The sequence below is a fragment of the Myzus persicae genome, unplaced genomic scaffold, assembly GCF_001856785.1.
Source record: "Myzus persicae strain clone G006 unplaced genomic scaffold, MPER_G0061.0, whole genome shotgun sequence".
In the NCBI taxonomy this organism is placed as follows: Eukaryota; Metazoa; Arthropoda; class Insecta; order Hemiptera; family Aphididae; genus Myzus; species Myzus persicae.
This window is the reverse complement of record NW_019103882.1, coordinates 40,299-112,387: the sequence shown is the minus strand read 5'-3', so window position 1 is coordinate 112,387 and position 72,089 is coordinate 40,299. Positions and strand designations below refer to the sequence as shown.

At 29.2% G+C, this 72,089-nt stretch overlaps 3 protein-coding genes and 1 long non-coding RNA gene across 6 annotated transcripts; 2 read left to right on the top strand and 2 right to left on the bottom strand.

Moving 5' to 3' along the window:
* Nucleotides 1–8,157: 8,157 nt before the first annotated feature.
* LOC111035845 lies at nt 8,158–9,482 on the top strand. Its single transcript, XM_022317637.1, has 3 exons — nt 8,158–8,517; nt 8,608–8,763; nt 8,834–9,482. Exons 1-3 carry the CDS (start codon nt 8,454–8,456, stop codon nt 9,037–9,039), a joined length of 426 nt encoding a protein of 141 aa, XP_022173329.1. The 5' UTR covers nt 8,158–8,453; the 3' UTR covers nt 9,040–9,482.
* A 1,161-nt stretch (nt 9,483–10,643) lies between these two features.
* Nucleotides 10,644–11,062, top strand: LOC111035840. Its single transcript, XM_022317631.1, has 2 exons — nt 10,644–10,921; nt 11,005–11,062. Exons 1-2 carry the CDS (start codon nt 10,644–10,646, stop codon nt 11,060–11,062), a joined length of 336 nt encoding a protein of 111 aa, XP_022173323.1.
* Nucleotides 11,063–13,591: 2,529 nt separating this feature from the next.
* On the bottom strand, nt 13,592–46,424 carry LOC111035843 (myelin regulatory factor-like protein). Of its 3 annotated transcripts, none has more exons than XM_022317635.1 (21): nt 45,900–46,424; nt 33,294–33,610; nt 30,137–30,233; nt 28,418–28,624; nt 28,278–28,351; nt 28,005–28,184; nt 27,688–27,849; nt 27,380–27,569; nt 27,077–27,170; nt 26,827–27,005; nt 25,912–26,125; nt 25,316–25,516; nt 22,705–22,926; nt 20,794–20,947; nt 19,787–19,931; nt 19,624–19,701; nt 19,197–19,362; nt 18,577–18,685; nt 17,530–17,722; nt 15,469–15,688; nt 13,592–14,577 (listed from the first exon to the last, which is right to left on the bottom strand). In XM_022317635.1, the coding sequence occupies exons 2-21, from the start codon at nt 33,532–33,534 to the stop codon at nt 14,488–14,490; spliced, it is 3,216 nt and encodes a 1,071-aa protein (XP_022173327.1). In that variant the 5' UTR covers nt 33,535–33,610; nt 45,900–46,424; the 3' UTR covers nt 13,592–14,487. The 3 variants fall into 3 exon arrangements, with proteins under 3 accessions (XP_022173327.1, XP_022173326.1, XP_022173328.1); XM_022317634.1 differs by lacking the exon at nt 45,900–46,424 and adding an exon at nt 41,930–42,249; XM_022317636.1 differs by lacking the exon at nt 45,900–46,424 and adding an exon at nt 41,930–42,248 and having other exon boundaries at nt 25,921–26,125.
* Nucleotides 46,425–68,617: 22,193 nt separating this feature from the next.
* LOC111035846 lies at nt 68,618–70,125 on the bottom strand. Its single transcript, XR_002604688.1, has 4 exons — nt 69,876–70,125; nt 69,658–69,765; nt 69,428–69,535; nt 68,618–69,362 (listed from the first exon to the last, which is right to left on the bottom strand). It is a non-coding gene; the product is annotated as an uncharacterized LOC111035846 (long non-coding RNA).
* Between the last annotated feature and the right edge of the window lie 1,964 nt (nt 70,126–72,089).

Below are 72,089 nucleotides of genomic sequence, written 5' to 3'. Positions count from 1 at the left end.
ACTCACTGCCACCGACGACGTGGAAACTGACAAACTAAGGTATAACGAGGAGCAACTAATCTGTGCATACGACCCTGGTCCTACGAGACCTAAACTCACTACGGTGTGTGATGCACTGCCGCTGATCTCCATCGGTACATGCCTGACCACTTTCTATTCTGTGTAGACGTCGTGTTAATATAGAGACGCCTTATTTATGTGGCAATTTTGCTGCGTCACTTGTGCTAAAGCCATATAGCGTACAATCGTCGCAAATTTTGCTCAACGATAATGTCAACAAAACGCATTGAAAATGCCTAAAGGTCTCCACTTGGTTTTGTAATTTTTGGATAAAAAACGTACGCACATAGTATACAAATTAAAAATAACAGATGATAATATTGAGACTCGACTCTTCAATTTATCCGTGGCCATTGCCAACGAAGTCTTTACAGTTTACAACGACACGACGGCTATAACCATTGATATTTGGTGCTTAGTAATAAATAATAATATTTAAAAATAAAAAATATTAATAAAATCTAATGTATCCTTTATTTATTACACAATATCAAGACTACTCGGGTTTTTCTTTTATCGACACGATAGGTACTTTTCACTGTGGAGACATTTGGATATTGAATACCCAATAATAATTTCCGACAAATTTACGTTTCGTATCGGGATATGAGTATATGATGACTGTGCTGTACGTGTTCGCAGTCGGTTAGTTCAGTCTTCGGTTAAGATGACGTCTTACCCGCATATACGTGTTGTATCCGTCATACGAACATATCAAAAAAACATAGCAAAAACTGTTTTGGGCGGGACAGGACCATTCTGTAGTCTATGCTAAGCAACCAAATTTGCATACTATTAGGAGTTGAACATTTACTGTTCAACATAGTTTTTCGGTATCACGAATACAAGAAAAGTAGTTATTGTTTAAAAATTCATTATTTAAAACTCGAATAACTTTTAGATTCTGAGTGGAACGATGAATTGATTTTACAATGATGTGTGGTTTTTTTTTAATTTATTTTTTTTAAATTTTTTTTTGTGTCTGTCATCACCTTTTAGGACAGTAAAACTGCTTCGATTTTCTTCAACAGCAACTTTTCTGATTGGAAAGTGAATCTAGTTGGTATTTTAGGGGGTCAAAAGTAAAAATTTCTCAGTAGTTTTCAAAAGCGACGTGAAAAACAAAAGAAAAATTAAGGAAAAACGGGAATTTTGGTTTTTGGTGTAACTCTAAAATAAATGGCCGTAGATATATGAAATTTTCACAGGTTGTTTATATTTGCATTTTCTATACACGGTAAAATTTTGAAAATAATTTGACTCTTTTTGAACTGTTTACGGACATTGTCAGTTTTCAATTTTTTTAATTTTTTTTTTTTATAAATATCAATACAATTTTATTTGTTGGTTAAAAAAACTTGAAAATTTAATACTAGGCTCCTAGTATATTGTTTCAAAGGCAGATGAAAAAAATTAAAAATACATAGGCACAATTTTTTTTTATAAGCATTTAAAATTCGAATTTTGACTCAGATATATTGGTATTAATATGTCTTAAACCAAGACTGACATACCGTCTCCACTCAGAATCGTTTTTCTTATGCAATGATATTGTATCGTTGAATTCAAATTTAATTCCATCCATTATACAGTGACCCACTTGTAACCTACTGTACAGCAGAGTGACATCCACTTACCCGCTTTTTTTTTTGTATTTGATATATAAAAAATAAATATAAATAATGATATCACAGTAAATATTCTGCTCTAAACAGTATGAACATTTGGGTGCTTGGTTTGGACTACAGCCTGTTTGGTTCTATCCCGCGCAAAACAGTTTTTGCCGTGTCTTACATTTGTAAGGGACAACAAATACGAGTAGCGTGGAATGGAAAACTGCATAAAATAAAAACGATCTAACATCATCAGTCATCAGAATATTTGTAACAGGGACTTATACTGTGATCGTTATGTCCAGTGAGATGTCGCCGTCGACACCGCCGCCGCCGCCGCCGCCGACGACGACGACGACGTGGAAACTAACATAAGGTACATCGAGAAGCAACTAGTCCATGCATACGACCCTGGTCCGATGGGAGACCAAAACTCACTGCTGATTATTATATTATATCACTTAGGCATGCTATATCGGTACATGGCCTAACCACTGAATATTATATATAGCCGTTGTGTTAATATAGACACTTTCTTTGTGAGGCAATAAAGTTATGCCATTCATACTAAAGCCATAAGCATCGGCGTAACTATGGGGGGGAGGGGCTTAGCCCGTCCATGAGTGTATTTAGCCCCCTATAATATATATTGTACCTATTTTATTATTTACATTTTACACTTAGTTTTTAATGATGAGTTTATACGTTTATTTTTGATTTTAGAGGACAGTTACGCTTATTGTGGGGCCACCAAAATTATTTTGAACATTAGTTAGGACTCAAGCCCATGTAACTATTAAAGCCTAGTTACGCCTATGCCTATATGGCTATACATATGATATGTAACATATCTTATCCGATCTTAAATAATATAGGTGGGTAATATTAGGTATACCAATACGATATACTCATTTATAGTAATATTTTTGTATTACATTTGTTTACATTGTGCCCTCGATAATGTTAAGTTATAATTACTAACTTATTGGATCGTATTTTGAGAATTTTGTTCGTGTATCAAAATAATATGATTTTGATGTTTGATGTGAAATTTTTAATAAAAAAATAAATAATAACTCATAAACGCATGCGTCACTATAATGCGTGGCGACTTACATGAATTTATGAAGCTTCACTTCATATAAAAGTGGAGAAGATGAGTATCTTACAACTATAGACTCATTTATAATTTACAAATAATTTATGTAATTTTATGAATTGGGCTTGGTGGTGGGGGTGGTCTATTGGCCGTCCACAGCCGCATATCAGTTCATCGTCTGTTAACCTGCACCAAATTATCGAACATCAAATGCGCATCAATGTTCTGAACAATAGAAGAGCATGGAAAAAAATATTATACAATATATAATGTTTATGGATACTGAAGAATTTGAGATTTTTAAGTTCAAAAATAATAAAGATACATAGGTAATTTTTATTTTCAAATAAATTGTGTTCATTTCAATTAGGCATATTATAGTCATGGTTAAAATTGAAGTATACACATAGCTTGAGTAAAATTGAATAAAAAATCAATTGTATAAAAATTAATTAACTAAGCACTAAACATAATATAATAAATCAATATTTTTCACCTATATTGAAATGTCCTGTTATTTTTAAGAAATGAAACTTGTTTATTTCACGGGTAGTAAGCTTAAGATAGTGTTTTTGAGTGTATTCAAGTTTTTGACGTGCAAAATATTACTACGATACAAATATATTTTAAGACATAAATATAAAAATAAAAATAAATAAAAATAAAAATAAAAATAAAAATAAACATAAATATTGTATAGATATACAACATTTGAACATTTTAATTTAGGGACGCGCATACTGTCTTACAAAAAAGGTCACAATAACAATAGTGATGCGCCGACGTCAACCGGCGCGGTCCACATGACCACGGGAACAATTGGTGAGTGGGTACTTGTTTTGGGCGGAACTCAGAATTCGTTTGCGTAGGTACACTACAATTTTTTTACCTGAAAAAGACAACTCGTTTGAGTAAAATAAACAATGTTGAAACAAATTTTGAGATGAAAAATGACGATGAGTGATTTGTGTATACCTATAGGCTATATAGGTATAAATCACAGATAATATATTCTAGAAAATTATGATTTGCCTAACTCTGATTTTCTTCTAGTATGTGGGCAAGTGCGCCAAGTAACAATCTAAAGACAACGAACGGAGTTTAAAGTCTTCATCGTCGTTACAATGGCCAATTTTGCACTAACCAATACAACTCACCACACCCGAACATGTAACTAGTAACTAGTTATCAAAACAATACAAAAAATTCAATCAGAATCAGATTTAAACTTTAATTTAATAAAGAAAACTATAATTAATGTTCAAGACGCCATTGATCAATTTAATTGTTTCGACGAATATTGGGAAGAACTTTGACGTAAGAAATCTAGATCTTTGTGTATAAATATTATGTTGATAATAGGCAAATGCCAAATAATATTACTTCAACTTTCTTTCCGTATTAATAAAAACTATATGAGTATAAACATAATATAAATTATCTTAGAATAACAAACCGTATCCACACGGCACACGGAATAGTTTTTTTCTATACAATTAATTTAACACCATACATTACAGTGACCCACTTGTAATCTACTGTACAGCAGTCACTCACTTGACCCACTTTTTATTAGGTAATTAATTACTTGTAATCTATGAGTCATAGAATTCACAACAATAATCGTACTCAGTAGAAACTGAAAATCATAATTATTATTGAATATTTGTTGTTTTAAATGTATTCACAGTTATGTTGTTTTGAGTTACAACTTACAAATTCCTAGAAACTATACTGAAGAATAAAAAGCATTGCGGATTTTCAGAACTCGGGTAATTGTCAAAAACAACAGGTTTAGTTTTGTAATAGGTAATTCGAAGAATTAGCAAAAACAGCGACCTCAATTCGCCGATTCCATAAAAGCTACAGTAATAGTTTGAGCTAAGCGATATTAATTAATATTCCTCATGGAGATTGGAGACCTCAAGTTATTCCAGTTTTACTAAAACAACAACTTTGCACGACACTTTACAGCTGCAACGAAAACTCTTCTACGAACTTCGGTCTATGACGACGAAACAGGTACACTACTTAATACTTATAAAAGGCAGCCCTCAAACACGACTTAATTGACTTTGTATTTTACTAGCGTTTTATTAAAATAAAACTATCATAACATTTTCTGTAAAAATAGTCTTCAACTATTTACTTAAAACTCCAACATCTGGATCTCTGGCAGACCGCATACAACAATGTATTTTATTATTGTAGTAAACCACATTATATTTAATTAATCCAAACAGTCTTATTGAAGTATTAATGTATAGAAATTATGAGTTGGGGCCGGAAGTAGAATATATACACTGAGAACTACCTGTATATATGCATATGTCAATAATTAATGAACTTAAAAAACACTTTAAAAATGCTATAAAATATGCCATTCGGGTTTTCAAATAAGCCTATTATAATATTTTTTCATTTTAGTTGACTGGCAATAAAAAAAAAAATTATCAGCTGATCAAAAATGTAATTGTCTATTTATGGATAAATAATTTATTTTCTATTCTAGGATTATCTTTTATTGTTATATATACATATTATTATTTATTATATCAAGAACCACTGACTCACAACCCCAATATTAAGTCCACCCTCAAAATTTTGATCATAATATATAGGTACCTTATTATACTTGTTTAAAGGGCAGTGATTAAGTATAACGTATATCATGTAAGCCTACTGTTAGTATACCCACCACTATAAATATTTAATATAATTCTTTATTAATAAAATAAAAATACAATATAAATTGACGAGGTAATAGTCTGGGTTTGTACATAAATGAAATTCCAAATTTAAAATCTTCATCTGCAATACCCAATACGGCAATACTCAATAGGTATTATACATTACAATAACATAACCTACGTTCAGAAAACAAATAGTTAAATAATTGTTAGGTATCATACCAATGACCAATCTCAGGATTTGTTTGCAGCCCTATTTCATCATAACATAAAAAAGATTAACAGACTCAAAATTGCTTAAAATTGTATAACAGTTATGGGTTGTTACCCTTGACTCAACTTCAGGTACAATGACTAGGCCTCAGAGGTACATTCAGAGGTAACATTCATCTTAGTCCTTAGATAATCGTATTGAGATTCATAGAAAGTCAAATTTTTTTTTTTAGCTACCTACTGGTATAAAACTATGATAGCTCAACAATTATTAAATTATACATAATGGTACATTATACATTACATTATAATATTTTATAATATAACCAGCGCCAGCATCCAATATAAAAGAAATTACAATTTTAATTGCAGCTGTGGATTTTGTGTTAAGTATGGAGTAAATATTAAAAGGAATATTTTTAGTACCTAATACCTATGTTAATTAAAATTGGGTGTTTGGCTTGTAGATCAGCACAGTCAACTTAAATATGGGATAGATCACATCATATTTAAATACTTAAAGTCTTTCTATTCATCAATGTTTTGAAAAAACCTGCTATTTAAGACATTACAATTTCAAAATGATAGGTACTCATATGATTTATTGGTATAAGTTACTTATAGTACATTTTAACTGTTGTAATTATTTCATGTATATTTAAATATTTGTATTATTTAATCATACATATTTGGTACTTAAATTATTTCTATAATTTTAAATATTCTACCAATTGATATTGACATATCGTTTTGGTCTTTAAAGTAAGAACATTAAAAATATAATTGTAATTTTATGTCAGTTCATTAGAAATAGTAATTTTTGTACTCATATTGTAATAAATAATAATGTAATACAACTAATCCATTCGCTTTTGTGGCTGGACCAAATTAAATTTATATTACATTTTAAATTAAAAATGTATTTTTTATAATGTTTGTACAAAGTAAATAAAAAATGTTTGTTCTTAATTTAAGCCTTGCACCAGAAATCATATTAATAAATAATAATATTAAAAAAACAATTCTTGCCATGTTATTAAAATATGATTGGTATACTAATATACATAGGTAGGTACTATTATATTTAAGTATGTTACAAAGTTAAATAATATTATGTACATTCTTACATGGACATAATCAAAATTAAGTCCTCGTTTTAATACTTCAACTTAGACATTTATCATAACTAAATGATTTGAGTTGTTTAGATTTATATCCCAAAGATATTGGGTCAAGAAAGAAGGTCAAATCATCACTTCAGTGTTCATTTCCAATTTCAATTAGGTACTGGTTAAAACATTGTTGTCATCAACATAATTAGTTATGGTACCAAAATGCAATATAATAATATAATTAATACGATAATCTAAAATCTATATTATTACCAAACAAATTGTTTTACAGTTATCATCATTCTGTGGTTTCGAATACTTTTGGCCTGTATAAAATAATAAAAGTCCATAAATGCACTTCCTGATAATATTTAATATTTTAGGTACCTAGTAAATCTACAAGACTATTTTCTAAGGATTTTATCATAGTTTCTCGATAATAAATTATCCTTCTCATTGTTTTCTAAATGATACTAAAAAAAATCTTATTAAATACACACCTCACTCAGAAGGGCACAATAAAATAATGATTAATGGAAAACCAAATACCTCCAATTCAATATTGTAATTGAAATTGTTTTTCACACAAAACTTAGGGTGTTATAACTCAGTGTTAGTGTAAGAATAAGTAAATGCATATATGTAAATGTTGTAGCTTCAATAATTTTCAAATAACGGTAACTAAAACTCAGTATGAATTCTTGATTTTTGTTTATCAAAAACAATATTAACAAACTCAAGTTAGGTTTAACCACCTCACATAGTAAGCGTCCTTAGACAACATAATAATTTGCTGATGAGTTATATTTCAATATTTGTACACATTTCACAATTTTCGTCGTACCTGATCAGAAATAATTTATTTCAATTAATGTGTAGATTCCGATCACGAAAATTGAATAGGTACATAAGTATATTAGGTATTGAACTACAGAACACAGACATTAATTCGATGATAATAATACTGAAACATTATGCAACAAACATAATTTAATAGGTATAGAAAGATGTATATAAATAAATAACGCATACCTAGGTAAGAAAAAAAATTATTTTCAAGGTGTATATATTTTTATGATACCTTTACTAGTTAGGTACTACGCGAATGAAGACAATAAGACATACATTAATCAAATAGGTACCTTTTAAAGGAATATCTTAAATCTTAATCAGTGTTTAACTATAATGTGGATATTGTGGATCCAAATACATTGTGTTTAGTTTTTTTAAATTTAAGCAGCTGTATTTGAATTATAGACGTACGTCGTACAAAATATATAATTACGTCTTAGATTTAAACTATCTATTCCTCCAATGAATTGAACCGTTTCATCCATGACATTATCATACAGTAACTACGTTGTTTTCGTGATTAGTGATTACCTACTTATTGTTTTCCAATTTTGTGGTCATAGGGTCATATTTTGTGTTAGATTGTTATTGATTTTTATTTTCACAATTTTACATACAGATACCTGTACATATTTCTATATTATTGTTGGCAGTTAGTAGTAGACTTCTACATTTTAGTACTTATACTAATTGGTAGTTGAATAGATCTGTCCAGGACTATAATATACCTATTTAAAATTTTGTTTTTTAGCATTTCAAAACTTTTAACGTTCTTTTAAACTTATATTTTTATATTTGATTTTATTGTAAAACAATGTTTAATACAAATACATTTTTTCTATTAGCTCTTATAGCATTTATTTCTACCATAAGATCTGGTAAATATTATGCTGACTATTCTAAGGCTTGTCAAATTTAAGTCGTAGCATCAAACACAATATTAACATTTTTTTTATTTTGTTGTTCAGCCAAAAGTATATTATGTTACCAATGCAACAGTACCGACATCAATGCTCAATTTCTTTGTACTGAGAATATGGAGGATACAGACAAACTGCGTCCACAACCCTGCTCGAGTGTTTACAATGCCGCTTATTGTGTGACACTGATAGGCCGCCATAGAGGTAGGCACCTATGATTTATTATAATTTTTGATCCAAAAATATTATTTGATAGTAATCTTGTTCATTATAGGAGGACTTGGAGTTACACGTTACTGTTCAGCTTATAATTTAGGAAATTACTGCAATTATTTTAAACGGCCAGGTGATGTAATGGAATATCGGACATGTGTGTATACTTGTGAGTCTGATGGCTGCAATGGTCCAAGTGTACCAAAGTTATCAAAATACTTAAAAAGTCTACCCATTTATCAATGGTTAAAAAATCTGTCGTCTTAGACAATAACATTTCAAAAATAATTTAATTAGTAAGTACTGAAATGGTTTATTGGTGTAGGTTACTTACAGTACATTCTACCTGTTATAATTATAATTTATAAATAATTATTACATGTATATTTTTATAATTTAATCATAGGTATTCGGTACTTAAATAATTTCCATGATTTTAAATATTTTATCTATTGATATTGACATCTTTTTTTGGCCTTTAAAGTAAGAACATATATTTGTGAAAAACCAACATTGCTTACATTTTGTACAATCTGAACAAATATATATTACACATTATAATAATTAGTCAAATCCACTGAATAAAATGTATCTTCATTTTTTTTTAAATAATCTTTTAATGTTCATCAATAACACCTCTATACAATTACAAATTATATACAAACTCACAAGTACATTTATTTTATATTAAATTTTCTCTATAAGGAATCTCAAATCATATTAATACTAATAATATATTGTTAAATTATTATAACACATATTTGGTCGTTATGGCCTATAATAATAGTTCATTTATTTATGTGTTCAAATTAAAATAAGGTAAAATAAATTGTTGTAATTTTATATCAGTTCATTAGAAATAATAACTACTTGTATATGCGTATTGTAATGAACTATATTAATGTAATACAACCAATACATCCAATTTTGTGACTGGACCAAATTAATTAAATATTTCAGTTGAAATCAATCTTGCATTTTTTTTTTTTTTTTACTGTTTGTATCAGTATCATCAAATTTAATTATATGATTTGTTTATCAATTAAAATGTACATTTGTATCTATCTTAAACTATTTTTTGACATTCTAAAGAGTTCAAGAACCTCTTATCTAATTGTAATTTAAAGTGTTTTTCATAAAATCTTAAGCTGTTATAACTCAGTGTTAGTAAGAATAAGTAAAAGCATAATACGTTGTAGTTTCAATAATTTTTGAAAAATGGTAACTAAAATTTAATATAAATTCTTGATTATTGTTTATCTAAAAAAAAATACTTAACAAACTCAAGTCAGGTTCAACCACCTCTTATAATTTAAGTCATACAATCTATACCTAGACGTATAATAGGGAGGGGTGGGTATTTAACCCAGACTAGCCCCCCTGTTAAGCTCCCTTCCTGTACATTTTTTAGTTACATTTTTAGAATATAATATGTTGCGTTGCAGAAACAACAGGCTTTAGCTCCACTATATAAATTCATCACTTTACGTCTTTGGTTATCAAACATAAGTGTCTTAAAGTTTTTGTTATTTATCCTCATACATCATGTTTTTATTATTAGGTAGGTATTTGGCTATTATATTTTATAGGTAACTATGTAAATTGATCATCTGTTAGTCTTGAATTATGATAGAAATAAAATAAGTACAATTACTATTATGATGTTATTACTTCAACCTATTAAATAATTTTCTTGAAGTTTATTCAAAAATCGTTTTCAGATACCTATTTAATTTTTATATTCTTGAACGATAAAAAAAAAATTTTAAATGTCATCTTAACTTAAGAAAATTATATTTGATCCACCCATATATATTATTGTATACTATACTATATGTGTACTATAGACATATGACATTATTCGTATCAAAATGAATCCAGTTGAAGAATATTCAAACAATGTCGGTAGCTCATTCCCTGGGAATAGTTCTCGGTACATTGATGAAAATCAGGATGTAAATAATATTATCGAATTCAGCCGGCCTTCGTACTGCATTAAATGTAAAATTATGACTGGCCACAATACACCACCTCGTTTAATCGTGATAAAAAATGGGCGTCCTGCAATGTCATCTTTTTGTTGGACATGTAGGTCAAGAAAGATGCGACTCGTATCTTACAAACTGTATTGGAGCAAAACGGGAAGAAGGTTGTGTATTATTGTTTATATGTACTGATTTACTTTATAATATATTTATATGTAAATGGTATTTATATAATTTTCAAAAATAGGATTATGTTTAAGAATGGAAGAAAAAAAAAGAAGAGTAAATATAAAAGACGTCTTTAAACAAATAAATGCTATTAACAGAGAAAATTATGCCATAACAGTGGAGTCTTAGGTAAAATTTAAAATCAAATAAACATCTAAGTTCCTTGCAAGTACAGTTATTTCCTTCTTAATTCATAACAATTAACAATTAACTAACTTGGGTGTTCTATGCATTGAGGCATTAAGCTATACTTTAATAACTTAAGTACCTAACTATATTTTTCATTTAAAAAATAATTTTTGTGTAGATACTAAAATCGACTTATATATTTTTTCTTATTTTTTTCACGTAATTGAATTTCAAATAAAATATATTATAATCTAAACAGAAAACTTATTTGATTTTAAATACAAATAAATACCACCAGAAAGTATTAATATTTTGTCCTAGTAAATTTTCAAAATTATTTAAAATACGCACCTATTTGAATACTTGAATAATATTTGAATTCTTTTACCAAAAATATATACTTTGGTGCTTACTTAAAAAAACTGTAATATTATAAAATTATTATATAATGCGGGCGACTAGTTTTTCGTTACAAAACTGTCGACGTGTTCCGATACAAAGGCGTGGTCTGGCCACGGACGTGTGGTGACACGGTGCAGAAGTGAAGTAGGTATAATTACTCCCTGTAGTGCGATCGTCAAATGTTTCGATCATTAATGCACTTATATGCACTCTTTCGTGCAGTTGAAGTCATCAATTATAATACCGCATAATACGTATATAGACGCCAGTTGGCCGTGACCGAGTGCTGCACAAGGGGACTATGATTAATCGTATCGGCCGCGGTGCATGTATCTCCCGTCAAAACGTCACCGCCAGACAGACGGGCCATGGGCCCGTATGAAAATTTAAATTAAAAATGTTTCAATGAACAACTGTCGAGTGTCATACTCATAGACTTCGAGGCGGGCACAGTGTGTTAACTTACCCTTAATCGCGGCTTTTGGTTAGGAAATATTATTTTATTTTTTTGCTAACCGTCCATAAAATTGTGGCCTAGAGTCAATACACCAAAAGTAAGAAATTTTTAAGTATAAGGTGTGATCCATTTAACGAGTAAGACACTCTTCATTTCAGAAAAAACAAACGTTTTTGAAAATAGTTCTTTTACATAATTTTATATCAGCTTAAAAAGTTCATAACGACACAACATTTTTATCAACTTAAAATGATGCAAAACAAATATTTAAAATATTTAAAAATTCACTAAAATTCTAACAAATTAAATTTTAAAGTGACAAAGACTCAAGAAGTAGATAACTAGTTGGTATTTATTACTAAAAACTAAACAGTTTACAATACTTACAGGTTGTATTATGTTCCTATATTATAATTTATAATCATCGTTATATTTGATTATTATTATACTAATTTTATAAAATGATTGCTTATTTTTAATTAATATCTTTAATTTCAATTATATTACAGTAAAATATGAGAAGTGTGATTTATCATACACATGATGAAAAAAATGATATGCATGATAAATAATAATAGTTCATAAATATTCATAAATACATAGGTATCTACACACACATTTGATTAACTAAATGTAGGTATTAACTTACTAGTCTAGACTCTTTATTTGTCTGTAATATTTTGTTCACGCCGATAAGAATTTTTAATGAATATACTCACAACATATTTCAGACTGCTCGTTTCAATATTTTCGTTGTAAACAATCATATTTTTAACAAAACGTTATATGTCCTTATACTCAATACCTATATTACTTGCACCGATGAAAACTTTTTAATCACTGCGTATTTACTGTTGTACTGGTGACAAAGTTATTACTATTCGTATTAAGACTCAAGATCCATAATAATATTATGGTTACATAATATGAGTCGCGATACGACATTACGAACGTCCGCTTATTTCTAGTCTCAAAATCAACTGCACAAGCACAACCGCTTTTTAAACTGTGCCTAGCTCAATACATAACAAGGAGACGCTTTATTGAATTAAATAACATAATTTTGGTATTGATTTTGAAAAAGTTACCTAATTAAATAGAAAACTTTGTTTGAGTAAAAAATTACTCAAATCTTCACCGATGTCTTGCACTTAATTGAAGTCTAGTTTCCTGTTACATGCACATTATTCATGTATTTGTTTTGCTATTTCCAAAGGATGCTAACAATCTATAGACTGACAGTTGGAAATACTTCAACAATCTTATTCTAGTAAGAGAATAAACTACACTATAATATTAATTTTGGTTTTTGTTACAATATTTTATTTAAAAAAAAAAAACAAAAACAAAAAAACAGATGTAAAAATGTATGTTTTTTTAATTTTCTAAAGCTACACATATATTGTGTTCTCGTAAAATAGTTCTATTTAAAAATCAGTTTAAATTATTTAAAACAACAAGGAGAAAAACATGATCGAAAAAACTCAACTAAAACAACATTTCGGATTTCTCCTTTCATCACACAACGTAATATTATTATAATAGTTGTTTGAAACAATAATTTGTACAAATGTTAATCTACAGCGTAATTCATTTTTCTAATTCTAAATTTGAAGTTAAAAAAAAAAAAACATTTAATAATATCTTGTATTCTAAAAGCCGTTCATTTCGTATAGCGACAAACACTCGAATAAACATAATAATAAATTAATTATTATACTATAATTATAATAATTGTAAATAAACGCCTTTTTCGCTACAACACACGATTTACCAATGTTCGTTATGGTGAACTGTATTTTATAAATATATAATATAATAATTGTAATAAAAGATAATAGGTAACAAAATCAATATTTTTTGGTACCTATATGGCCATTATTGTGTGCGAACTCTATCAATTAAAAGAAACACATTGTCTATATTATACATAGGTAATATAATATGCGAGTATGTTAACTGTGTAAATAGCGATCATATTGTTATTTTTAAAATTTATCTTAATGTATAATAACACTGTTAGATGAAAAAAAAAAGGTGAGCTCAACGTTAGGCGCCTTAGGTGTCATTAAGAATAATACATAATTGTTAATCACTAAGGTGAGCAAAATTATAGTGTGTGTAGGTAAATAAGACGTAAATGTGCCCTAATAAGTGCATCAAACTCATGAAATCGATCAAATTTACACGACGCCGCTTGTGACGACTGAACATTTTTTTAAATTAGTTACAATAATGGATAAAACAAAAACAACACCGACGGAAACGAGATTAACGAATGCTTAGATCTATTGTTTAAAGAATTAGGGTCGATACCAAATAGAATAAAAACAAGGGATTCAAATTCAAAATATTTACTGCAACATTTGTAATAGTTTCCCAGCATCCCGCTCTGGCACGACCGATTATACTGTTTCGCAAATTATTTCTGTCTCGTCTTTGATCACTCCATCGTCATGTTTGCAGATGTATTGGATAGGTACATTATAATAACAATATTATGTTAAAATTGGTTTACAATATCTCGCTGAAGTCTTTGTGCAGAGAGACAGTGTACTCGACGACGGCCAACGTCCGTTTGTCTTCCGGTGACCTGCATGACGCCTGTAAATCAAAACTAGACTTTGCAATGTCCACAGAGTTACACATTTGTATGTCCTAATTCCTAAGTAGGTGGCAAATATAAGGGGGTTGCGGGCATACAATTTGACTATGACCTGTGACTATGAAAAATACTTAATTTACATTCACGACTTTCTAAATCATTACGAACGATATTTTCCATTTCAGAAAACTGACCTGCTAGTATTTATTATGATCATAAATGATCATGTTATATAATATGTATAGGTACATAGATACAAGATTTTAATAAGTTTATTAGTTTCAAAATATTAAATCATAACATGAATTGTTTAAATATGTATCAATAATTTGAAAGTTTTTATATGCATATCATATTATCGGACCATAAATCATTTTAAATAACATTTTTAAACCTTGTATCTGTATTCTAAGAAACAATAATATAGAAAAATGAGTTATTTTTCGTGGCCACTACCCACACACGATGTGTTATCGTTGTATGCAGTTGGAGTGGTTAGTCTCACACTGCAAAATTTATAAGTCAACGATCGCAAATCGCAATGTACATGTAGGAACGGGTATCAAACAGGCAATAACTTATGAGTCCAGATAAAACATATGTAATACACTGCAGACTATTGCGATGAGCTAGTATTTGAGGAAAACCAAAAATAATGGCCTATATTACACATAAACATGACATGGATCAACCATTTTTATGCACGAAATAATTTTTTTAACACAATCGGCAACGTCGCAAATTAGTTCTGTGCGGAATCGCGTGAATGAAAAGGTACAGCGGAATTCTGAATCTCCGGTTTTAATGTAGGTACCTACATATTTTCTTGTACGTTAAATCGAACATCATGCAGTATGCACCAACGTAAATGCGAGGTGGGAGTAAATTACCTTCAAACGTTCGTACGACCACGGCTTGTACCGGACGATTACGGTGACCGATTCCGAGTCTTCGGAAACTGAATACTTGTCGGTCTGCCAATCGTACGACGTGTCCGACGGATTCCACCGAGTGCCGTTCAGATTCCACAAACTGTTGTACGGGTCCGACGGACAAGTCGTCGACACGGACATGCTGGTCGGACAACCGTTCAGGCTGCCTTTGCTAATGCTGAAACGCGTTGGTACAAACCGTTATTGATCATTACTATTATTCCTATTATACTTGTTAGTCCTATACGTTACAATAGTAGTATAACATCATACACGCCATAGTAAAGCCAATTTATAGTCCAAGGGCTGTATGAGTGAGTGGTGGTATTAAGCTTGCTTAGGTTGGAACTATTCTATTATTGTTATGATATAGTAATTTGTGTACGTGTATAGTGAAATACGAGTATACTCGATATTACAGGCTGACGGACTATCTCAGCTCAAAAACGTTAATCATATTATGCAATGATTTATCGTTGAATTCAAATTGAACATAACATTCATTACCTACTCAATGACGAGATACACTCCACAACAACCTATTGAATAGTGGTTATCTAACTGTTCATTTTTTTTCTTATAATAAATAAATAATTTAAATTTTGTTTTTTTTTTTTGCAACTTTTTAGTTAATTACTTAGGTTTTTTAGGTGAAACTTGTTTTCGCAGATAGGCAACTATAAAAAAAATAATGTAACGTTTACCTATAACGAAAACCAACGAACGATCACAGCAAACAAATCGGTGCAACAAATTCAAAATATGGCAGTAGGTACCAAGTAAAAAAAAAATAGGATGGTACTAGGGAAAATCATTCTTAATGTATAGCCATGACGGTGCGGAATTTTATGGTGGCGATGAAAATTAATATAGGTACTATGATCAGGAGTAGGAATTTCGACTTAAACTTATCATCAACAGCTCAATCGGTGCCACTCAAGAATTTATTACAGAAAACTTTCAGTATGCATATAAATAATGATTCAGCAATACTGACTACGAAATCGGGCACAATAATAATCGACGCTGTCTTTACACGGAATCTCAATAATATTCAATCAAAAAAAACCACATATCGTATTTTCATCATTATAATTCATAAGCTTCTAATAACTATGGTACGAATCGGGCCAACTAAAATTCAAGTAATGGAAGTCTAAAAAATATAATTTTTTAATTTTAATTTATTAATATTCTAAATATATACAATAAGTTATTGTTGTACAGGTATTTAACAGGTTATGGTTCTAACAAATCAAATTAAAATTTTTTTTCAATAATAATACTATGTTTTTTAAAAACTGAAAATTTTCTTTTTTTCTCGAAATTTCACTTCCTACGTGTGGAGTGCATATACGCATGACGCCACATTTTTATTTTATTTATACCTTTTAAAGAGTGTTCTGTGGTAAATGCCAATACAAACTTTATATTTTCAAATAAGAATCATTACTTTTTCTGCGAATTGAACAAGTGGTTTTTAAATTTTTGAATTTTTCGATAGATCACAATTATTTCTATATTATGTAAATTTTATTTTGGTTTTAATTGTGGCACTATTAATATGAACACATTATGAATATAATTATAAATGGGTAACTATTATTTTTTGTCCGGCGCTTTGGCTGTTGCTAAACCATAATACAATAACGACACATTTGTTAGGGACGAAAGTTACCTGTCAATCTGTCATAAGTAAATGTAAAAATAAAATGTTAACAGTGATTGGGAGCAGTGTACACGAGTCTCATCTTATTAGCTGCTATATAATATTGGATTTTATTATTAATATCGATATTGTTTTCAGGATTCGTCCACATAATTGTATTGTCGTACATATATATTGGGTATAATATGGTTACCAATACAGTGTTTTCTATTTTCTCAAAGTCCTATACAGAAAAACAGGAAGTTATATGTACCGACTACTTTATATGGGTTATAGGTATCTATGTATAATGACGTATAAGTGTGCAACGTATAGAACGTAATATAATTTATATTTTGTACTACACTTGCCGATAAGACACGCTGATAAAATAGTCGGTAAGTTGTTTGTTGACCGGAAGTTGGAACCCGTACACGAACAGCGACTTGTCGCTACATTGTTGGAGCAGTTCCGACCGTCCACACTCGTCCGTCACGTTGGTTTCCGCCGTAAAGTTGCTGTAACTCCCATACACGCCAATCGTGACGTCCTTGTACACGATGTCTAAACAATGTATATATTTTTATAGACTAAAAGTTAAAACGGTCCAGTCAGGGAAACGGCCGTATACGGCGGTGCTCACAATCACAACATCACGCCAAAATGTTTCCCCCCCCCCCCAATAGTGCGTTCTGGGGGGAGGTTAATAGTTATATTCCCTTCCCACTGTCTGATATATCCCACTATTCGTGTCTTTGGTATTATCACCACAATGACTTGACGCCTATGTATTATTATAGTTATGACATTCCATCCGTTGAAAAATCCTGCAGGACACTCAACTGCCACCCACAACAACTTTTTGAAAAAAAATTGAACACAGAAAAGTATTGATTCGCGTTAATACACATATCCAACCGACAACAATTTTGTTCCGATTCCTCACTGCAGCAATTTATATTAGTAACTATGTGATTTGAATGTTATTCAATAATCGCATCGATATAAAAGCTTAAATTATACAAAGTCTCGGATAGTCCGATCCGCCGTGAGTGCAGTGGCGTCCTCCTGGACGCCACACAAATTCCAAAAAAAATAAAAATAAATGTAATTTCCTATGACTCTATAAAAGATCTCTATTTATACTACAAACTTGTTCAGAAAACTAATTTAACTTACAAGTGAAGTGCCTCATTGGTAAAACATTATATTTTAAACCAAAGTCCCCCTCAAGGACTTAAGTCGTCAAAAATCTTATAAATAATTGGCCAAACAATACCCTGCGTGAATGCACTGGTTAAACTGCCACTTCATATATACATGAATGGCAGGCTACTATTTGTATTAATGCATAATTGTGTATTCTTAATAATAATAATAATAAAACGTAATTTATTAGACAACGAAAATATACGTACCAATTACGCGATCAATTTTGACGATAAAACTAATGAATTCGTCGTCGTTTTTGCCATCTTCCTTAATTTTATCGGAGATTTTATTCATTTTCGTTTTGATCTTGTCGTACTATAATCAACACAAATACCATGTTTTAATCATTGAACTTCGAACGGACCACATTCTGAATACGTCAAACGCATATGCCTAAATATGTTTCCAAATCTAGAGGCGGGGGAGGGGCTGGAAATATCAATTAACTCATCGTTAAGTCGTGAACTTGTGAATAATACTACAAGAACATAATTTATTATACAGACGAGGTTGAGTTCAGACATTTTTGGGTGGCTTTTGGTTGTTTTGAGGGCTAAGCCCCCGATTTACGCATACGATCTGATGTTTATAATTGGTGGAAATCGAGGGCGGGGAACCCTATTAATTATATATACGATGATTTTATCCTTCAAGCCGGGCACGGTCAGCAATGGCCAATTCACAGTCGTTGACCATTGCCGAGGATAGATGAACTATACTGCAGTAGGTGTATTATAGGTGCAAATAAATTAGACAGTCCACTTTTTTCTTTACAAAAAGTGTCAATTTGCTTTCAGTGCTATCGTTTATAGGCATATTATCATACTTCACAACTCCTGCTGTTGGTTACAAGTCGCCTAAGCCGCATGCAGGTCAAATGTTTGTCTTTGTCGAAAAACCCGTCTATTTCCAACGGTAGTTGACCGGGGTCTTTCGCCTGAACAACACTCTCATGAGTCTGAATTGTATTTATATTCAACGGTTTAACGATACTGTTGGGGAATGAAAAAAAAATTTATTAAAGTAAATTATTATTTGTATTTACGTTACCTGTAGCTAATAATAGTTGCAATAAATAATATTATTTAAACATACATGTCTAATATACATTCGGTTGAATGCAATTTTATTTTAATGAATATATTATTTAATGTTGTGTATAGTTCATGCAAATGTTCACAAACTTTTATTGATACAGTCGTTGTGAGTAAAAGAGATAAAATAATAAAAATACTTAAGAATCGAGTACTCACAGCTCATGTTCGCTTGTGAACGTGAGTTGATTTCTGTAATGGTGCTCCATAAAAAATAGCCCGGTTATGAAAACCAAACTGAAAATCGCGGTATTATCAATTGGTAAATTATCGAGCTAGATCACATGGTGTTCTATTCAAATCAAATTAAAAGTGTGCTTACCAACTTGCGATAACCACAGTTAGAGATATAATGGAAATTTGCACAAATTTCCCACAGTTAACATCACTCGAACTCGTAGGTTTTAACAGTTTACGTTTTTCAACGGTGGAATTGTAATCGTTGTGCTTGCTAGAATAGGTCGTTGCTAAAATGAAAACAAATAATAAGCAAACACCAAAAAAAAAACGTCTTATATAATATAATATGTGCAGTGTACACGAATGACTGTTCTGTATAACAAAAAATGTTTTTTATTCGTAAATACAATTTTTGATCAAATATGCCTATCACATTAACGTGATATTTTGTGATATGTTTACATATTGTATTAAGAATAGCTGATCCTACAAAATGTTGGCCGTGACAAATTAAATGCCCTTAGATTAACCCCTGCTTAATCTCCGTTAAATGTAAAGTGCACATATTTTGGTTATTTGGGTTTATGTTTAGGTCTAAAATTATATCCAACCATAATGACTATTTCATTTTCTGTAACTAATGGCGACTATATACAAACAAAAAACACACTCTTTTTTTTTGTCAGCCAACAAATCCCTGTAAATTTCTTTGAAATTTAAATTTTTTTGAAATGTGTAAATCCTTGGGTGGATACAGACACATATGTACCAAATTTGAGAACCAAGAGTGTGATAGACTTACATGGATCACTTACACACACACACACACACACACACACACACATATTTAATATATATAAAAGATAAATAATATAAACGATGAAAAATGTTAAGATTCATAAACCAATACAAAAACCTAGATGCGTTTAACATTAATTGTGAACATTATTATATTATTTAACTATAATAGGGAATAAAGAGGTATGTTTTTTGTCTTGTTGATTAGTTTTAAATTAAAAAATAAACCCACCAGGTGATTGGGTAAGGAGGAGTTCTGGAGCCAATTAGTTACGATAATATGCTCATTTCAATGTTAAATATTATGCACCAAGATAATTTTGGGCTCGTGATGGATATATCGATACTTACTGGTTAAATCCGATAGTGCTATACCCGGATGATTGTCTGCTAACAGCAAACAGCGCTTGTGGTCCTGTTCCAACTCACTTATTCTAGCTTCCAAATGGGTGGTGATCTTGCTCAGTTCTTTTACGGCTCCTACATTCTCCATGAAAATCCGATCCTGCGCGTGAAAAAAATATGATTAGTACCTATAATGTGTTGTAAAGTATGAGGATTGCGTTTAATCATATATACGAGCGAATGATATACGGTCCAGTGACGTTCCCACAAGTCGTTTTAAAAATATACTAAACCTTCGAGTGTATGACCATGGATATTTGATATTTTAGTGATGGTTATTAGGCGAAGTGTTAACAGCTAATTAATAAATTGCAATTTTTTTCTTAAAACCTGTACCAGATTTGTATACATATATTAATAAATTAAATCAGTTGACAGGGAGAATAATATGCCCTTAAATAATCCAGATGATTCGTCCTATTATTTCCGGTACTCCATAATAATTTCAAAGTAGATCCACTCTGAGGAGTTTCGAACTTTACCGTCAGTTGAGTTAAAAAGACTCATCTTGCGTTAACGAGTAATTTTCAACCCTTACGTAGGTACTTCACACTCAAGTGATTTTTGAATAAAAAAATGGTTACGTGCTATTTTCAATGATGCTATTTCATATATGCACGTTGTTTCGGAAATTTTAATTTGACCTTTGAGCTATCATTTAAAATAAGGGTTATTAGTTTTACCTTTGAGTTCTGACTGATCTTATAGGTACCAATTTAATAAAATTCAAAAATTATAAAAATGTATGCATAATAAATATTAATATGTAGTTAATGATTCATTAATGAGATACATTTGTATTCAATCGTCACTAAGTTGTCGTCCGTAAATAAATGTAGGATATAATTACAATGTATTGTCAGTATTGTGAATAAAAAAAACATAGGTAATAATAATTATTATTTTAAAAATAATTCAGTAAGTTAATATTTTTAACACATATTAACACCTTATAACAAATAGTTATGTTTCAAATATGTACCTTTAAAATATATTGTTCTAATAGTTATATTATACTTATATATTTTATGTCTGAGTAACTTTTTATCTACTCACTTTTGTAATTTTGTTTTTTCGTGCAGTAGTACAAATTAAGAATCGATTTTATATGTACATTGTATACTTGCAACCACATAATACTATGCATAGCATTATCAAAAATTACCTTTAGTACCTAATTATCTAATGTATAAAGGAAATTAGGAAAAACAATCAGTTGTGTTTAACGAAATTTATTGTTTTATACTCTATCCCCATAGAGTTATAGGTAGCCTATTGATTGTTCTGTGGCAATTCGCTAAATTCCTAATTCCAACGAGAAGGAAGGGCCACAGTTTAAGAACCGCTATTATCGTGAGTACCAAGTGATGGTAAATTTCGTTCCCGCTTACTGTTCTTCAAAAACAAGTTCACAATATGCTTCGTCTATGCAATTTATGGGCACCTATAAATAATTATGCTTGCAGTCTGCTCAGATTCTTATTATTTTGGTAATTTTTTAATTTTCTATTGTTAAGCTGGCTTTTTAATCTTGGGCTACAATGTTTGGCTACAGCGATGATTAGAAACTTTATTTTCAATATTCAAGAAAACTTACAGTATCATCTATACCTACTAGATTACCTCGTATTAAAATCGTTATAATTACAAAGTGTTTTAAAAAAAATCGTCGACGACCCCGCGGTTTTGTCTTTAGTCGAAAATGGTACTGTCTGAAAAAACACGACGCAGTTGAGAAAAACAGATGTAGAGAACGTATGCTGCTCATAATAATATTATTATGCGGTGTACGATATGGGAAGGCCACTGGCATATTATTAAAGTAATATTGTTGTAATCTAATCGACTATAGCGCACTTTGTTCACGACCAAAAAGTCGTCGTACACTATTCCGTTGGGCAGTGCTATGCCACCTGCGTTGGTGACGGCTTCTGGTAGAACGGCTTGCACCTCCTGTGCTATGATCCCGGTGTCAGCTTCCTTCAGAGACAACCCGAATAGCGATGAAAATTCCGGCTTGTAGCTAAAATGAACTACGTTTATTTTCTGCACGTTCCGCAGCTGCTCGCTTGTGTCACACTGTTTAAAACATGAATGAATCATATATTATATAAATATGATTAAACCTCGGATCCGTCAAAATGGATTATTATAGGTACCAACGTGGTTTGCGCAGGTATAATATACGCGGTATACTTTCCTGGTTGATCTATGATAAATTTTAAGAAGGCGTCATACCCTCGTGCGTGGCCTCTGTATTGCACACATGGGAAACCTACGCGTAACTATTCCGGATTTCCGCACTATCTACGGTTTATTTATATTTAATTTTTTTTATGGTTTATAGCGTAGAGCAAATTTACTTATCGTCGAATTTGTACAAAAGAAAATATAAACTGTGCTCGAGCAATGAGATTTTTTTCTTATTTTAATTTTTAAACTAGTTGTCAACATATATTTTAATTATTTTATTACCTACTTTCATGACTAAATTTTAAATAAAAATATGAAAATAAAACTCCGCTGGATCACGGTTTATATTCCTTACTTCAAATTCAATAATACGTAAATGTAATCTAATGTTAACACTATAAACCAACCGAAGTAAGAATGTGGTGAGTGTGTTAGTCGTTAGACAGAGACATCAAAATATTATGCCGGTACGAGTTTACTGCGGCATTATTCGTTTCGTCACGTTGTGATTAAAATAATTTAACTTCTAAACTACCTTATTCTTTACATAATAATATATTCTAGCATATTGTCTTAAATTATTAGAGGCAGTTATTACAATAATATTTTAATGGCACAATAAATTTGTTGGTGCATGCTCTATTTTTTCATACGAAATCCTAAATATGTAAAATATAGTTTGACAAAATTCATATAAATATATAAATATATATCAAATACCTTATTTTTTTTTGGACAGAAAAATACTCAAACTTAAATTATTCAAGAAAAAATATAGGTACCTAATTTTTCTTAAAAAAAATTTTTTTACATATTTTTATTCTAATTGTCATAGACATATCGTATAATTGACTTTTCATGAAATTTAAATGATTTTCCACACTTCACAAAATACAAAAATATGTTAGAAAATTGTTATTTTTCATTAAATGGTTACCTAATCCAACATAACGTTGAATAATTGTCATCAAAATGTGGCAACTCACTTTGTGTAATAGCTGTGGTCATAATTCATTATCTTGCTTTAAAAAAATATAAGCATACAATCGTACACCTACCTATAATATAATTAACTCTTTTATCTATTTTTTGGTTATGGCAAAATGATTATGCTGATTTCAAGTGACTTAAACAATTATTATCGACTTTAATTTACCAAGAAATATCAACTTAAACTGATGCGTAAAATCGTTTAATTGTGTTAGATAATAGGTATGTCTTAAGCAATAATTTAATATTAATTAATACTTAATAATAGTTTTGTGTAGTAATATAACATTTACATGTATTATTCCGTACACAATTCACAAAGTGGATGACCGCATTGTGAATGCAATTACACAATGTCAATTTGGACTGACTATTTCGTGAAATATTTTTGTATTTCTCGAAGTGTGAAAAAGCCTTTCCATTTCATGAAGTTGACAAATGTTTATGGAGTGGCTATACGGAATAGGAATAATTATACATCATAACTTCACTCTAATACACATTATAATATTATAAAATAAAATTGTAAAAATTATTCCTCTATAAAAATAAATATTTTTAATTTACACTCATTTCATAAACTATGTATTATATTTTCCCTTTCAATCTCAGCCCTAGGATATCAATATCGTACATACCTATCCAAGTACCTATCATACCAATAGATACCTTTGCCCAGTCCAGTCTTATCGCTTTTCTATATCAAAAACGGAAATAAGCTGTACATTTTGTAATCTATTTCACGATTTGGTACTGAAGACCAACTCATACATGGAATATAATATAAATTATAATGTCTGCTTAATAATAGTAATAAGTTCTTAAAATTACTCATACCTGCCTGGAATATTAACGAATTTTAGGCTAATGGCTACTGTAAATAGTTGAATACACAAAACACATTATTTATACTCATACTATTATAGCAGTACCTATATAATATATTATAATACTATAATACTATAATTTAAGAACTAAGTTATCCTAATAGCTTCTACGAATCAGCCATGACGAATCAATTCACAAGATCGAGTTTAATTTGCTATTATTTTTCGGTTTAATATGAACTAGACTAAACCAAACTAGCTTATGTTATTTTTATTGATATTTCTAAAATTTTAAAAATAGGAGGTCCCTTTCGAGGTACAGTATTATGATACCGTCACTTGAAGTCCTTATAACTTCTATGATTCACATTATATATATCGAACTGATCGACCCCCCCCCACCCTCAAAAAAAAAATAATTTGATATGCTACTTGTCCCCGCAGGGTTTGAAACTCACTTTTTGTATGTGTTGTTTGATCCTGATGTCCGACGGTTGGATAATGTGTCCCGTGAGCTTGACGTTTCCGTGGACGACCAGCGCCTCGTCCGGCCGGTCGGTGTTGATGCCCACCTTGCCGGTGTGGACAATCGACTCTGGCGTGGTGCCCCGCTGCCAGCACAGTTCCGCGTCGCTCTCGAACTGACCCGGATTCGAAGCCTTTTGGTGCGAGAAAGAAAACAAGAAAAAAAATGCCACTGGCCGCCGTACACGTACATTTCGAGAGGCCATTTTCCCGTCGCGGCGGGTTGTAAGCAACCATAGACCTTATACTACTGGACAAGTAAAATGTCTACAGCATTACGGGTGGCAGTAAAACATCTCGATGTCTCGATGACGAAATATATTTATTGCATAACATGTTTGTATATCTATCGTACACAATAATCTGTATATCTCATCGCACTACCTTGCACTACCATACACGCGAGTAACTCAGTAACCGAAATGGGCCCTATATTTTTTGCGCTTTACATACACTCATCGCTTAATGTCTAGTAGTATAAGGTCTATGTAAGCGACATACAATATTATAATCAGTCTATCATAATTACTTGGATTACCCTGACAATTATCCGTTCGGACGCGTACGAGACGATCGGATAGTCGTGGTCGTTGATGCAGTGCGCGTGCAGACCCACCACCAGGTAAAAATACCTCTGGTCCGGATTCGGTTTTCCTTTTTTCCTCATGTTATTGCACGTGGTCTCGCTGAAATGCAATCTGCCCACCGTCACCTTGGACACTTGTTCTTCGCGCAAGTCTAGCCTATTAAAATAAACACACAAACATTAGTCACGGTATTACAAGATTATTATATTAATCTGCCTGCAATGAGCGCGATAGGTAGACGTAAATAAATTATCCAGCCCGTGGACAAGGCTTAAAGTGGGAAAAATTCCAGGGGGGGGGGGGCTAATGTCTCCATATAGTTTTAAGCGTTCCATTTATAATTTTATGTTGAATGTGTCTTATGTATATTTAATGTACAAATAGTGATTGTGTATTTGTGTAAGCATACTCATCCCACTTTCAACCCTGAATAATGTTCAAATTCCTAATTTATTTCATATACAATTTAAATCACAAATAATACTATATTTTTAAAGGAGACACTATTTAATCCCCGTCAGATGTAGGGGGCTAAATCCCTTGCTCCCCCCCATTTCACCCCTGTCCATGGAGGCCGGGGGGGGGGGGGGGGTAGAAGGCTACAAACATTTTAAAAACCTCTTCAGAAATAAACGAAAATATATACAAAGACAAGTAACTAGTACATTGTAATAATGAATAATATAGTAGTATACAGAGCAAAACAATAAAATACATTGGGTATTATCTATTGACAGAAGTTAAAATTTCGACTCACATCATACTCTTAACATTATTATTACTTACAAGTTATAAGTATATTACAAGTAGGTCCTTGGGACTTCGATGATACGAGACTAAACGTTGTTTGTACTTACAAGACTGGATGAAACGCTTTTTTGCTTCTGTCACTCTGAGACTGCTCTACTTTAATTGTTTGACCAGGCGATTCTACCTTAACACCATAAAAGTGTAAATGGAAACTTCCAACTTTATGAATACCTTCCGAGGTTCTCACGAATTGTGCGTCGCCTTGCAGTTGTGTGTGACATGTAATCTGACCAGTAAATTTGTGTTTCAGTTTAAAACTGTTCCTAAAAAAAAAACTGTTTAAAAAATAATATTCACCTGAAAATGATTTTTCTTTTGACACACAAATGCTTCGTCAACGTTGGAAAAATTAAAGCCTTTATCTGCATCCACTCTATAATGTGGTACTGGCCTAAAATATATTTCAAACATATAGATATTACATTTTTTTTTAAAACAAAATGATACATTTTCTAGGTTTTTAAAGTAATAAATAACTATATAAATGCAGACGTACATAAAACAGTACATTTCTACAGAAAACAATATTAATTGAAAATAATATGTAATATGATATTAACAATCGTACAGATTAATATGCATTGCATATTAAATACGTACAGTTCTTTTAAAGAGTGATCACATAGCGTGTTCCATGACGATTCTTGGAATGGTTGGAAGCGGATACACTGAAAACTCGTGTCGTTATACAAACCCGATTCGCAGCTGTCCTGATACGTGTAACTGTCTTCGCTACAAACCGATCTTCCCGACGGCGACACATGGGTTACGGGTTTTTTCACGCAATTTTCTAAACATAACGTGAACATAAGTTGCGAACGTCGTGGATACCTATAGTGGCTTATTTTGATATCCAAGTCGACTGACCACAGGCGATGCCTAAATCATATTATTGTTAAGATGTTTACCATTTTCTTTTTTGACACGGACGTTGCTACCACCGGTACTTCCTCCAATAATGTCAGTACAAAGTTTTCGCTTCTTTTCCGTCACAGTTACGTTTAACAAGTCCGTGTATTCAGGTTCGGGAATTTCTATTTCCCTTGCGTTAGGCGGCATTTGATTAAAATCTAAAACCGTCAACAATGACAAACGAGGGCTTTGTAACGGAAACGTAAATACTTATTTGGTCAAGTTAGGTTAGCGTTAGGGCATTAGGCATCAACAAATAGCTCAGATTGAAAACCTTCGACTTTCAACTATATAATAATTAAGCTGTACCAACCTAAGTGTGTCACGTGAGACGATGATCCCTGTTGGTTTATCAACAAAGGTTGGACTGACAACGGGTGTGGAATTTTAGTGGTTACTGGCTGTTTCTGATAGAGCCCAGTGGTTCCGGGGTTCATCGGTATTTGACCCTTGTTGGCTGATATGAGACATTGCAAGTTCGGCGTTCTTCGATCTAGAAATTAAAAACAACCCGAAAATTCAACAGTTTTCGGAAACAAGATAATTGCCAATGACAAGAGGATAAAATTAAATAAAATTGTCTTACGTGGAGATTGGCCAACGCCATCGGCCGGCGAATATGGTGGCTCGGAGTCTGGCGGACTTTCCGGTAAGTTGTGCCTACGTGAATGAATTTTAAAAAAAAAATAGTAAATATTCGTAAACGCGTTCAACAACTGAACGAACCTGTTGGTATAATTGTGTGACTTATCCTTGATCGGCTTATTACTAGGCAAACCGGCATTGGACAAAACAGTATTATTGTGGAATGACAAGTCGGCGATCGGTGGTATCGATGCGTTTTTCAAGAAAAGCTGAGGCTGTTCTTGTTGGTATGGTGTGTTTATTCGAACCATCACGTGATCGTTTTGTTCAACGGTTTCGTGAAAGAATCTTTGAAAACAAAAGTCAGGTATAAAAGCGACAAAAAAAATAATCTAAATGTATCACTCATTATTTATGTCAGGGATGCTATACTACACTATATACAGCATAATGGCAGTCCACAGTTGATTTTTAGTTGATTTTTTTTGAAAAAATATTTAATAAGTAATTATTTATTGGTCACAATGATTGAAACATTTTATTACCTCAGTCATAATAATTTTTTTTATGAAGTTTATTCTAAAAACAAATTATAGTATAGAAATATATAATGATATTTTTAATTTAAGCGTATTTTGTTATATTTTGTAAGTTCAAAATTATTTATTGATGGGTATAGATAATTTATTAGTATTACATTTTTCCTTTGTCAAAGTACTTATTAATTACTTAAAAACAGCTCTTTCCAGTCACTCCAAGTTAGCAATCCCTATATAAATATAATTTTATTATACTCAATGATCCAGACACTGTATTCGTCTTATTAGTATCAATGTTGGATTCATTTGAAAGCGAACAAAACAATTCTCAAGGCGAACATTTTCTCAAGGAGCAGCAATTATATAAGTTTTTTGTCTTTTGTGTTATTAAAATGTACTGAAAATATATCTAACGCCTGGCAGCGTCTCTGTAATAACTATCCCCAGTTGAATATAATAATAATTATAATAACATACAAAATGTATTGTAGGACTATAGGAGTATTTTAATGCATAATAAGCATTAAGCATAATAATATAATATACGGCTAATAAGTTGTTGGTAGTTCCTATTTTGCTAATCGGACATTTACAATATTATACATTTTATTTAATTAACATGTCCTATAAATAAAATGAATTTAGGTATTTAAGGAATTTTCGAGAAACTGAACCTATATACCAGCCGTTATGCTTATGAATAATATATCAACATAATATAAAACTAGCCTATTCGTCTTTGTTAGTTTTGACTTACAGAAATACAAAGTGCAGATCACCATCAATAGACAATCATAATATAATATTATTGTTATAGCCAGTACCTGATCACATTTCAAGTAGATACCTAGATAATTATTAATTCAAACTTGTTAGTCGTGTATCAACTTGCTAATATTTAACTGATATAAGTTGAATGCCACGTTGAAGTTATATTTTTATTGATTTAAGTAGGCAATTAAACAAGTTCTAAGAAGTAAAAACTGATAGGTAAGTAGACTGATAAGAATTTTGTAAGAAGTAACAATCATAATCAATAATCAATATTCTCGTACAATTTGTTTTATAAATACCTTAACGATAATTTAGGTATTATGGTAATTATTTATCCAATCAATATGTTATTAGAATAATTTATGTTAACTTAAATGAGTCGTCTGATACTTATTGTAATTTGTAACGTATGATAAATTTGTTTTTAAATAATACTTTATTATATTTACATAATATCATAGACACCTAGTACCTATTATAAATAGATAACACATTATTATATAATCCATATAGGTAGGTAAATATAATATACATTATGTATACTAACTGATTGGCTTCGGTATTGTTATTTTGAATGAATTCGTCGGTCAAATGACTGAAATCCAATGCTTCGTTGTCAATACCGCCTACAAAATCACTCCTATCTGTAAAAAAAATATATATAAAACATAAAAAGTGAAAAAATAGGTACTGCTCTATTGTACAATTTTAGGTGTTGAGTATACGTCGTAATCGAGTGGTCATTGCAGTGGATGTGTTAAATAAAAAATATTCAATTCAATCATAAATCATTGACTAAATGGTTCTAAGCGGAGATGGTCTGTCACTTATCAGCATATTATTATATGTATATTTGATTGAACATTGATATTGCTATAATTTCAGTAATACAGTAGGTCATTGGTTTAATTCATTTTTTCCGAAACCATTGCATTACTTTATTACATATCAGTATATATTGACATTATACACCATTGTTATACATAAATCGAAAAAAGTCAAACAATTTAAAATACTATTAAATAGCACATAAAAAGGTAAACTATTTTTAAAATCATTTCACATTCAGTAATTGCTAACAAGACTATTGTCTATTTGGTCAAAATTTAAAAATTTCTACTTTTAACTCTTATTAAGTTATGTATTACAAAAAAAAAAGTAAAATATATTTTGTCAAATTGTATTGTTCGTTTCCTAATAATTATTTTTGTTTCTTCCAGATCTTATAAAAATGTCTAGACAATTTTATCCAAACTACCTACTAGATCCAATTTTCAACCAAAACCCTCCATCCAAGTTGAAAATTGAAGCATTTTTATTTTGTAATACTCCAGAAAGTGGTAAAAGACACACATAAAAGATACACACGCCATCATTGTAAAATCAATACATTCATCTCTCCAAAATCTTTCTATTGCTAGTAACAAACCGTAGGTATAACCAATAATTACAAATATTAATAGAGCATTTATTTGAATATTGAAATTTGAGTCTGCACTTACAAATTATGTGGTGTTAAAGAATTTTGGAGTACCTATAAGTTTAACACAATTTCAGACCGATCATTTGATTGTTATTATGGTGGCGGTGACGAAGCAGAAGAAATGTGACAAATGTAATATTATTGAGTACATTAATTTGAAAAAAACTACGGAAGTCTATCTTTCCATATTAGGTTCGAATGAATCTCATCATTTAGTAGTTTGTTGTAATGGATATTGTGATAAATTGTTGTTTAAAGATGAATATTGAATACCAAAAACGATTCTGAGGGGAAACGATGTATCAAACTATATTTTTAAGGATATATTTTTATAACCTATTTATATTACTGTTAGTAGTATGGCAGGTATAGGTTAAACTAACTGTTTAGAAAACATCATAATATTGTTATATTATAAATTATAATATCATATGAATATTGTATCTTTATGTACTTTTAAGTTATAACTCATTTGTCCTTACAGACGTAGGTACTTACCGAAGAATGGCGAACATATTCTATATACGTAGTTTAAATGGATGAAATTTGTCTAAATATTTAGAAAATGTAATTGAGTATAAAAATGATGATTTAAATAATAGGTATACCTCATGTCCCTATAATATATTTTGAATTACCACCAAATAACAGAAATCATTATAGTAAAAGTCATAATTAGTTTGTTTGAAAATTTAATATCATCATAGTTGTAATTCAATTGTCTATAAAAAAAAATATACATAATAAGAAATCTTGATATTTCTAAATGTCAGTTATAAAATTTTAAGAAGAACATTGTGTTACATTTTCAGGCTTTGGTTATTAAAATTGGAAATTGAATAAATTAATAACAACATTATAATATGTCAATTTACGTGATTGTGAAAAATGTTGTGAACATTTAAAATTATAAATCGATGGTTAAAAAATTGTAACTGTATTTTTGATATTTTTTGCTTAGGAATGAGGAACCTTGTAATTGGTTTTCCTTATAAATCATACATTTATCAACATTTTGTTAACACTATAGCACCTATAGTTTTCTCAGATAGGTAAGTAATTATTGAAAAATAAAAGTAAATATAATTTTGATTAAAAATAAATGTTTCACTTTATTTGAAACTACAGTTGATTGAGTCTATAGGCTTTAGGCTTGAATTGATACAAGTTATAGAACATGTTTTACTATTATTTTTTTTATTTTTTTTTTGTTTATATCTAAACATGTATAAATATCCTTTTTATAATATTGAAACTTTAGTTAAGATAAATAAAGTAGTTAAATTGTAGAGGTATACAACTTTATGAATTCATCAAAATCTTTAACTCTTATAAATAAGTGTAACTATATTATAGTATGTACTTAGTAATAACTACCTATTTATTAATATAGGAATTCAACATTTTTCATTGATATTTAACAATCCTTTTATTTATAACCAAACATATTTGATTGGTACATTATATTAACTGTATAAATTATTCATTAGAAATTAATTTGTTCATCATAAATTATTTATTAACTAGGTCAATAAATAATACTGTATTAATTAACTTGAATCAACCGTTTAATTGTAAACAAGTAAGTCGTAATAACAATCACAAGATTTGTTAATGGACGGACAGACATGACATATGCTTAAGGATTATACTCGTAAGTGTAGTTAAGAATTAATAAATGTATGTACAATTAATAGTTATGTCTTCAATTATGTGGTATAGACGAATTCAATTTAAATTTAATAAATACTTTAAAAAATGTAATTATTCAACTATTTAACTATGGATAAAATTATTGTATTAAGTTAAATCATCATATATTATTATATATTTTATATTGTGCTTACTTTTTGTAAAAATTAATAGGTAGGTACTTATAATTTAAACTGTTTATTTTTCATTTAAAAACTATGAAAAGATATTTATAGTTAGGATTTTGGTTCGTGGTTGATTTAATTATTAAAGGCCGTGATTAATTTAAGTGTGCTACTGTTATGTCTCCAAATTATTATATCATAATATATAATATTTAATATTAAGTTTTTATTTACTAATTCGCTTGCATTTTTATTAAATTTACAACTCGTTAATATTCTAAATATTATGGTCGGACTGAATTGGTCAATTAAATACAACGACAAGACATTTAAAAAATTGTCTCGATCAGCTTTATGAACTTATCAAAATATTCAAAATTTAATAAATAATAATATACACTTACTATGCATGAGATGAAGTTTCCTGGGCTCGTTTGTGTGTATCCGGCTCGTCCCATAATCTTTTTCCAGAGGACTTGTAATATCAGGTAAAGTTTGATTTTGTATGGCTTGGGTACTAGACTCGTTCGAGAGTATTAATATTTGACCCGAGTGAGGTCCTTGAACATTACAATTCAACAGACTTGTTTCACTGCCTAAACCTTGATCGTCAGTGTTAGACACCAGCGTCCACGTGTACTCCATACTGTTTAAAGTTTTCAGATCACTGACCGGTTAAAACCAGAATTGAAGAGCGACAAACGAACTGGTCAACGGGCATCTGAAAAACATTCATATGGGTTTACATCGATTGCGCAAAAGAAACTACTTAAACCTTGGAAAAATAAATAATGGTGACCACCTATAGAAATATTTTAATATAGGTGCCCAGTACCTACATATTAGGTACACATCTACTAGCACCTATTTCGAAAGCCAAAATAACTCTATCGTAAGAGATGTTAATGAAACTAATTTCGATAATAATAATTGTGTGGAACAATACACTTTGTCACATCCATCGATATAATTGTTCAAAATGCCATCTCTTCCATCTAATTGATGTAACAAATATTTTATTCAAAATAAGCATAATATTTCCCTTGACTAATAATTATTATTTATTATAATTTAAATTATCATTGATAGTTTGTTTGATAAATTTTTAATGAATTGAATTTCATTGGTTTGTCTTTCATATTTCCCTTTTAAATAGGAATCCTTGTCAACGATAGTCTATCTGAATTATTCGTGCGATAAAATAATTTACCTTTAATCTCATTTTTATCTTGAATTTCATCTCTTATTAAAGTACCTCTAAATATGTCCTACCACATTTATATTACCTAAACTTTTGGCAAAAATCATAATCGACTTCTGGTTTATAGAAACTTAGAATTAATTGAATAAAATAAATAAAATGATTTATTAACATTTAATATGTTAATAATTCTATATGTCTATGTTAAAATAAGTTAAACATTATTTAATGGAGCAATACAACGATTTATTATTTTAATATTTGATTTATAATTCCATCCGAAATATTATAATAACTTTTGGAAAAAATTGGTACCTATTTAAAAAGTGCCCAAATACATACAATAAATAAGATATTCAAAACTTTTACCAATATGTTTTCCAACATTTTACGTGAAATATAATTACATATATCCAAAAAAAATATAATTTTGTTTTGATACATTTATACCAAATAGTAACTATATAAAGGAAAAAATGTATTGACGTGCAAGTCTAACTGTTAGTCATTTTCATTACCTAAGCCAAATTATTTTTATAATTTGAATCTAAATAATTGTTCATTAATTGTACAACCTTAAATCAAAATAAATTTCGTTTAAAATATTCTCATAATTTACTGGTGCAGTTTCCACATCATGCTGAATCCATTTGAATTCAATACGTGCGGGAAAAATACCAACTAAGATCATATAATATTATACACGAGTAATTGAAATTTGAAGCTTCCAAGTTCCAAGTTATAAAAATACTGTCATGAATTTAATTTTTATTGTATCTACAGTTTATTGTTTTTAGAAAAAACTCCCAAAACAACACTCGAATTTATTGTATTATACAAAGAACACTCTTTTTACAGCCATAGTCCAACGAGCGGACCAGTAAATCATCTATTTATTAATCACCTATATTACTCACTGTGTACGTATTAAATGAACGCCGGTGACAAATCGTCATAACGCGTATTTTTGTAATTCAATCACAAATAATTTTCAACATTTGAGAGAATATATTCCAGGTCGTAGGTAATTTTATCATTTAGTTACTGAGTGTTAGTTATCAACGAAGGAAATGACTGTGAAATTGTACGGATTAAATTGTGTCTAAATTAATAACGTAGGTACGTAGCTATTAACTGAAAATATTAATAACTCCTTGAATTAACTGGATGCGCCTTTAAAATATTCAGGTCTTAAAAGTTAAAAGACAAACAATATGCATTATATTTTATAAAATGACGTACCTATGTCGATTAGAATTTAAAACGTCTGCGCAACAATATAGACGATTTTTGATTCAGGAAGGTATATTGTTTCTATTCTTATTTTTTACTAGGCATTTATGCATATCTAAATAACTATATCTTTAGATTTAAAATAAGAAACAAAAGGAAACTTTTATAAATGTTTGCTCTATTATTTTATACAGCTAATAAAACCTTCATAATATTATAAGTTTTATTACTTTATTATGGACTTATGAAAGTACATACCAAAAACTTTTTTTTAAATGTATCTTAAAATTCAAAACTTGGATACGTCAAATAATTTTGTAGGTTTGTCGTAGTTGGTATAACGATATTTACATTAACTAAAAACAATATAGCCGGTTTATAATGCATTTTTGAGGAAAAACTTTGTATTTAGTACAATATTGTTGACTCTTTACATATAAAACAATGAACTTTTAAAATATTGTCATACGTTATGTTTTCGATTTTAGTTTCGAATTCTTTTTTTCCTTTTCATAGGTATTTCCATAATAACTACATATTTTGCATATTATAATATATTATATTACATTTTTACATTTAAATAAATAGTAAAATTTTATATTGAGTAAAACAAAGTCTTTAAAGTCTCGTTCGATTGCCGTTAGCGAAACAAATTTCAATTACTTAAAGTCTGAACGGTACTTTTGAAAAAGTTGAAATATTATTATGCGACAATATTACAGACAACTTTTAATTTATATTATGACACAAACATATTAATATCCAGCGATTTTGAAGATAATTATTTTTCGTTTAATGCCTTTTACTAAGACACAAGACACAGATAATTTAAAAAGCATTTATAATATAATTTATATAATTTATTAATGCTGCTTTGCAGGAGCCTATGACAACGGTTAAAATAATTCAGTTATTTTTAAACAAAATATTGATACTAAAATGCATTTATTTATTTTAATGCAAAAGTTATTATTTACTTATTTGAACTTTTATAGGTTATAAAAAAATATCACTCAAGTTTCTTATTTGATATATTTAAATTAATATTAATTACTCATACAAAACTTTATAAGAGTTATCTATAGTGAATTTATGATCATCATTCATCAGGTATACATTATCATTTATGATAACAATTTTAACTTTGAATAAATACATTTTTTTTTGCATTTTTAAAAGTGGATTATAATATTTTTTACCTATATTTAAATTTTTGAAAAAAAAACATTAATGAATTGAATCATTTTTTTTCCTATGGGTATTTTATTATATTATACATCGTATAAGTGGCTAATTTAAATCTATTGTTATATTATTGTTCATTTCAAATATAAAAATACAAAAAATGTAATTACTTTATTTGCTGAACATAATATTTTAATAGTTAGTCATTTAAGATGTATACGGCCATAGTGTATTATACGTTTTCTTCGTATTTTTAACGGTTTTATAAAATCAAAACTCTTTAAGAGCGCAGTTCAGCAATGAGAAAAAAATTCATTCTACTACTTTTTCTTTTGATAAGCAATTAAACGAACCTATTTTGAATGAGTTGAAGAGTCTTTCCTATAGACTTCAACACGCAATAACTATTAAGAGCTGTACTTTTACCTCGTCATTATTCCACGAATTCGATCAAACATTTTACAGCTTATAAGATTTAAGTAGTATTTTTTGATTCTATAATAAGGAAATGAAATTAATTTTTAAAAAAATAATTCGGAGAAAATTACAATAATATTTTACATTTTATAATATAACATTAATAAGTATCATTGCAAATAATAAATTATATAATTAAAAATTCGAGGAACAAGGCGGAAAGTCGCTCGCTGCAACACAGTACTATAGCAGTAGTGTACCTCAAGGTGTAACTACCTCATCATTGAGTAGTTGGTTGTATTAGATGTGTTAAATTCGAATTTCGACGGTGTATTCTAAACTCAATGTATTCCTAACGATATTATATAATCTAGTTATATATTACAATTAGTTATACACTTATACGTGTACTTATACCAACTTCAGTAGTACTACTAATTTTTACCAAACACATCGCATATATAAGGTTATTCACCAAGCATGCAAAATAACACAAACCATTTTAGAAGTAATCGTTATTTTACGTTTGACTAGTTAATTTCATCAAAATTTAAACTTCATGTTATGTTCATGAAAAATTAATGTGGCTTTAAGCTTTTTTCATTCCAGTCTGAATCACTTATAAGGAATGTTATGCTACATGTTTGAGCTTTGTATATTAAAGTTAAAATTTTAATGAATTTCTAACAACAAAATAATTTGTTAATTTTCGTAATTTTGATGAGTTTATACAAAATCCACAAATTATGAACCGTGTATTTATTTTTATTAATTATTGTAATATTAGAAAAAACTATTTAGGAATCTCATTGTTGGATAGACACTTAATAGTTAGTTTAATGACTACTCGCATTATATCGTTAAACTGACTGTACTAATTACCGACAGTTGGTGACACATTATGTTGGACCGACGTATTAAATTAATAGGGGAAAGATCATGATCGAAAACCAAAGTGCAAATTATATAGGAAAGGGGTCCGGTCAGCCACTGAAATATCAAATTATTAAGCGTTGTGTACAAAATGAATAATTAAATTTAGAAAAAAACTTTTTAAGTATCTGTGTAAAATAAGTTTTCAGATTCACTAGTGCTTTATAATTATTTATCAGTGAGGCCGACAATACCTCTCTAAAGCTACGCATATGACCAAATGTTCTTTTAAATATCCTCATGCGTGTATCACATGTGTCGCGTGTATACGTCCGTCCATAAGGTATTCTACCAAATTTATAAATTATAATATATCCTATTTAATTCCTGCAGGCTCCTGCATTCTGAGGTCATGTAATTGACAAGTTTATTATGTGTGCACAGCTGTGTGATATTAGACCGTTATTGTGTCTCAGTTGTAGCATTACACCTTCTACGAGTAGGTACAGTGATTTTCCCTTGAACATAATATATATATATATATATTGTCTAGACCCTAAAAACTCTCTGAACGCAATAACTTAAGACATCAAACGAAATACAAAATTAACGACTTTTAAAGATGTGGTTAATAGCATAGCATTATAATATATAAGATAATAAAACATTTTTTTAAAAACTATTTTATTGTTTTTTATGGTTAGTAAATTTGTATTGTTATAAATTATTATTATAAGCTCAGTGCCATTTGCAGCTATAGGGGAGGGGGGCAGTCAAGTCACTGGCCTTTTTTTTAAAAATAATTTTAGGAAATACTGTTTGTTAGAAAACATTTTAAAATATTATATTGTTGTTCGTGAAAAAATCAAGTATTGTATCTTTATAATAGATTTTCACACAATATATTATACTGTACATAGTGGCAATATACGGATTTGATATATTATACAACACTATACTCCATATAGTATGTAATATAATATACTTCGTGGTATATAAGTATCTTATAGTATAACAACATCACTTGTGTTAAGCCGGGTCCACACGATGATAGTGAAACGCGATATATGAGTTTATTCCTATATCGTTGCGGAACTGCAGAAGAAGAAGGTAATAGACAAAGTTAAACAATTTAATTATTATTTAGTACCTACTACCTATACAATTTGGGAACAAACTGTTTATACGTTTTAATTAAAATCCATAGGTTTGACTTGATAACTTGCAGGTCTACAGCAGACAGCAGTCTATACTCTATAACATATAACTTTTCGTAACGCGGACTTGAGTTTCACCTAAAATTATTTTTCAAAATGCACACAATTTACACGAAAACATTTATATCATATGTTAATATTATGCATTGGCTAATACACTATAAATATAAGATTCCAATTTTATTGCACAAGAATTAATTTTTTTGGAATGCCTGACATTATGCTTTTTAATTTTTAATTAGTGTGTTTCTAGTGCATACTATTCTAACGTTGATTTTTTGAGAACTTTTATAAGTTTTTTTGATTTTGTGTGATTTTTTACTTGTTGTATGAAAATGACAAAAAATTGTTTTTAAAATTTCGTTTTTGATCGAATCACTCGTGAATAGTTTTTTTTTTTAATTTTACATAAATCAACCTTTAAATATTCATTAAAAATAACAATTCTATTAAGTTGTCAAAAAAAAAATATTATTTTAAGTACCCACAACTTTTTGTGGAAACTGAAAAATGCATTTTTAATTTTTTAATCTGAGCTCTGATTATGAACATACCTCATTTCGGTGGTATACTTGATATCCACATAACCACGTAGTATATATCACAGAGAAAGATTAAACGAAGTGCAGTGCCGAGGGCAAATATTTTATTTGTTATGAATATCTTGCAGAAATATAGACAGTACCGGGTTGGCTAAACATTTTGGCCGGAGAAATTACCGTGTGATAAGCCCACCCAATATATTATAACTAACAATTAATAATCGTTTTCCACATAAAATCCTTTTTTTTAAAGAATTGTCTTATTTGTATACTTTTAATGTAGGGAGTACGTAAGTTCTTTTTATGACCACCCAAATTACCTATTAGATTAACTTTCATGTCCTAGAGTCACAATTTTATTCATTTAAAATTTAAATACACCACTATAAAGTCAATAATAAATCCATTATCTGCTTAGAATATAAAATACTAAAACATATTTTAAAAAATGTTGATAGATAAAACAATGAACTCGTGTGTACTACTTAGTGCAGACAATCGTGGTACGAATATTATACGACAATTACGACTCAGTTAAATATTATCAAATAATTTTGTAATTCAAGTAGGCACAGAGTATTTTAATATGAAGATCGGCTCACCGGGAACTTTCCCGGTATCCCGGTGAGCTAATTCACCGCTGAATATAGATGTATATTATATATTATATAACGTGACCACATGCGAAATGCAACAGAATATGCATATTGCATATAGTCGAGGAGTGCAGTTGTGTATTTATGCCGGGGTGATCTGGGTGATATATTATCATTTCCAGAGCCTTTTCTTTTTGGTTTATTCGGGGCTTGAAATCGATTTTAATACGATGAGAATCATTAAATTCATCTAAGAAATCAAAAGTGATATCAAAATCAATTTTTTTTTTAAATTAGTATTCAAAACGTAAAATGAAATTGAAAAAAAATCGAATTTAATAACTTTCACCAAAATATTAATAAATAACTTTATATTTTCACATATTAATATACAAATCGATTTAAAATTTAAAAAAAATTATTTAAATTTAAAATCCAACAAAAACGCTGATCTGTCTATAATATTATGTTGCTTATGCGTAGGTTATGAGTTATGACTAGGGTTCGGGACTTCTTGCATTTGCATGTTTTTTTGTAGTAGTCGTAGTCTATTCTAAGTGAGTTATAAATGTGTAATATGAAATGACGAAATTAAATACTAAGTTTGAATTTGCATATTTTTGCATATTTCGTCATATTTTAAGAAAAGCGCATATTTGAGTAATTTTTAACATATTTCACATTTTTATATTTTTATAAACATAAAATTGTCGGGAAAAATCATAATTGGATGGTCTTAGTCTGTCGTATCTAACACGTACGTCCGTTTACGATGATAGTCTCTTTATCGCTTAATAATCAACCTTTTTATCGACAATCGTGTAGTTGTGGTAAAACCTAATGAATTCTAGGTTGATACAGATGGAGATGAGTAACCCGTGTAAAAATTATTTTTCTTATATTAAGTACGTCCTTAATTTTTAAATTTTTATTTTTATAATAATAATTTATAATATATCTTACGTTTTTTAAAAACAAAATAAAAAATTAGGTGCATATTTCGATAATTTTAAGTGCAAAAAGTCCCGAACAATAGTTATGACTAATGATAAATCACTGATATTTCATTTTCTTATGCCTATTACACAGCCTCGGAAACGATGATAAGTTTCTCGCTGTTCATCCATCCAGAAATCTAAATTAAAATTGTAAAAATGTAATATAAACCTTTTAAGTCGAAAAAAAAAAATTATGTAAAAAAACCACATCAAAAATAATAATACCTACAAATAAATCAACATTTTGAAACAATATAAAAATCATAAAATTATAATAACCATGTATTGTTCTAAATTTTAATCAGAAAAACAAGTATCGAAATTTAAATATTTAAATCAAAAATTTCATTCTGATTTCAAGCCCTCTGTTAATTTAGTTTAATTTATTTTTCTTTAAAAACTTTTGTTGGAACTATTTAATAGAAAAGTGTTGTTGATGGTGTTGGTGATATTGTCAATACTGGAAATTTAAAATTATAAGATCCGTGGATTATCCTAGGGAATTCAGTCCCCTCTGCTTCCTAATGTGCAAAATGATTTTCGTCTTATTATTATCCCCTAGAAAAAAATCCTATATACGCCACGGGTCGCGGCAATAATAAATTGTAATCGTTGGATAATATTTTTAAATCTATTAAAGTAGTATCTTATGTAGTGTAGTGAATATAGTCATACACCGATACCTATTATTTATTATAATTACTAATTAGTGTATTATACTATTATAGAACTACCGTTTAATCGTTGAATGTATATTAGATGCCTATGATTTACTCACGATTTGTCATATTATTCTCAACTGCGGGCTACATCGTCCTGTGGTCGTTCGACGTACCTCTATATATCACGTACCCACCACCCATCATCTCAATACATGTGGCTGAAACGATTTCTGCGCGGCAACGACACGGCTTTTATATTATTTTGTAGACTATTCGAGAACGTGTCACACGGACAAAAACAAAAAAAAACTCTTCAACCGAACGTCATACTTATGTATCGGATATGTCGTATAATATTATTATACTTTGGCCGGAGGCGCGGCGACGCGTGTTTTTTACCCCGCACGCGCGCGCGGGGAACACACCGGGGAAAATAGGTTTCACGTCGTAGTCACATTATTCTAGCGATTCGTTTTGCGTATCCCGGCGTCGTAATAATACACGATATTATTGTTATATATATATATATATAGGTAGCGCAGGTATAACATCATCGCCCGTTGCCATAGATGCGACCGTTTATCATCATCAATAACAAACACGTTTGGTCATTAAATGGTTCGTTGTCGTACACACACACACACGCACACACACACACACGCCCACACACTTAGGTGCATTGTATATATACATATATATTTATGATATTGTGTATATTGCCTACATCACGGCACGTCGACGTGAATCGTATAGGCGGGCGACGCACGAAACGATTGCGGACAAATAAAAATATTTCGACGACTTGAACTCGATACTATAATAATAATAGTATAGTAGATATATATATTTTATATCATAATAATATGTATAAATATGTACGTTGGGTGTAGTATAGGTACCTACCTAAGTAAAATAAGTGGGTAAATGCATGAGTAAATAAAAATAAACCCTCGCCTGGATGTTATTTGACTTAGGTGTAAGTAGAGGCGAACACTTGTAGTTTTTTTTTCTTGTATTTGTCCCTGATAAATTCGAGTTAAGTATAAATATGTTTTTCGTAACACGATGAAGAGGTTTTATTATTTAGAAATGTATTTTGCATATTCGGGTACCTATATTATACGAATTAAGAGCAAATAGCACACGTTAGGAAAATGTTGATATTATAGATGGGTGTAATGGTTTAAATATAAGTGTGTATTTGACATATAACGTTCTGTGTAAAAAAAAAAATAATTTTCAAAACCAGTATTTATATGTTATTTTAATAGTAATATTATCGGTTAGGTAATATTCATCATCTGGCCGATAACACAGGAGGATATGAACTCCAGTTGACCGGTTGACTGGTGATAATTTATTGCTTAGAAGAAACGAAGAAAAAAGCAATTAATTTTTCAAGTTTTTACTAATTATTTTTTCTCCAATAAATAAATGTATTTAGGCAATATATTTAGTATTTTGTGTATTACATTTTTTTAGAGCATATTTTTGTTTTTGAACGTTTAAGAGCATTCATATTTGAGAACTTTATAAGTTAGAAGCCCTCTGTTCTAGACTTCTAGTAATAACTATTAAGCAACAAGACGGTTTCAAATTGATAAAAGAAAAATACGATCGACTCGAAACGACGAATACCTCGCGATTGCTATGAAAATGTACTCCTAATAATATTCGTGATATACATCATAAGAATATTTATACTTGTAATACAAACACCCCTAATAATTATAACTACACAAAAGGAAATAAGTGTTTTTTATCGTCTACAATATTTTTAGTTAGCGTATAATATGCTGTTTAGATGCATAACATAATAATAACCAGTAGTCAGTATATACGTGGTGGAATGAAACCGTCTAAGCTCCCGGATTTGTCAAATTATGCATTTCAGGAAAATAAATACATTATAAATAGAATATTATAATACCCACCGCACATTGTAAAGTATAATATAATATACGCAAAGCTAGCCAAGTAGTTGAGTTAAATTGATAAAAAAATTGAAAAGTTTAAAGTTAATATTCAAATTTTTTTAAGCTCGGTTAAGCTTCATGTACCATGAAAAATTATTTTATTATTTTATTATTTATAAATTAACGTAACTATTGAATTTTATTGAAAGTAGATCATATTTATTAAGTTAATATCAATAAAAATCAATTATGTTGAAAGTTAAATTAATACAAATTAAATGCAAATAAGTTTTTTTAGATATGCAACTAACTAATTATTTAACTTAACTTTTTAACTTGTCTACGCACAACTTTTATACATTTTTAACATCATTTAATTCAGTGCTTAAATTATTTGAGTAAATGTATTTAAATAATGTCTTCAAAGAAGTAGGTATATGTATTTGAAAATCAAATACTTTTCAAAATTCAAAAGAATTATTTGTGACATTTCAGATTGTTTATTGATAATCAGTATATTATTGTGTTTATGATTAAAACCAAATTATTAAACTTTTATTTTATATTTCATTGACAAACGTTTATTGTTTAGTAATTAATACTAAAACATTTTTTAGTTAAAATATTACCCATTTTTATTTATTTTCTTTTTTCATCATAAAATTAAGTAGGTAATGAAACTTAATTTTGACAATGCAACACTGAATTAGTAGTTAAAAGTTTACTATCGTAATTACTTGTACAGTTAAATAAGTAAAATTAAAAAAAAATATTTGAAAAGTATTGAAATAGGTACATGCCGATTTTATTTTGTATTTGTTCTTAAATACTTTTTCTTAAAAAAATTTCAAATAATTTCTGAAAGGCTGTACTTGTATCTGTGTTTAAAAACAATTTCAAAAGTATTTTTTAGAAGTCTGTCGTTCGTATACCTAGCTGACACCTCAACAAAACGACAGCGTTATATGTTTCGTTCGTATCGCGTAGAGTCAGTCGTCGTTTAAAATATCTATGCCCAATGGATATGTACCTATAACCTACCTACCTACATTATAATGTGTATTTAATAATGCAGTTTATAAAATGTAGATATTTTGACAGCGACGTCGGCCTATAAGCGTATTATAGGCCAAGTAAGCTATATAGGTACACACGAGTAGTATGGGTAAAAAAAAAATTCCAACGTTAGTGCACAACACTGCACGTGCACATCTGGTTGGGATTCCTAAGCGAGCTTATCTCCACGCCCGTCCGAATAAACATAATAATATTATTATTATAATTTTCGTCTATCCCGCTGGCGAGTCCAGTTTCTACCGACGAGTTCTCCGGGCCGATCTACACGACGAGTCTCTCTCTTTGCGCGTGTAGGTATACATTAATAATAATAAATTTCTATTGGCCGTCGCGATGATGTTATTTTATGATTATTATATTTTCTGTCACTCGGCCGCTGCAGTGGTCGAAAATGAATAATATAATAAATAATGATATTATAGGCATGGCATTGCGTGCCCTTCACACCTTCTTTTATACGGCTATAAAAACTATACCGCGACCTGTGCAGTGGACTGCGATGGGTGCGAGTGCAAGACACAGGGCACAGCAATAATTGTTCGTAGATGCATTCCTTATCGATCTTTTATACCGAACACATCGGGCATTGGTTGGTAGGTGGTTTTTTATTTTACTATTATAGTCCTCCAACAAAACATCATATTTTGCTCTGGACGTTAATTTGTCTTATTGGTCATCGTTAAAACAATGGAAAAGCGAGAATTTCATTTTCCTATAATATGCTTAATTGCGACGAATAAAAACACGAAAGATTTTTCATAAATCATCATAATTTAAGCGTTTTTACGATTTTGGTCGAACTCTCTACTATACGTAATAACTCAACGAAGATCAGAGTTGGGCCTCGCGTGGTACAATCCAGTATACCCGGTAACTTTGTCGTCTGCGACTTCACCGCATATGCCTACCGTTTGTTGTTATGTTGCTATAGGTTGGTATACCTTACCTATATATCGTACGACGTGTCCGAAAACTCGTTTAATACCTAATACAAATACAATAATTATTCGATTCCAAGGTCACGTATGGGAACGTCTGCCGGGACAACTGCTTTTTACGTTTCCGAAATACATCGTCATCGTCGTGCTCTTACCGTTTGGTTTTTGAAACGTCCGGTGTTCAAGTCACCGGTCCCGCAGACCGACGGACGTTCGAAATAGGCGCGGCATGGTGCGTTCGGTAGACGGTTGGCCGGTACGATATTATTACTATGGCAAACGCGGACCGCGGATTAAAATTTCCGAACGTTAGTCGCGAGAGAAAAAACAGAGCACGTGTCGTAATTGTTTCACAATATAATATGAGTATGTGGTTTTGAAAAAAAAAACCTAAAAACCACGACAAACTGCGGCGCGGCTATGTAACGACGACAACAACAACAACAAAAACAACGACAACATGGTATTGTTGTAACGGTATTATAATGCAATATTGCAACGTTTTTATTTCATCATTGTTGTAGGTATTATTATAAGTTGTTATTGATGTTCAAAATTTTTTAGCGAATGCAAAACGGCGGCGGCGGCGATTGTGCGGTGATATGATAGTACAATAAACGCGTGTAAAAATTAATTTTTTTTACTATTCAGATCGAGTTTGACGACAAACAGAACGTTCTGCAGTGCCGCGTCGGGTAAACACAGTGCACGCGCGTACAGCAGTTCGATAACGGAGAATCCGCCCCTATACCTGATTCGGCAGCGCATCACGACCGCGGCGGCGAGCTTTCCCTATCAACCGATTTCTGTTATTTATTTATTCCCCCCCCACGCTTCTCGTCTCGCAGCAGGTCGGCGACGACATTATATTATTATCGTCGTAATTATTTTTTTTAAATATAATATATAACCAGTCGCTATATATATGTAGGTACCTGCACCGCGCACCGCCGCGCTTATAAAACTAGGTACATTATATTATGCGCTCGTCGAGCACACGTCGATATGATTATTATATTATGGTGTTTCGATGCAGTATATACCTGGTAAACGCACTTTACGAGAGACTTGCCAACCCCCCTCGCTATACCCCATCAACCCCTTCCACCTCGTCGAACGTATTTAAACAGGCGGCAGGCGTACGATCGTATATTATAATATATAGGCATGACATACTCGCGAGCACCTACCTATCCACCTATATAATATGATTACACTTAATAATAGTATTATACTCGAGCACTACAACTCTATGTGCGTTGTAATGTTAAAATAAATAATTATTTTTATGGAAGATCGTGTTCAAATGACGTTCAGTAGATACAATATTATACTGTATAAGCCCGCAGCAGGCTTGGAGTACTCGCCGGAGTTGTCTATATAATGTATTAATTTGTAATAATTATTACCGAGGACTTCTAGTTTATTCGCGTTTGTCTAGAAAAGTCCCAGAACAAATATTTGAGGGATGTATAAATATGTTTCGAGACACGCGGAGGTTATGTTTAAGATTGAATAATAATCTTGCATATTTTGTCGTTATTGCTTATAAATGCATACCTGCAGCTACTCGAATATTATATTAAATAAAATATTAAGAGCATACTATGGGTTACAAATTTGTAATATTTTGAGATTAGATAAAACCTGCCGTGCCGTAACCAGGGAGGAGGTTCTTCAAAAACTACAGGAAAAAAATGAACTTCTCCCCGAAAGAATATCTGGATACGGCACTAGATAAAATAGATATAGGTACCTAATGTTATAATTATGGTTCAGATTTGAAGAAAAATGCCTTCTTGTTTTGGATAAAAATAGAAAAATAACTCTTTTAAAAAATGTGTTTCATTTCATTTCTATGATGAAAGGCAAACATTATTTTTACTTTTTTAAATTATCACTTGATCCCCATAAATTTATTTGTTTTTACGGTACAAATCAATAAATCTTACAAAAACTACACGTTGTAGAGGTTATGCTTACAAAAACTTGTAATGACTAGAATATAGTAGAAAGTATTCACATAGCCACATCACATGGGTGTGTCATTTGTTATACACAAAATATTTTAAGTTCAAACAGTCAATAACCAATGATTTACCGAAAACAGCTTGTCGAAATATAAGGTCGAACATTTTTTTTTTAACACAAATTAGATAGGTAATTGTTAAAACCCTTTTACATTTTTAGTTTTTTTTGTACATAAATATTAATATTAAAATACCTTTTTTACATTTTAAGTGCTCTTATTATTTTTTATATTACCTTCAAATCCGAATCCTTGCTATAACATAATAACAATCTGTATATAAATATTATTTTCCAAATGTGTACCTATAAATTATCGGTTATGCAATTCACTATATCTAACCGATAGCACCTAGACGTGTGTAGGAAGTGCAGTTCAGTTGTCTGTCATAATTTATCGCGTTAAAGGGAATGAAGAAAAATACGAAAGCAATTAATTCTCCATGTTTTTATTGGGTAATTAATCAAAATATATTTTTTTTCATTTAACTATTATAATTTAGGTGTGTATCATATTTTAAATATTAAATTTACTTAGGTCATATTTTTGTTTTTTAAATGTATACGTGCATACATATTTTGATTTTTTTTAAAATACCTACTATAGAGAAGTCCTCAGTCTCAGGCTAATAATATTATAGATATTACATTTTTGAGAGGTTATGATCTGTAGTGTTATAAAGTATTTGAGTAAAACCATTGTTTCCAATATTCCGATATATAATATATAAATTTATAAATTCATTAATTATAACAATAATAAACCGTGAGTAAGTACTTATCCAAAGTCACGTGCAATGTAAACGAGGGGTGCAACGGGCATCTAATTTTTTCAACTTTTGATTTCAAACATTTAATGATAACAACTAAACAAAATTGACATTTTTTATATCAGTTGTGTATTCTGTTAAATCTTATATGTTATAATGAAACTTAAATAGCATTATACCTTCATGCAACAATTTATTATTCGTCCGTTTTGATTTTAATTAATTAATAGCAAAAATATACTTTCATGTGCCCATGTATCTTGAGTTATTTTTGGAATGAACCTTTTTTTACAAATAAACAAAATATTATTTCTGCAAGCATTGAATCAGTGATTTCCAAATTTTTTATAATTAACAGCTTTTAAAATATTAAAGATTTTTTTCATGAAATGCAAGTTCAAACAATGAAATTAAAATGTTTCCCCGAACCTTTAAAATTTAACCAGCATGCCATATATTTGGCATCCCCAGTATAGACTATAGAGTAAGTATAAATCAGGGGTCAGAAATTCATTTCTTTAAGGGGTTCAGGATAATTTTAAAAAACTTAAAAAATAAAAAATTTTGGTGGTTCATTTATTTCTTTTCCTGTCGGAATTTTGACGTATTTTACTGGTAATCCCGTTGTCAATAACCAGTAAGTAGTAGATAATAAATTTAACATTTGTTCAATTAGCAAGAACAGATGGAGCCCCTCAATCTTGAATTTATATTTACCCCACTACCACAATAAGAATTTTTAGTAAAATCTACAACTATAGATCCATTGTACCTCAACACATCGAACTAAATTACACATTTATTTCAACCTGGTTATTACTACAGCACTGTTGTAGGCATCGTGATGTATTATAGTGCAGTATATCGCCGTGTACCTACCAGCCTTAAAATCTTGTTACAACACAAACCGAACCAAAAATACATTTTATTCAAACAAAAATAGTTTTGATGAACTATGGATATTTTAATTAATACACTATTTCACAAATTGTCATTTTTGACATACACTATAGGTGCAGTCAATTTTGATAAACTTTCTAAATAGGTAACTACCCTATAGGAACTCCCTAATAACTCCTTTAAAACTGTACTTAACTAGAAAATTCGTCAAAAAAAAAAATTATCATGAAATATCTGACGATATTCTGTGTGTCGCTTGTTATCAATATAATTTATAACAAGACAAGACGTTGACGTAATAGGTATTTTATCGTAATTTATACATATTATAATAATGTTGGTAATTTTACGTATTAAGTATTATTTGTGCTATTCGTTTTTATGATTGTGCACGGAAAACACCACGATAATAAAATAACATAATACTATTTAAACGAAAATAATAATTACTTTCGACTGAGACAAAATATGGAAGATTCGGTCGATACAATGAAATTATAATTTATAATATATATTTTGTTTATAACTCACGAGCATGCGAATAAGTTTATACCTAAATCATGTATACAAATACTTGACGATGGCATGATAGCGATACCAGCATATTTTGCTTTTATAGATGTATTGTTTTGTTTTTGGAACTCTGCTATACAATAATAGTTTACATTTATATTACAATATACTTTCGGTAGCCTATAAATATGTAGATTATAAAGAATTCACTTCTCCAGTCATCTAATACGACTAATTCCTGTATCACTAGTGTGGCCAAAATGTTCCTGTTCATAAGTAGGGCACTTCTAGTGAGGACAAACATTTTTAAAGAATTACCCATAGGTACCTATTAGATATTGAATAAAAGTATTTTATTTTTTTATTTTTAAATTACTTATGAAATTAATATTTAATCCAGAAATAACATTTGATATTTAAATGATAATTTGAACATTTTATTACAAATAATATGTATTTATAATATAATTAATAATTAATTTTAATTGATGATTGAATAATTGTATGGTGGTCGAAGGAAGGCAGTTGTAATAAATATCTATTATAGTAACAAATTTTAACTTTTATTTTCTTATACCATTAGTGCCATAATGGTGTTAAATGTATAGCTAAAACCATATATGGACCATAGGTAATAATTTTTTTTTTATTGTCATACAAATAACATTTATTAAAAACCAAGGCATTCGCTCTGTTTTATTGTAGGTTCCCAGGGTACATCATCTTTGATACTGGTCACTGTAATGGATGTGTTGAATTTAAATTCTACAATGATACATATAATTGCATACGAAAAACTATTATGAGCGGAAACTGGTTAACTCCATTTCTAAGGATGTTTTATTTATTTTTCTTTCAGTAATATACTTTGAACTGATTTTTGCCAAGAACACTCCATGTATTATAACATAACTATTGTATCATCAATCATCATAATATTATTGTTCTGAACTATGCAAATAAAATTTAATATTGCATACCATAAATTAGTGGGAATCACAAATTCGTAGTGTAAATAATTTAAAAATAGTATGTATAATAAATAAAACTATAATAAAATTACTATCACCATTAATCAACGAGGTAGTATGAATATCGTTTTATTCTAATATGTGTTCAACTTCAAACTACTGGCGAAAACTGATCATTTAAATAAATTTGTGCACAGTACTTAAACGTACCACAAATTCAAATAGGTAGTAATAATTGTGGACATTATAAGTAGGTAGCACTAAGGAAAGTTAATTAATAACAAATTACTTATTTAGATTCGTATCTGACCTATAGTAGTTAGTATATAGTAATTAGTAACACTCAAATTAAAATTTAAGAAATTCATAATCGGTTTTACAACAAAATAATTATTTCATGTAGGTACTTACATTCTATTATTTTTAACATATCATAGCCATTAAATGTTTATCGTAATGTTTTAATTTAAAAAAGACGAAGTTATGTTTTATTTTAAATTAAATTAAATAGTCAATTTTTTATTGAGAACATATCGCGGACTCCGCTTAATATTGTTTATCAAAACTCCATAGGTCCTACAAATATATAAATATTTAAAAACGATTTCGACACAGCCACGTCTGACTGCAGTGCGAATAAGTCCAGATTAATTACTCTCTTCTTTCTAAAGAAAGAAAAAAATAATAAAGTATTCTACTAATAAAATGTTACACGGTTCGCCGATGAAAGGTAGAAACGTATTTGTTCGTTGTACAATAATTTCGTTATTATGCAACAATTAAAAGTGGTTATACGACTAGACACCGGACCACTGGATCACTAGTTGTAGGTATAAATCAACATTTCTTTAAAGAATGCGCATAATAATATGTAAATACATCGAAACATCTTTGACTATCGTTTTTCTCGATAAACATTTAAAATAATTAATTAATACTATAATATATCTTTAAATTTGGCTTTATAATACAGTGATTCTTATTTTTTAAGATAACGTTTTTAATTTTTATAAATATAAGAACACATGGTTTAAAAAAATAAATATCTGTTAAATTTGGAAAAATATATTTTACTAATGCCACATAAGAATTGAACTATTAAGAATTTTCGGTGATATTTTTCTGTCTAAAAAGTAGCTATACTATAATACCTAACATGACAGATTCCTAAAATAAAAACTTAAATATAATAAGTATAAATGTATAATTTTTAGAAATATTTTTTCATTAAAAATTTAAAACTGTGTACATAGTTAAGTTTTATGTTATAGGTACCTAGTTTCTTGTTTTTTTCATCTGGCCCAGTTGGCGACTTGTTAAAGCTAATTATTGTTGTAAATACATTTTCAAAAACTGTTGGTAGAATAATATGCTGACAACATATTGTAAGATAAAATAATATTGTTTACCAATCATATATTCAAATTTTAATTATTTTACACTCACCTTTAATGTGGTAATATTCCCTATATCATTTGCTGTTGTATCAAAATATATTTTAAATGTATAGTTTCTACATTGGACGATGTGAAGATTGATACTTATTTCGGCGGCGCTCTCCTTATAAATAAAAATAAACAACAATAATAAAAACACAGAAGATAATATTAAAGTAGTAATAACAATGAATATTATAATAAAATAATGTTAATTTATTATAATCATTGTCAGATCCCTCCAATGGTTCTTCTTTTGAGGTATTGTTTTAGAAAAAGATTTAAAATACTAAATATTAAAAATAAAAAATAATATTAATAACGTTGTTCGTATTCATTCAAAAATATAATTATTATTTATTTACTACATATTAGGTACCTAAACCATTTTACATCATATTATAATGTACGACTTGTAATTACTTAACCTTGCATTTGGAGTTTTTGAGTGTTAGAGTCTCGCCTGCAGTTATTTTTTCATACACTTTGACGTTTTTTTTTAGATAATATTTAAATATTTCTATAAAACAACTTATCGGATTTATTTTAGTAATTTTGATTTTTTATTAAAACTAATAAATTTACCTAACTCTTTGACAACCGACCCTCGGCAACTTAAAGTTCAAGGAAAACAAAAATAATATAATCATAATCATCAAGAACTTTGAGTCAACAAATAACATAATGACTTATGAGTTATGACGGTTAGAAGGGGATCGATAATTTCGTGTCATAAATTTTCAAGCTACCTACCACGACATTAACAGCAGGTATATAATAGGTAATACCTATATCTATCAGTCTTACATACCGCTGATACCTAGCTTTAATTATCGTGAGGTAACTTTACTATTTACGATGTTCCTACAATAGTTATGTTTCATCTTCTCATTGACGTTATTCAATAATATATTTATTTATTTATGCATATGACATATTTGATTCATTTTCAGATTGTTATTCAATTACATATTAGGTTTAAATAGTACCTACGACAATGCCGAGATAGTTATGAGGGTTTAGAAGGGAAATAGGTTTTTTTGGATAAAATGGCAGATAGTGAGTAATTTGTTTCTTATGATTTTTTTCATTATTATTTCCACTAGAATTTAATTACTTTATAGACACCTGATTATAAATTCTTATAATTTTATTTTGTATAATATATGCATGCGAGTTGCAAGTATGCAACATCTATTAGGTATAGTATATAGAACCTTAGATCATGCAAGAATGTGATCTTGAAGTTGTTAAACCTATTTTTTTATTATATTTATTATACTTACAAAAGTTCCTATACATTTTAGTTCATAGATATAAACAAAAGAGATTTCTCCATGAAATCCAGTCACATAATATATTATGCCAACTGCACAAAGATGTTACTAGTTAGGTACCTGACACCTGTAACAAACTACGATTTAGATAATAATATGAATGATATTATAGTAACCTTAGGAATTTCGAAAATTCTCTTTCTCCCCACTTTCTGTTGCGAAGGCCTCCTATGAAAAATGTAATTTCGTCGGGTTACGTCTTCGCCGAGAAGTAAACGCTGCCTTGCGTATAACGTACCCGCTATTGAAGGCCAAGGATTAAACCTTACTTGACAATATTTTACGAAAAGGATTATTAATATTGTATCGGAAATGCAAAATATTTCTTTTAATTTGGAAAGGGCGAGGGGTGTAGCCGGTTTCCTCCAAAAATGACCTTTCCATTTTAATCCAATACCCTTTTCCACCAAATTAGAAAACCGTCATTCCTTTTTCCGCCACTCAAAAATTATAGAATTTTAAAGTTTAGGAACCCTATAAACGTTAAGATTTATCTAACAGTAATATACGTATTTTTTTAAGTAACTATAATTGTAAACACTACACAGAATAATTTATTTATTTAAACATTTTAAAAAAGAATTGATACAAAATCGAATAATTAAAAGTTATATATTAGTTAGGTATATGTTAAAAGTCAACGAATAGAGTATAATATTTGCATTGTTTTCACAACATACTGTCATACCATATAAAGATTTAATAGTTACTTAAAAAAGATAGAATAAATTATAGCTATGATAAATACCAATAAGGGATTGATTTAATAAATAGTTAGGTACTTAAAAAAAAATATATATTTATTAAATCTTTACATGGTATGCCAATATTTTATGAAAGCAATGCAAATATTAATACTCTGTTCATTAAATAATTGATAACTTTTAGCATATAACTAGTACCTATATAACTTATGAATTATTCGATTTTGTATATATTCTTTTGTAAAGTAATTAAGTAAATTATTTTGTATAGTGTCTATAATTGTAATTACTTAAACAAGAATGTATTATTGTTAAATCTTCACTTAAACTTTTTGCGGAAAATCCCCTGACCCACATGGTAATTACCGCAGTAGTAAGGAAAATTATTTTCAAAACCAGTTTGAGGGCAAACGAATGTTCAAAATTTGGTGCACATTTAACAAATCCGTAATGGACATTTTTCTCTAGTCCGCTCCTGGTCGAAGATGTTTAACCCAAACACGACAATTTATAATTTTCTGAGGGGGACGGTACGTATACCGGTATCACGTCTTCGAGTTTACCAAAAAACTATTCGTTAAGCTTATACATTTTACACAAATGCTGCGTTCGCGCGCGCGCGCGTGTGTGTGTGTGTGTGTGTGTGTGTGTGTGTGTGTGTGTGTGTGTGTGTGTGTGTGTGTGTGTGTTTGAGTCTATAGGCGACCCGGGTGACCCAGTGTCTAAAAAACACTCCGAGGCGCGGGTGAGAGCGTAAAGTAAAACGTAGTGAAGAATGTTTGATCAATCGGCAAAACGGTAGTCAGGGTGCAGCCTGGGTCGGGGGAGAGAGAGCAGTGAAATGCGACTTGCAGTTTGATAGGTATATACGTAAATGTATATAATGTATATTATATAGGTATTAGGTATATAGGTAGGTACCTAAGTATTAATAGCGTATTATCGTTATCCTCTACCTCAGCCGCGTCGTGTTGTCATTATTATTTTGTATATTATATAGGTATATTACACAATATATTACGCTGAAACTGTAATTTATACGTATATATATTTCATGTACATGTCGTCAACCCTTCATCGTTGCAGCAGTGTACACGCGTAGGTATAGTACATGCAAATCGTATACATATATACATATATATATAAAATAATGATGATAATAATAATAATAATAATAATAATAATGTTTCAGTATATTATACGAGCGATTTCGTCAAACAGGCTTTTTGTCGACGGGGTGGGTGATCCGGAAACGAGGGGATGCGTGCGTTACGAATTAGGAGCAACCGAAATAAATAAAATAAAACATACAAGCAGTGTACAGTAATAAACTTCGTCGTCGTGTTTAATTAGAAAAAAAACAGTCGTGATCGTAACCAAAGTAGCTAAACAATGTCATAATATTTTGGGTACCTATATAATAACAGTGTACCTGCTTACGAGGCATAATAATCTGTGTAATACCTAAGTAATAACTAATAACCAGATATTGATAGGCATTATAATAGGAAGTAGACACAAACTGTTTAATAAATATACACAGTTTTGTTTGTATAGGTTATATATATATATAATATATATGGTTAGGTATTGCTATTACGTATGTTTATTGTTTCGTCGAAAAAATACCTAAGTTGTTTAAACTAAAATGACACCTCGCGATTTGTTTACATTATTTTTTCCATATTATAGGTACATTTTAATTTAAATAGTATTTTTTTATAATTTACTTTCATTATTGTGTAACACAAAGTCATTGTTCTATATAAATTATTATAATTTATATTTAGGTACCTATATTTTGTTTTTTTTTTTGGGAGGGGGGGGGCTATAATATGCAATCAAGACTTATAAAACTTCAATTTTATTATCATCTGCCCTATGTAAGGTTATGTAATATTATATGATAGGCATTATAAGTACAATATATAATTACTAAATAAGTAAATAACATATTTTTCAAGTGCACACAATAATATTGAAATCGTATTAGTATAATTTATTTCTTTCAGTTTAATCTAATAAAATGTTAAAATATATAAACGTATTCCGCGCGTATACTCGGTTTCGAATGAGCGCTGGAAATTTGTGGGTACCTATATAGTGTCGTATGGACACTCTATTAAGTATAAACTTCTTAACTGCATACGGCATACCTACTAAAATATAATATATTGGCTCAAATGCATATTTAAAATAACCTTCACGATACAATAACGCATACACCTACTTGAATTCCAAAGACGAAATAATGCAAATTGATATCTCACATATTATGTAATTAACCTATATAATAAAAATATACATTATATTATTTATTTGTATTATTATTTTAGGAAAAAAAAGACCCTAGCCCGATTCTAAGTCTCGTTAATATGACTCCGAATTTTCTGTGAATTTCGATAGGAAAAATCCTGCAATTTTCGGTGTTATGTTTAATATGATTTCATTTAGTATTGTAAGATGTCCACTTCTGGTGCCACCTTAGCTTACATTTGTTTGTTATAAGTGTTCGTATGTCCCTGAGTGAAGTAATTTGTGTGAACAATGAGAGTGGAAAGGTGATTAAAGTTTTGGCTGCGAGATTAACGAGTTCGTTTTCTTTTTGTTTTTTAATATTATATACGTAATATATAAGTATACATATAAGCCGTTTAGTAACCGTTTTGTTTTCTTTTAAACTGATTGGGGAGAGGGGGGGGGGCGATAAATGCGTGAAAAACTTTGAGAATAATCAAAATTATTCAGATGTTATACGCCCCAATATCATCTCTAGTACAAAAATATAATTAAAACTAAAAACATTTTAATTTTAATTTCCAGAAATGTTCATTGGTGGAATCATAAGGAGACAATTTACCTTATTATTTACGTTCACACATATTTTAGTATAGAATTAATAGAAAAAAAAAATAATAACACTGTAAAATATAATATGTTATATCTACAGCAACATAATAAAATAATATGATTTATATTTTATAACATATTATGACATACAATTTGATGCCTATTTTATATAGTTATCAAAAAACATATTTGAATGCAAGTTTTAGAAAAACGTAAAATAAAATTTAATGCATAACTTTTATATTATATAAAATATAAATGCTACAGTTGCCTAGCCCATTATTATGTCATATTGTCCCTGGAAACTTTCACTGTGCAGTTTATTTACGTACAGATATTTCAACTCGTTTAATAAAAAATAAAAATATAACTATCTAATAGTAATGCATAGACCCTTTATAAAAATAAAACATTATTCTCATATTAAAAGAAAAACATCTAAATGTCCAAAAGCAATTTAATGTAATATACAAAACGTAAGAGTACCCGTGGTTTTTATAACATAAATATTATGATGCGCCATTATTTTTACCTAATGCTAGAAAAAAATTTAGAAAAATTAAAAAAATAAGTTATTCTCATGATTACTTCTAATATAATATTTATAATTAAAAATGTAGAAAAGCAAATGAAATGTCAAACATCTAAAATTTATTCACCTGTTTTAATACAACACAAGTTTCCGATCGCAAACAGAGCAAGCAATATATTATACTTTCTTTTTTTACTTTTAAAACAAGACTGCAGGAAATCAAATACGTAGCTATACCTACACTAAGAATTTTTTAATTGTCAAGTACCTATTTTATTTTATCTAATTTGTGAAATTCTAAAAGAATATACCATTAAAAAAATTTTACTAGTTCTAGAGAAATTTAAATTCCACTCATAATTTCTTCCAATATAGGTGATATCTATGGCACTGACTTATCAAGTTCTAAGATTGAATTTTAATAATAACTTTTGAATTAAAATTCGTAAGCCACCAGTCACCACTAAACTGGAGGTATAGTTTGTTTTTCTTGGGTTTCTAGTACAGCCTACCATCTGCGCACTTCAATTTACAAATAAAATAAAAGGCTCGGCAAGTCGCTCTACTCTGCAGCACCTAGATGTGGAGTATAGAAACGCTAGTGGGTCACTATAATAGATGTGTTTGAAATCATTGATATAACATCATTGCATATGACAAACGATTTTGAGCGAAAACTGTCTATCAGCCTATAGACATTACTAAGTATAATATTTGATATTATTTATAATTAATTATTAATTATTAAACTATTGTTATTAAAGTATTTAGGGAATTTTACTAGTAATAATACAGTGTGTCACTATGTCAGTATATCTTTTAGATATTTTGGTTACAGTACAATAAACAATATAATCTACTTATGAGAAACCTTGTTTTAAATGTGCAATGAGAACCATAAAAATTAAAAAAAAATATTATGATATTTTAGCTACAAAACAATTGTCAAATTTCAATGATTTTAATGAATTATTTCAACATTTTAACTTTAAAAGCTTATGAAAAATCATGCCTGCGTACCGTAAAAATTGCTAACTGCTATTATAACAACTTTTTACTTATGAGTACATTGTAGGTATTCAATTTTCAAATTTCTTAACCGATCGAAACATTTTTATAGACAATAGTTTTAAAAAATGAATACATAAATCAAAATTTCTTATTTATATAAATAATTGCTCAAAAAGAAAAAAAATATTTTGAAATTATTATCATTTAGAGAAAATGCTAATAAAAACATTTGATAAAAATATCAAGTGTCTGCAGTAAGTTATTCGTTTTTAAATTACAAAGAAATATCAAAAATGTATTGATAAGAATTCGTTAATTTACAGTTGGATTCTCATAAAAAAATTAATGCTATTTTCAGGTAAACTTTTTTTTTTTGTTCAAGGTAGAAAAACTTATAACTTATAAGGAATCTTGTATTACATTTTTAAATTTTAGATACAAAAAACAAAAATGTCATGAATTTCTTACTTTCAATAGTTTGAAAATGTTCAGTTTTGACTTGTGTCAAAAATACCAACTATATTCATTTTCTAACCAGAAACGATATATCTACTGAAGTTGAAAATCAAAATGTTAATTTGATTACGTATCGTGTAAACTTACAGAAACAAAAAATGAAAATAATAAAAAAAAAAACATCATTGTAAAATCAATACATTCATCGCTTGCAAGTGAAAATGTTTATAGTTTCAATAACAAAGCAAGTCTATACACAAAATAATAATGATAATAACGAATCAGCTATACACTTTAAGTACTAAAACGGGCGCTTGATATATTTGTCTGCAAATACCTAGTACTCTAGTACATAATAATTAATAATATTAAAATATATTATATTATTATATAGGTCAGGAGCTAGTTGAACTTGTAGCTTGTTATAGGCACTTGAAAATGAAATATAATATGGCCTATTTATTTTATCGAAAATATTCGATAACAACGTTATTTTCCATTCTTGTTATTGTTTTTCAGCGAAGGTTTTCATATTATCCATTGAAAAATATGTTTTTTATTTATTTCCTACAAATTGTTTTAAGTTTAATACGCTACCTACTAACAACTGCAGGAGGGACGGAAAATTAATATAATAAATTCTAGTATATTGCTCCTTAAGATATGACATTGTCGTGCAATATAAGATTAAAATATAATATGCCCAGGCCCAGTCCATTCGTTTTTTATAATGTATAAAATTTCTTTAAAATACGCCATAACTAATAAATTCTAAAATGTGTGCGTGTGTAATACTTCATTAATCTACTTTTATATAGGTAGGTAGGTACATAACACGCCATTCTATTGAAAAAATAAACATCTACGTAATTTTGGAACAAAAACAAAAACATTACATGTATTAAAAAACCCAACGTACCCATACCTACGACCAATCTAGTTTGAATAATCGAATATTTATTGCAGACATGCACATCGACACATCGTACAAATGTCTAAAAATCAAATCAAGTTTTTAAAAATTGTATTGTATTGATTGAAATCCCTATTATGTAATAATATTTAAATGGGCATATTTTATATGTTAATGTTTAAAACTTTTTTTAGTGGGTACCTGACTTAGGTGCCTACTATTATACCGTCTCATGCAGTAGAATTTATTAAATCACGTATAACTCATAAGTACTTATAAGTATAGGTAGGTACCTACTTATTATAAACTAAACGTAAGCTTAGGTTAATAGGTTATACTTGGTAGGTAGTTTGTGAGGTTAATTTATTATAATAATAGGTGCTTCAGAATTAGTTTTACGTACAAAATACATTTTTATTCGTGGAACGTCACATATATTACATATAGACACATAGTTGGTATATTTGTAAAATATTTATAAAATATATCATTTTTTTCAGTTGCTATTTGAGTAGCTTACGAGTTACAACTAATAATAATATATTAATTCAACACACATCTTACTGATCTTAGTAAATTTTAGTTAGTAGACGATTAGTTGGACGCAATAAAGATCACCACAATGTATAAGATCAGTGGTATCCAATTTTGTCGAAAATATTTTTTACAGGTGACAAGAAAATAATTATTAAAATTATGTTTATGAGAAAATATATAATTATTGATACCGCTGTAATTATTGTTGTATAAGTACTTCTCTGTGATTTGTTTTAAATTGCAGCCAAGAAGCACACCGATATAGACGGATGTCACCATGTACCAATACACTTGCTTGATAAATCAGATTTTTTTCATTCGATTTGGACTATACACCGAATTATGGGTAACAGGGAATAAAAATATGCATTATATTATTTGGATTTCGTCGTTTGGCGTTTGAACATCACCAATCGAACACGGCATTTGGTTGTTCATTTGTGCATCACGCAGCCCCCCAACCACCCACAAGCAACTAGCAAGTATTTCTAAAAAATAAAAAACAAAATTACAAAAAAACATATCATAAATCATAATAACGAAAGTTTTCTGAAAATTATGATTCCCTCCCCCCCCCCAACCATGTTTCTGGAGCCGCCCCGAGAATCGCTTTTAGCAATTTAACAGTACTGAATATTTACTTTAGTCTGATGACATGAATATATCTCAGGTTCAAAAATATTTAAATTTTAAAATGACATAAAATTTGTAGGTAGGTATTTACTTTTTTTTGAATTACCAATATGAATCTAGCTAAACTTAGATAGTTGGAAAACCACATATTATATCAATAATACATTTTCATACAACTATAAATTTATGATTTTGTTGTGCACGTAAAATATTACGAATTACCGAATCTAATCAAACACAGATCATTCATTTTTATTTTTTTTTTTTTTATTGAACTTAAGCCATTAGCTGTTGTAGGGGTAAGGTTAGTACGGTAGGTTGTTTTTACGAATGTTTCGGTTGTTACGGTAGGTAGCAAACACTACGTGTATGTGTATAGCAAGGTTTTTAACTACCATGAACCAGGGTGGTCACCCATCCGGGATCTAGTAGCTGTGGCCGTTACATACTCCTAGACGCTTTCGCGACTGGTAGCAGCCAACGCACCACGCCAAGCCACAAATCACAATCATTCACTTATTTATCAACATTTTAATTTAACTTATTTTTATTACAAAATTTATCTGCTAAAGGCCTATGTAAAAAGGTTATTTGTGTCAATAGAAATGTTCAAACGTCCTGCGACCATTTTACTGATTTCGAGTTGTGTAAATCAATTTTAAACATTCATGACAAATTTTAAAACCATGTGCAATATGCACATAACAATAATTAATGATAATTAATGGATGAAGAATGTTCGTATTTTTTAATGTGACACCTAGGTAATAGCTAATATACCAGTATACCACAGTCCACAACCACCCGACCCATTAGCTAGGAATATAATGGTGAGTTGATAAGTACCGGAAAATTCTATAGATTGAGTAGGCACAAAGCTTCTTAGAAAACTGCTCGCGATAAAGCACAACATTTCACTGAAGTTGCCCATCCAGACCCTTACTTGGATTATGTAACGCACAAAATTCCACCATATTTATTAAAATAATAATTTTAAAAGTATTACAAAAACAAGCCGATAAGATCCAGAATCAATTCTATTTATTTTTGATTCCGTCGATTCCGATAATAGTTGACAGTATTATTGAACATTCCAGGAATTAATGTTATTAATGTCTTCATTACTCATTAGCAGAAAGAAAAGAGTTCAGCTTAAAAATAAAATTGAACTAAAATGAATACTTATATGATTTACTACTATGGTCCCCGTCTACCTATAATATGGCTATCTACCTATAATATACACATTTAAACTGATAAACCTACCTACATCGATGTTAATACCTCACTAGACCGCAGTCACCATTTACAATTAATTCCATATTATAGTATATATATATATATATAATAAATACTACCTAACCAAAATGTAAACTGTAATAATATTATATGAATACGAATGACATGGGTATTACCATTACTTATTACTAGTAGGTATTATAGACATGTGTAGTTTGAGTTTAAACCATATAGCCATATAATAGATTAGATCAGCTTTTTAGCTGTGCGGACCACCAATTTTGTAAAAAATCTTTGAGGCCCACCAACAGCTCACCTACATACATATGCATAAATATGTAAATATAATATACAAACTTCAGTTGTTAGAATTAAAAAGAATTAAAAAATCAATTGTTTATTATGAAAAACACTTTATTAAACTTAATCACAAGTTAAACAATTTAATGTGATTTTTGACATTACTTGTCCTTCATGAGAGAGTCAATATCGGGATGGAAATTGGATGGTTTTACAATTAAATCACGTTCAACATTCAGTTAATTCCTATATTTAGCGTTAATTAATAATTCGACACCAATTTGACATTACAGAGTGTAGATAATATTGATAAATATTATTAAGTATATACTAAAAATATGTAATAATATTATTTAAAATATATATATAATATTAAATATTATATATTTATATGGTTCACTGTCCAGTACCACACTGCTCGAGGCCCACAAGTGGGCCGCGGCCCATGGGTTGGGAACCGCTGGATTAGATGATTGTACATTTGTACATTTAGGTACATAATATTATTTTGTAATTTGTACATAATAGGTATATTATCACTAAGTCTATGATTGTAAAATACATCATAGTATGAATTTAATATGGTTAGAAAAAAAGATGACTGTCATCAGAGATAAAAAAAAAAGTAACATTATTCGTAACTCACTACTTTATTTATGAAAAAGTAACGTAACGTGATAAAAATAATTTTAAGTAACGCAAATATAATTTAAATAAAAATATTTGAAGTAACGAGTAACGTTATTCCATTACTTTTTAAGAGTAATTTACCCAACACTGCCTATCGGCTACCTATTATGTTTTTACTTACGTACCTACCACTGTGGCACTGACAAAATAAGTGACGGCTTCATAGTGACCTGACAAATGAAATGTTCATCATACTCAGGCAGATATAGCTGGTAAACCTATTGTGTTATAGGCATCGTTCATTTTATTGAATCAAAACCAAGACATGCATACTTGGTGCATATTCAATAAATATTTTTAACATTCATGCATGCATGCTTATATAATTTAAATACCTATAGTGAAAACAGATTTTTATTAAATATTACACTATGAAAATGTTTAATATTTTTGGTACTGATTAATGCATAGGTAGCCCATTATTACTGCCAAAAACGAAAAAAGTTTGATTCCCGTTTCCACCTAAATGTATTTTTGAAAAAAAAATGTTTTGGCCCAACGCCCAACATTGTTTGATACTTGAGACAGTTCAGAGCTATATGTAATACCTAGCTATTACAGTGAAGTGCAAATGTAACAACCACTAGAGTATAGGTACTAACGCAGGAACAATAGTATTTAGTTATATAATTGCACATCATTAATATCAGACATTATTATTTTCTTAATAAATAACAATACGATAAAAAAAACATCAGGTATACCTACCTTGATATGTAACGCTAAGCTATTAGATTTAAGTATTTTTAGGTAGAATATAAATTGTTATAATAAATAGGTAAAATAAGTATATATACTTACCGTTACCTACCGTTCATTATAGTATTATAAAGTGGATAACCGTTCTAATTCATAGTAAGTACTCATACCTACATACATAGATGTCGAGACATCGAGTGTACCTCGTCATTAAGTAAGTCACTGTTATATAGGCACCTATCTACGTGTTAAGTATTGTTTATTAAGTAAAAAAGTAAAATTTAACATTAATAATAAATTTGTTTACAATTTTGTAATTTTTATTGGCGATGCTTTCCACCCTCCTAATCTAGAATCCTGGCTATGCCACCGATCAATTAATGTAGTTTTTACATTATAATACCTAGGTGTATTTTTTAGGTTTATTTGTTTACCTACTTTTTATGATTGACTACAATTCAATTACAATACATTCCAACATAATATTTATTACCAGTTGCTAATTTAAGTTAATATGAATAGTTTATAACATTATTACAATGGAGTAAACTATTTAACTAATTAATTTCAACGTTTTCTTTAACCAAATTCATATAAACATTTTTATGTAGCATATTTTAATGATAATAAGCACATAATATTAATTTTTAAATAATTTCCAACACAAAGCTGAGTGCCTGTGTTTATAAAATAGGTATACAATAAAAAAAGGCCTCGCTGAGTTTTAAGCTTGTGTGGAGGCCTAAGAGTTATCTTATGTATAATGTTTACATTTTTCTTATTTTTACCTTATATACTAAAATACACAATATAATATAAATTCAGAAATTCAATATTATGAATTTAAACGGCAAAAATTATCAAACAAGTCACCTATATGAAAAACAAAATAGAAAATGGAAGTGTACATTGCAAATTAATTAATCATGATATTTAAAGATTGAAGCATGGTACATATTATTAATATTATTTACATACATCATATACTTACCTATATCTATCCAATTGGCGGATATGCTTTGAGAAGACAATTAATGCTTGTGGCGAGTAAATATACCTGCTCTATAATATTATTACAGAAACAACAGTCAAAACAATCGTTTTTACATCATCAATATAATATGAAAGCAGCACGATGACAGATCTCACATTCTTAAAGATTATTTTCTCTCTGTAGCCAGCCCAGAACCACGCTTTAGATATCTTAACTTAAACATATTGTTACGGATGTACCTTTGTTAGTTAATTTTTTTGAAATGTAGTTTGTACATTTGTGATCTTGTAATTGCAGGGCTTCTACGTCCTATATATTTATAATAAATTTTTATTTTACAAATACTTCAAATAAAAATATTACTTAGAAGTAACCAAACCTTGTGTAATACTCAAACGACAATATTATTTGAGACAATTTAATTAAGTAAGGGGTAAGATTTACGGTTTACTGTTTAATTATTAGCGTAAAATTTTTCAGATTTTCTTAATTTCCTGAATATTTTAGTATTTTACAATGTATTGAACATTTTTTACTTTTTACTCCCTCTTCCACTAAGTACCAACTATATTCCAATTTTTTAACAGAAGCCACCCTCAACATTGAAAATTGAACAAAAATGGTATTTTTTACAAAGTTTTGAAATTAGAGTAATAATATAATTCATTTTTTTTTTAAATTTGAATCTTAAATCAATTAAGTAGAGTTATAGATGGACTGTTAAAAATATATTCTGATTGGAACATTTAATGATGGTGAAGTATTTCCAATATATTTTAATATATCTATTAATAGTAGTAATTGGACAACAATTTTTCAAGAATTGATCTACAGTTAATGAAAGGCATCAATGCTGTCTCAAAATTTTGAAAAGGAATTCTTTGCAGCATACAATATTTTGAAAACAAATTCATTGGGATTTGACATTTGGTCAAACTACTTTGCGATTTTAGGTTTATCAGTGTAGATTCTGGTTTCTCTGAATAAGATGCTTTGATGTTTTACCTAAAAAAGTAGATTAGTTTATCAAACAATTGACATTGTTATTTTATATTACTTAAGTACTAGAAACTTCAATAGTTTATTTTAATAAAATGTATATTGACTGTAGACATAATGCTTATTACTGCAGTCCTGCAAACATCACAAGTAAGAGTTTTCGTGCTTTGTATTTAAACACATTTTTACTATAACACAATCTTTTGTTTCGGTTGTAAAATAATTGTGAATCAATTCATCAAAAACATTGTAATTTTTTGTCTTTAGCAATTAGGGTAGCTAATAAATAGAATTCAGGAAAAAAATGACAGTCAATTATCAAGTTATCAAATTAAAATATAAAAATTATCAAAAGGTTAATAATAATAATTTATCACAAATATTATACCTATTGTAGGTAGGTACTTTACAACGCTATAGCTGATAAAAATTTGTTTTGTAATATTGTAATTAAATATTGTTAATTAAAAATCACAAATATTAGTTGAAGGTCAATAGTTGTACATAAAAAAAATATATATACATAGATAAGTAAATATTAGTAAAAATAAATCACAGATATACTATAATACATGCTATTGATATTGAAAAATTTAGTATATCTCTTTCCTCACTTAAATATTCCTTATATATTCTGAGTTAATTCAGTAATTCTGCATATATTTTTGTTTTATTTTTTTTCTTAAAGGAAAGTAGGTACCCAATGAATTTTGTGTTGATTTAGTTTCGTATTCGACAAGTCCAAAAAGTTTACTGTTATTAATACCCACATGGAAGAATGGCAATGGCCCACTAACTTTAAGAATTCCTCTTTTTTGTTATTAGTCAGACTACCATCATTTAGTGTAACATTATGAACATTCAAAATGTGGGGTGGATATAGAAGCATTATCAAAATATTTCAAAATTAGTGATCCATTTTCAGGGATTCTGCTTTCAAATGCATCATTATCAGATCACCAGTTACATCAAATTTAACATATCCTTTTAATATAACTGTACATTTACCGTGTGCAAAATCAATTATATTGTTCTACCTATGCTCCTGCCATGTGCCGATTAATTATATTCTTTAAAATGTATAAACCATAATTATTTTTCTCTTGTGAAACTTTCACTATTAAGAAGAAAACTTTTTGAACAATATGTAAAATACAAAACACATGACTGCCTTAAAACTCAATCTCATTATTTAATTATTATTACTTAAAATGTCACCTCTATTTTCTTATTCATACAGATATTATTATTTTTTGTTATATTTTTGTCATTAACTAAATTGTTTAAGGCCTATAAGTTCTACCGACTTGTCCTTTAGGATATCAAACATTGCGGCTTATAGGTAATTACTTATAATGAAAGTAAATCTTAAAAAGACTGAAATCCCACATAACTGACCTATTACTACAGTTTAGTTTATACATTTTAACTGGTATAAGGTGTGAGTTATTCAATTTTATTAAACTGAATTGTTAAATTGTATAGTGTTTATATTTATGCGTAGGTACCCATCAGATAACTTTATACACTGTAAATAAATGAAAAGTATAATGAGCCACGTAGTAAGCTCAAACTTCTTTTTAATTTAAAAACTTACAGTATATTACAAAAAAATGGTCAGTTGGTCATACGAATAGAATTTTAACTGCATTGTCTCTAAATTGAGTGGATATATTGAACAACTTCTTGCATATGAACTTATTAAAGAGAACCACAGTTGAATCTAAAAATAAAAAATGTATTAATTAGTGTTCTTTTTTTAATTTCGTTTAATTTCTGCACTTAACAAAATTTACCCAATATGTATTTGTATACTTTAGTTAAAATCATTAAATTTGATTTACTTTACATCAAATATTTAGACAAAACAATAAATTATTTCTATTATAAATTAATAGCTCATGCTACTTTGGACAATTTGTCTAATATATGGATTAGTTTAATGAGTGTTAAGCTCAAATCATCTGTGATTATTGTGTTTTATTATAATTTTAAGCACCAAATATACATAAACTAAAATTATAACTATTATGAGAAATACCTTTTTACTCTAATAAAATATAAATTATTAAGTAACAAAATTTGTCATAATATGCTTATTGAGAAAAAAATCAAAAATAGATTGGTAGATAAACTATATATTTTATTGCATTATAATTTATTAAGTGCTAGCTTAACTATTAAAATTGAAACAAAATTATAAAAATGATCATATTAGTATCTCAATAGTTAATAATTATTATAATACTATATATTCTTTTTAGTTATTTTATTCAAAAAAAATATGACTTTTAATGATTAGTATACAATACAATTTATAAATTCTCATACAGATCTGTTTATGTAAAATAAAATAAATTGTTATTGTTATTAATAACTAATAGGCAAGTAAATGAAAAAATGTTACACATGAAAAAAAACAGTTTTAAAACACTGTTTAAAAACTAGCTCGAGAAGTTTATATACAAAACAACAAATTAATAGGTTTCCGTGGGCCACATTAAGAATTCGGAAAATTCTTGCGGGCTATAAAAACGTAAAGTACATAATATTTATTATAATATGCCGATTGGCCAAAAGTAATGTACAAAGATAAGAAATTATCAGCTTGTTTTCTCCTTGTCTGCGGGCCAGTTAAAATTCATCCACGGGCCGGATGTGGCCCGAGGGCCACCATTTGGCGATCCCTGGTGTATATTATAGTAAAATGACAGTTTTTGTGTGGCATAAAATAAGAAAATGTTTAGTATTTGTAAAATGTAAATATGTATTATTTTTAATTATTATATTTACTATAAAAAAAATTAGGTAAAATTATTTTTATTATTTTAAGTAGGTATATTATTATTTTACTCAATTATTCTTATTCGCTGCATAATTTTGTACCTAAGAGACTATTGCAAAAAAACTGGATTTGAATTTGATTATAAGTGTACTTATCTAATAGATTAAACTAAACAATTGTCTTGAGACTATTCAACAAATAGTAATTCTTGTAAAGCATTGACAGTTTGTGGATTTATTTGGAACACCTTTTAGTTATCAATTATTTTTTCTTTTCCTTTTCTTGAAGTAAGTTCTCTTCCAACCAACTAGTTTTTAGATCCTGGAAAAATAATTAATGCAAATTAATATTATAGGTAATCAAAGAAGTTCTAAAATAGATTGTACTTCGATCCTTGCATTGACAATTAATGTTTTCATGCTGCTTCAATGTGGATGGTCTTCAGATAAACGACAAATAAATAAGAACACAGTGCCGCCATGTAAGTAGGTACGCTGTAAACATAGTAATGGTTACAAATAGTTCTATTTTAATTCAGTAATGGGGACTAAGGTCAAGCAGTTTGGTACACCTATAGTAGTCTATAAAATCTACAGCCCACGGAGCTATTTCTTACTAAGTCATTCTCAATCGGATTCCTGTCAGTAGATAGCAGATGTACATCAGCAAGATAGAACTTGAGGAACCAGTTTCTCTTTGAAATTGCTGAAACGGCGATTGAAATCTGTTGAAACAATGATAAAATATTAATATGCATATTTTGAACAATTATTAAATTCGAACTACAATTTAGCAGTAAACCGAACAGATTATAAGATAAAAGTCGCAATATACTTATTGTTCAATGAGCAGCGTCGTTGTTGACATTGGCTAAGATCTACCAATATGGTCACATTGATTACTGAATATTTTTTAATTAATAACTACATTAACGATCCAGGATCCTTAGAGACATTGGACGAGAATCAAGATTCGAGAATCGAGAGAGCTTTCCGTGCTTGTACTGTTTATAGGGAACTTTACTGTTATCACTTGTCTGTTATCGACTTATCGTCACAAAAACTGTGGTCGGCAGCAGTTGTTCTCGAAATCATTATAAATACATCGACTGTCGATTACGGCACCAAAATATTGTCTATTTTTTTTTATCTGTCCTCCGTGTTATCATACATTTAATTATACGATATCACGTAAATACGTGAAACATAATAACAAAACTACAAAATGCGAATGCTTGTTGAGAAAATTATTGGTTCTTTTAAAAAAGCTCATGGGTTTTTAACAGTATTTAAATTTCTAAGCAATAAATATGTCGAAGATTGTGTAAACTATATGTATAGGAATTCCAAAAATCGCCGGACCTGCAATATATCTATATTTTAATCGTTGACCGTCGATTCAATTGTAAATTATTACAATTTAAAAATTCTCAAATCACTTAATAATTATATCAGAAAAAAAAGCCGTAAGAAATTGGAACAGCAGAACACAAATTTGCTATGTGTGGAACAACGAAAAAACATGCAGATGTAGCGTCCTACAAACAATTACATAATATTATCTTTAATGAAAAGGTATGATAATTAATTTTACATTAAAAAAAGTAACTCATTTTTTACTAAGTTAATTTTTTTTCAAATTAACTAATACCTTTTTTCTTTTAACGAGTTAAATAAAAAAGAAAAGTAACTTTTAACTTTTACTTAACTTAAATTTATCTATATTAACTTAACTTAACAAATTAAAAAAATTAATGCTCAGCGTTGGACAATACTACTAATACAAATATATAATCAAACAATATAATTACAAATAGTCAAGATTTAAATGAATTTCTATTCTATTAAATCAAAATCTTTCTAACTGTGTCTATGTACAAGATAAATGGTCGGAATAATGCTTTGATTTTCAACTTCAGTATCTTTTCGGAAAGTAAAGAGAATTAAGTTGGTGCATTTCCCAGGACGTCTAAGTTTAAAATCTCGAAAATGTTATAGGAAAATATCTTATAATAATTTATTATATAATTAATATTATTAATATTTATAATTTGTACATTTTCAATTTAATAAATGTTGTAGGATAAACAAATTGTTAAGGTTTTTGACATGACAAACAAAAATGTATTGACATTTATAGAGAAATAACAAAAAACATTGGAAATTGAAAAGTCTGTAATTAGCATAAAATGAGTTAGCAACCACCTAACAAGATTTTACAATTATTTACTTAATATTCTGTTATTTTTTGTTGAAATATCCGATTTTGTCAATATTTGAACTTATGAAGATCATAAAAAATATATGTCACTAGACTTTTTATAACTATTTCAAGTAAAACTCATGTAGAACTTTGTATTACATTTTAGTCCAGAAAATGGAGAGTTTACCTCGCAAAAAATACTCAACTTTTTAATCCTTCTTCGTCTTTTATCAATTCAAGAACCTCAGGAATTTGAAACTTTGGATTTTATGTGAAATTTTATAGTTTTGTCATTAATAATTTTCAATAATATTAACTTTAAGGTAAAAATAGATATTTACTTCAAATCATAAGATTGACAATAAACAAGTTCATATTAGTCAAACATTTTTATCGTAAGTGCAATAGCACTAATAGCAATTAGCCTAACCTATAAGCAATTTCTACCTTTGACACATAAAAAATAAACCGAAAAATAACATTAATTATTTATGAGCGTTTGAATAAGAAAATTGCACGATATTGGATTTTTTCTGGGAAATCAACTAATTTCCATATGTTGTTTTTCATATGCAATTTTGAATTCAAAGATAAAACATCCATAACAATGACATGCTTGACAACTACTGTTCAACAGAGCGGTACCCACTTGTTCACATTCTTCAAAAAATTGAATTAGTTCTTTTACATCCATACCTACACAAATTAACTAAATAAATCATTATATTTATCGCATTTTTAATATGATTGCAAAGTAAATTTTTAAACTATTTTTTGGTTAATATTAAACAAAAATCTTACATATTATAGTATTATACATATTATCTTACATATCATATTATGAAA

Coding starts and splice junctions, on each gene's coding strand:
- LOC111035843 (XM_022317635.1), bottom strand. CDS start 33,534: ATGGAGTACACGTGGACGCTGGTGTCTAACACTGACGATCAAGGTTTA. Junction 25,517..25,911: donor TAATTGTCAGGGTAATCCAA/GTAATTATGATA, acceptor TCGCACCAAAAG/GCTTCGAATCCGGGTCAGTT. Junction 22,927..25,315: donor TCAAACAACACATACAAAAA/GTGAGTTTCAAA, acceptor TGTTTTAAACAG/TGTGACACAAGCGAGCAGCT.
- LOC111035845 (XM_022317637.1), top strand. CDS start 8,454: ATGTTTAATACAAATACATTTTTTCTATTAGCTCTTATAGCATTTATT. Junction 8,518..8,607: donor TATTTCTACCATAAGATCTG/GTAAATATTATG, acceptor TTTGTTGTTCAG/CCAAAAGTATATTATGTTAC. Junction 8,764..8,833: donor ACTGATAGGCCGCCATAGAG/GTAGGCACCTAT, acceptor TGTTCATTATAG/GAGGACTTGGAGTTACACGT.
- LOC111035840 (XM_022317631.1), top strand. CDS start 10,644: ATGAATCCAGTTGAAGAATATTCAAACAATGTCGGTAGCTCATTCCCT. Junction 10,922..11,004: donor TGGAGCAAAACGGGAAGAAG/GTTGTGTATTAT, acceptor TTTCAAAAATAG/GATTATGTTTAAGAATGGAA.